At 35.2% G+C, this 72,089-nt stretch overlaps 1 protein-coding gene across 1 annotated transcript; it reads left to right on the top strand.

Moving 5' to 3' along the window:
- Nucleotides 1-29,290: 29,290 nt before the first annotated feature.
- Nucleotides 29,291-37,973, top strand: LOC145568859 (cationic amino acid transporter 4, vacuolar-like). Its single transcript, XM_081628248.1, has 14 exons — nt 29,291-29,708; nt 32,692-32,893; nt 33,045-33,129; nt 33,557-33,691; nt 33,822-33,940; nt 34,030-34,126; nt 34,319-34,491; nt 34,604-34,670; nt 35,230-35,388; nt 35,485-35,743; nt 36,044-36,152; nt 36,985-37,097; nt 37,251-37,326; nt 37,440-37,973. Exons 1-14 carry the CDS (start codon nt 29,558-29,560, stop codon nt 37,576-37,578), a joined length of 1,884 nt encoding a protein of 627 aa, XP_081484374.1. The 5' UTR covers nt 29,291-29,557; the 3' UTR covers nt 37,579-37,973.
- Nucleotides 37,974-72,089: the final 34,116 nt, after the last annotated feature.

Here is a 72,089-nt window from a genome sequence, read left to right on the forward strand (position 1 = left end):
AGACTAAATTAAGACTTCACGTATGTGCATTAAACTGGACAGGCTGTGGTATTTTAGTCATAACTTTTAATCTCTGACTCTGATTGGGATGAAACCAACGCTAAATTAAAGATAAAACTCGGGGCTACAGATCCATAGGTTATACGACTCGTGGTTCGTCCTAGAACTCTGGCTATGACCAAAACAAGTTGACGCATGTGCAGTATACGGGAATAAAAATCCGGGTTGACTAAAAGGAACTATGACTCGACTTTAGGCTTTTTTTTTTAGTTCAAATTAATTAATTAATTAATTAAACAAAGTCTTTGACTCTTAGTGTATTACCATTGGACTTTAAGTTCCTAAACTCAATTAAAGACTTAAACATGGTTTGAACCATTAATAAATTGATAAACTGATTAGTAGACTGTGAATTAGACTCGTCGTGATGACTCGAGCAAGAAAACTGGACTGTCGCTAAAACAACAGGACTGTCGCCACTGTTTAGAGCCTGTCGCCAGACGACAAAATTGTCGCCAGGCGACAGACACTAAACTGCAGCGCCACAGTCCAAATTCCTGTGCCATTGCCGGAACATTAATCTGGACTATTTCCAGTAATTTCACTCTAAATGGACATGCCTAAAGTCGTACTAAGTCGAATTGATTAATTTATTAGCCTTTAATTAATTCAAAATTAATTAATTAGACAAAGTCCTTTTAGTCATTAGTCAATTTATTTAGTTTTTAACACAAGTCAAACAAACGGTTAACACATATATAATATATAGAAGCAAGGGTGCACAAGTAGTTCACATAGTCACAAGATGAGTTTGCAACCTAACCATGGCTCTAGTTCTCTAAAGTTCGAGGATATGGGTTAAGTCAAAAAGGTCCATGGTTAAGAATCCATATGCATTGCACACAAGCCTACCGGGAGGGTTGGAGCGAATGGACAGGATTCCGCGAGTGCGAGATGAAATCGGACTCGACTCCATGGTTTGGTGGATTCACAAACATTACACGTACCCAAATCTGAACTTTGCACATGATAGTGGGATATTCCATTGGGCAGGTGAAGCAGGAACCCCCAGAGGGTTATTTCCATATGTAGAACACATATGGGTTCAGAAAAGTGAGAAAATAACTCAATCAATAAGCAAAATCGAGCCAACAACACTAGAAATGGTCAAAGCAAGAAGGCAGACCCCTGGCTCGGTATTGGAAGAACTTGGCGCCAGACTACAGGGACTGTCGCCGCAAAAAAGCTTCTGTCGCCAGGCGACAGAAACTTTTTACGGGCGACAAGCCCTGTTTTCTAGACGCTAGTTCCTACATGCCTTGGCAAGTTTCTGTGTTCTTCGAATTTTCCAGATTTCGTATTATCTTTTCGATTCTAGTCATGAAAGATATTTCCCAAATTTCCTACGTGTAAAATTCCTATGGATTGACTCATGGGGTACTCCCATGAGCATCTTTTAATGCATATGACAATAATGTTAATCAAATCACGCACATGAAATACTTAGAATTTTTCAAGTCTCATCCGCTCATTCTAAATAATTGCCAAAATTAAATAAATTTCAGGAATATAAATATAAATCCTCCCCAGTGGAGTCGCCAAAAACTGTAGGGAATATTTCAAGCATTATGATAACCCCAAACTTGAACCCCACTGTGATCATACACTAAAGTACGGTGGCGTTCCAAAGGGAAAGACAAAGAGCAAAAAGAGTCGCCAACAAGTTTTAGGAACTTGTAAACCCAAAAGACAATCCAAAAGGACCATCAACTACTCCATAAGGTCTTGAACCAAACAGGGTCCGGGGATGAAGGTACGAATCCAATCTACAAAAGAAAGGACCCGCCCTATAAGCTAGGCCTCTACTTTGTTCTGCTCGTATTCGTGTGCGCTTTTCGAATAACATACAAACATTATATTAAACCTACCCTGTTTATCTATGTTGGTTGAATATTAATGCACATATAATACTATTATTGACGATCACTTGAATTAAAATCACATTAGCCTAAACCAAATTATTAATTATCTTATTAGGCGTGATTTCAAGTACAAATTCCCTTTAAACCTGCATAAAAGGTGTGATCAAGCAATAACAAAATATAATCAAGCAACATAAGTAACAAGGCAATAAATAATAATAACGATGATAATAGCATAATAAGGCATAATAAAGCTTGATAATAATAGCAAGATCCTAGGCATGATACTAACAAGATTAATAACAAACCCTAGCATGTCACTAAGCAATAAAGATCAAAGCTTTAAACCTAACATGGTACTAACATGATATTAGAAAGAGTAAAGGCATCCTAAACATGATACTAGAAAGCATAAAAACATCCTAACGTGATACTAGGAATCATAAAACAATAATAAACATGCTTTCTACATTGAAAGAGAGTAATAAGATTACATACTTTGAAGCCTCGTACCTCTTTCTAATAACAAAATACACAAGTTAGTAAACTTCAATGAAAATAATAAACAATAATTAAAGAATCAAATTAAAATCAAATTAAATAAAGTTTAGACTAGTTTTGGACCAAACCCTCAGAAATTATCAACCCTTACACGTCTAGGGCGAAGGCAACTTCGAACTTGGCTAAGTGATTCTAAGTCTTGTGAATGCGGAATATTGTATTTGAAAAAAGGTTGTTTAGAAAGAGAGAGAAAGAAAAGAATTAAGTAATTCTTGAGAGGGAATAGAGAGAATTGAGAAAGAGTTGATGATTGTGAATGATCTCTGAAAACAGGGATTCGGACGCTATTTATAATGAAAATAATCCGGAAAAACATAGAATTTGATAAGAATAAAACTCCACGCTGTCGCCAGGAATTAACTCTGTCGCGCGGCGACAGGGTCTGTCGCGCAGCGACAGACTTGTCGTTTGGCGACAGCCTGTATTAGCGCGTTTTTCTTCACGCGGAATCCGATATTTAATCAACTAGACCGCAACACTTGACTTTCAAACCACTTTCACCTAATTCGATAATAACACAACGTGCAAGGCATTCATCACTGGGTTTGGTTTTGGGGAGACACAAATGGGTGTCTACACAAAGATGTCTTTGAATTCTTTCAGAAGCTGGTGTAAGCTGTCACCTAGCTTAGCAAATGCAACCGTCCCCACCTTAACAGTCCGCTCTGGCCGAGTGTCGTCCAGAGGGATATCAATGTGTTCACCAGTCGGCTGGGGACGGAGATCGTCTGACCGTTCCCCGGTCAGTGATTGCTATTGCTTCTCTTTTTTTACCACCACCAGTTGATAAACTTTTCTCTTTTTTTCGGCTGGTGGGGCCGCCTGGTCTTCTCTGTTGTCATCAAGGTCGACTGTTTGTTTGCCCCGGAAGGTTGCTGCAACCGCGGGCTTGACATCCGAGAGGTAGCACTCCCGAGCTGTCTTTTGGTCCCCGTTAAGGGAACCGACTGTGCCATCATCCCTCTCATACTTAACAAGCATGAGAGCAGGAATGATAACGGCCTTGCACTCGTTCAGAGTGGGTCGACCAAAGATGAGGTTGTAGGTAGTAAGCTCTTCAACCACGAGGAAACGGATGGTCATATGCCGACCGTTTCCCTTTTTCCCCAGACGGATGGGCAGATCTATCCGTCCGACTGGGTGCACAAGTCCTCCCCCAAACCCTACAAGGGTGTGGGAGACCTCCATCATGCTGTCTGGCTTGTACTTGAGATTGGACAAGCATTTAAGGCTGATGAGATCAGAGGAGTTGCCTGTGTCGATCAAGATTCGACCAACCAGTTGGTTGGCCACTTTGCATTCAATGACCACAGGGTCATCATGCGGCCGACGGACTTTGCCTCTGTCCTTTTCGGTGATGATGACTTCGGGGAAGGCGGATGTGTATGCCGCATCTCCCTCTTCAACAGAATAGATCATCTTTTTCAGATGATCCTTGGTGCCCTAAATGGTCGGGCCACCCCCGGCGAATCCGCCTGCTATGGTATATACCGGCTCTTCATCGGTGTCGGTACTAACAGTCGACTGGGGAGCCTTCTTTTTGGGCTGCCCCTGATTCGCCTTTGAAGTCACTTTGGACTTCACATAGGACTTCAGCTGTCCTTTGTCGTCCAGACGGTCAAGCTCTCGTTTGAGGCTGAAACAGTCGTTGGTGTCATGGCCGATGTCTTCATGGAAATGACAATGTTTATTTTTGTTCCGATTTTCAACGGAACCTCTCATTGGAGTCGGCTTTTCAAGGGTAAGCCGATCCTTTATTTCCATCAAGATGGAGCAGCAGTCCTTGTGGAACTCGTACCTTGGGACGTACGGTTTCCTCTCTTTCTTCTTTTTCTGGGCCGCCTGATCAGAGTTATCAACGACCCAGACTTGCTTTTTCTTTTTTCTCTCTTCTGGCTTAGGAGCCGGTTGAGCAGGCCGACTCTCCTTCTGTCGGTCGGACCTCTTAGAGTCCGACTGCCTGTTGGAGGAGCAAAGCTCGGTCGCCTGTATATAGGCTTCCGCCTCTCGCAGCGCTCTCTGCAGGGTGAAAATTTGTTTTCGGACAAGTTCATACTTGAAAGTAGAACCGTCCTTCAGACCCTTGAAAAAGTCTGTGAAGGTGACCTCATCAGACAGCCCATGGATCTGGATTTGCACCAGATTGAACCGCCTGACATAGGGACGCAAGCCTTCTCTATCTCCCTGCTGCACATTGCCAAGATCAAGGCTTGTCTTCTTGGCAGGGATGTTCATAGAGAAGTTGGAAGCAAACAAGAACGCAAGAGTCTTGAATCTATTGATGCAACCAGCCGGCAAATTGCCGAACCACTGCTGGGCTATGCCCTTCAGGATGGCTGGAAAGCAGCGGCACCATGCGGCATCATCCAACCCTTGTAAATACATGAGGTGGGTGTATGCTAGCAGGTGGTCTTCGGGGTTGGTGGTCCCATCATAGGTTCCAACCAACACATTTTTAACCTTAGCCGGTTGTTCGGCGTCGGTTATATCCTTAGAGAAGGCAGAGGGTTGATCTCCAAGGTGTTGCAGCCTAAGCTGCCAATCCATGGGCTGATAGCCGCATGCCGCATGTCCTCCAAGGAAGGCAGGCTGGATGTAAGGTTGAGCAGGCGTTTGGTACAATGGCTGAGCCATGTACGGAGCCGGCTGAATTACATGAGGTCCAACTTGAACCCGGGGGCTGCTTATTGGAGTCTCATGCACAGATTGTGAATACCTCAAGGAGGTATTCTGGAAGCTGTCGTGATAAGTCGACGTTGAGGCCGACTCTGAAAGCTCATTCCTCTCTGCTCGATATAATGTCGAGCATCAGAGAATGTTTTCTTGTTACCATCCGGCTGAACATGCCGAATGGCTTTTCTTGCAACCGTTTCTGGGAAACGGAGTCTTGAAAGGTCAAACTGAGGCCGAGCCGTTTCCTTAGGATGAGGAGTCGGCTGACGGTCCCTGACCGATTTGTGCTTGCCCGTCTGGGCTGACTTCTTGGCCGACTGCTCCTTGGCAGGAGTAGCCAACTTCTTGTTGGTGAGTTGTTTTATCTCCCCACGGAGAGTGCTCACAAGCTTCATGAGCTCGTCTCTAGTTACTAGGTCTGACCCTTCCGCCTGGGTAGGATCAGCTGGTTTCTTTGGATGTCCGGCTGGTTTGCTCGGAACATTCTGAGAATGAGGACGCTCCCGCTTTTCCTTGCTACGGATGCGCCTGGAGATGAGGGACCCATCTCTGGCAGTATAGGTTTCAACGTCACCGTCGTCACCTGAGTCATGGTCCGACTGGACCAATACTTCTTCCAGGGACCGATTGGTCTCTGGTGGCTGTCTGGTCTCCGGTGGCCGATTGGTTTCCGGAGGCCGATTGGTTACAGAAATTGGTACAGTTTCTAAAGAGGCCATCTTAGAGGTACTCTCCCCACAGACGGCGCCAAATGTTTCGGGGTTTTTTTAGTCCCTTGGGAGAGTTACAACACTAAGACTGGATGCTCGCTTGGATGCCTGTACCTGCAAAACAACGGAGCACCGTAGGGTCGGTGGTCCGCCTCCGAAGCTTAAGTTAGTCTAAGTCCGAAGAATAAGGTGCGGAATGAAAAGGTTATCTGCTCGGATTCCGAGCTCGGGTGTACTGTTCTCTTGAGAGTGACAGTTCTGACAATGATTAGTAATCACTGAATATTCCTCGTAAGGAGTGTAAAAGGTTTTATTGTACGTAAAGACGTTGCCATAAATGAGGAGGTCATCTCCTATTTATAGGCTTCTCGAAAAGCGTGCACTCCCTAGGGTTTCATGCCCTAGGGAATATTCACGCAGCTTTTGCAAACCTCGGGATTTGGGCCTGAAAGCTGCCAATCCCAGGTCCTTTTATCCATCTTCCACGTGTCGTTCCTTGGGAGGTCCAAGGTGGCGCCCCTTCCAGTGACACATGGCGGACTCTGATTGGGCCAATTGGCCTAGGGTATTTTTACCCAAATCAACATGTTTTATAGATTTAGTGTTAAATTAATACATTATCATAAATAGTATGCATAGTATATATGTGAGTAATTTGACTAAGTGTTTTTTTTATTTTTATTTTTTTATAGGTTATTATTACTTAGTGGATGCTGGTTACAAAAATTGTGAAGTATTCCTAGCGTTGTTTAGAGGATGTCATTTACAAGAGTAGACTAACTTGCCTATGAAGTAAGAGGAGTTATTTAACATGAAGCGTGCATCGGCACGAAATTTCATTAAGAGAACATTTGGGTTGCTGGAAATACGATGAAGTATATTAAGAAATCCATCATAATACTCAGTGGAAACACATACAAACATAATTTTAGCATGTTGTTATCTCCATGATCTTATAAGGCAACAAATGAATTATGAGCCATTTGAGAGAGAACTAGATGACTATATATGAGGTCATTACAACTAGGTGTCAATGTCATTAATACAATAGAAACATTAACACAATTGACTCATTGGAGAGATCAACTTGCCCAAGAGATGTGGGATTCTTGGAGACCTAGAAGCATAATACTGTGTGATATATTTGTTCTTCTTGTCTTAAAATTAAGTCAAATTATGTGATATTTATTACTTTTCAATTTTCTTTATTGTTTTTTGCTACATATTCTTAACGAACGATGTATTATCTCTTTGTTTGATTTGCTATAGTTTGTTGTATGTGTCTGATTCGATTTTTGTAGAAGCTTTTAAGACTATTATTTTTATTACTATTGTTAGAGCAAACGGTTGATAATTGAAGAAATTATCAAGAACAATTAATAAATTTGATAGTAAAAGGGACAAGAAATTAGAAGGTTTGAAAATCCTTCAAGCAATTACTTGAAGACTATAAAACCCACCCAAGAACAAGAAAAATGTTTGTATTGATTTTTAACTAGTGTTTACAAAAGTAATCTCTCACTAATTTCCACTCTAAAGCACAAAGGTTTCAAGAATAAGAGCCATATATCTAATTGTGTTTCACTCAATTTGAGGATCATAAACAAAATAACCCTCAATAGGTATTTATACCCTCGACGGATTTGGACAGAGTATCAGGTTAGCACGGATGTGCTTGCCTGGATAAAGCATTCCAGTAGGTGCTGCTCGTCTGGAACTGAAGCTGCACGGATGTGCATCCCCTGTTCGGGTCAGCACAGATAGCTCGTAGTAAAATAGCTATAACTTCCTCGTTAATTAAGTTTATGACCTATCGTTAGAAAGCTCTTGAAACAAGCTTTCACCTCCAACTTAAATCACCTCAAAAATTTAAGTAGTTTGAGAGATATGCCCAATTGAAGCTAACCTATCCAAAGCTTCCATGCTTAACACAAGTAATTCATCCCCTTAGCTTATATGCCAAGCATCGATTGATTCTCAAGTCATATTCCAAAAATTCTCCACCTTGACAAGATAATCAATTATGTCAAGTAACCACAAAAACCATCGAAAAAACAACGGATATAACCAACATCTTCAACAAAGATGAAACCACTTACAAGAGGTGTAACCACCCTTACAAGGGTGTCAAAAACAACATAGCTAATAACAACCAACCAAGTTTGAGCAATCCTCAAACATTGCAACCGGAAATGGCTTAGTTGACGTACCTGCCGAATTCTCCGAATTATTCACCTTCCCTAATGCTACCTTGCCACTAGCAATAGTCTCTCGAATATAGTGATACTTCACATCGATGTGTTTTTTCCTCCTATGGAAAGAATTTTGATTTCTAGCCAAGTGAATGGAGCTTTGACTATCACTATAGATCATAGGAACACATCTCTCTGACCTCAACTCTCCATAAAGCCACCAAGAATTTAGCTTATTTGAACCCCTTCGTCAAAGCCATGTATTCGGCTTCCGTTATTGACAAGGCGGTGATATGTCTATTTTATATAGTATTTTACCCCCGTCCCTTGGTCATAATTAGTAGTGTTTTTAGCTCTTTAGAGCCACTTTTATTACTAATTTGTGTTTTCTAGTGTTTTTGTAGTTTTGGTTGAATTATATAGGGAATTGCACATTTGGAGCATTTTCCCAGGATTATTTAGAGCAACTACGAGCATTGGAGGAGCACGACCACCTTTCGTAGCCCAAGGCCGGTTAGAGTCATCGAACCGGTGATTAAGGGCTCGACATATGAGATACCGAGGCATTTGGACCGAATATTCAAGTCCCCAAAGAGGAAACCCGGATTAGGCCAAAGAATCGGAGCCCAATCGAAGTCCAAGTATTGCCCCTAGTGGCCTTGCCCGGCCAAGGTGGCCTCGCCCGAAGGAGCGCCCGGTCGGGCGAGGCTGATGAGGGAAAGAGTGCGCTTCGCCCGATCTCGCGCCTAGCCGGGCACGAGAGAAGCCCTATGAGTCAAAAAGGCGGGCCCGGTCGAGCGCATATTTTGGAGTGTGATTTCCGGTGATTTCTACTTAGTTTCTAATTAGGATTTTAGGAGCTTTGTATAAATACTTTTTTAGTTGTTTTGATACGATTACTCTCTCTTTATCTCTCTTCTCTTAGCTTTCTCTCTCTACTTAGTTTTTAGATTAGAATTCTCTCATTGTTTTCTCTCTCTACAACTCTACAACTTTATTCTTAATTCAATCCATTATTTCCGTTAGTTTTGGTAACGATTTCTTCTCTATTATTTTCGTTAATTTAATTTCTTTATTTCATCATGTCTTGTTTAATTACTTTGATTAGTTTAGGTTTAATTATGTGTAAGTAGTTTTCTTTCTAGGGTTTATGGGGATCCATAAATAATATGAAGGGGTAATTTATTGTTGTTGATTGTCAATGCTTGATTAATTTCCTATTAATTGATTTAATGCTATGCAACTAGACTTTTGCAGGTCTATTATGTATGAGTTTAGCAATATTGATGTTTAGGTTTAGTTTCAATAGACATGTCAATTTATAAATGGTTAAGTCGAGATTCGAGAGACGAGATTTAATACCTATAGATTAATTATGTGATTGTAATACGTAGTGAAAGCCCATTATGATCTGATTAATTGATGCATTGATGATTGATTATTGTGTTTTACCCTGGAATATTATTTATTGGTGAACCTATGCCCTAGGTCTTTTATTCATTGATTTCTCTCTACGTTTAATCTTAGTAGTTTAGTTCTCATTCGATTTTTATAATTGGTTACTTAATAATTTAGATTGCTTTAATTAATTAGGAATAAAAAGACCAGTTTCTCTGTGGATTCGACCCTACTTCTCTATCTACTTTAGTTAGAGGATTTAGGTAATACTTTTGATTAGGTGATACGACTTTAGCATGTCAAAATTAGGCGTCGTTGCCGGGGAAACGGTTTTATTTCTATTTCTAATTGTTTGTGTAGTCTAGATTATTTTCCTTCATCCCAGGGAACGTGAGTTCATTGGGACAGTTCTCATATTTGTCGTCTAGTACTTTGTTTATGCCCTGGTGTTCCGGATCAGGGTACATCCCTTTCAATGCTAAGATCGAACGATCTTTTCATAGACAGAAGAATTTGTACAAGCAGATACGAGACACTTCTAGAGGTAATCCACCTTTGGAACACCCATCTGATTCTAGCGATTTAGAAGCTTTTTTCAGAACCTAAATCAGAGATGACGGCACCACCACCCCCTCCACCTAGCAAGCTCAGCGATTATTCGCAGCCGTTGCTGACAGATTTTCCACACCTTACTCCCACTCCTGCTTTTGATGGAGTGCAATTCGAGATTAAACCCCAATTTATCACGATGATAGAAAAAAAAAAGCAATTCAGTGGAGCTAAGGGTGAAGACCCAAATCTTCATGTTGCAGACTACTGCCAATATTGCAATACCATCAGGCAAGCTAGGGTCACACAAGACCAAATCAGGGAGATCCTTTTTCCTTTCTCTTTATGTGGGAAGGCTAAATTTTGGTTTAATGGTTTGAATAGAACTGCACTTGGTATTACTAACTGGGAAACTCTTGTTTTGAATTTTTTTAACAAATATTACCCTGCAGAGAGGACAGCTTTGGTAAGGAGTGCGATTCAAAACTTTGCCCGAGTGCCAGATGAAACTTTATAGGAGGCTTGGGAAAGATTCAAGGATCTACAGAGAGAGTGTCCCCACCATAATTTAGCACAGTGGCAGTTGATCCAAGCCTCTTATAATGGGATTGGAAATTCATCTAGAACAATTTTAGATTCTGCAGCTAGTGGGAGGTTTATAAATCTTAATGTTGATGATGCAGGTCAAGTTATCCAAGATATGGCAATTCACAATTCCCAATATGGGAATCCTAGAGGCTTTGCTAACAAGGGGAAACATAGTGTTGACTCCATATCCTTTTTGCAAGCTCAATTAACCTCTATTTGTCAGAAATTAGATAATCTTAGCACTGCAAATACAACTAATGTTTCTGCTATTAATAAAAATTCTAATGACGCTTTCTGTGAAAATTGTGGAATTGTAGGTCATTGGGAACAAGATTGCAGGAGTTCCGTGGAGCAAGTTAATGCCTTTCAAGCCTATAGGCAGAATGACCCATACTCCAACACCTACAATCCTGGGCTCCGGAACCATCCATATCTTTCTTACTGGAGCACCAATGTTCAAAAACCGCTACCCCCACAACCATCACAAACACCACAACAACCCCAGCAGAAATATTACCATCCCAACGCTTGCCAGAAAACCCAACCACAACAACCCTCCTCATCTTTTAACCCTGATTTGTCAGAAATTAGGGCGATGCTAGCCAGTATGCAAAAGCACATGGAGAGTAGAGATGCTCAAATTGATTCAATCATAGCCTATAATAAAATCGTAGATAATCAAATTGTGCAGATTTCCTCTACTATACAAGCTCGCCAACAGGGAGCCCTACCATCGCAGCCAACCGGACCTACAGATCAAGCTTTTGCAATTACTCTAAGAAGTGGTTCACACTATAATGGGCCCCCTATGCCCAGAGATGATGAACCTGTTTTAATGAAAAATGCTAATCTTGATTTTGTTAAACCAAACAATGTTGCTAATAGCCCTACAAGGGTCAAGGGTAGTACTAATATTTCTGATAATACATTACAGGGTACAACTCCAGGGAAGGTTGCAACTCAGGATGAGAATAGCAGAGTTTAAAAGCCAGTTATCAAACTCCCATTCCCCAATAGACATGTAAAAACAAATTTGGATAAGCAGTTTGGTAAGTCACTAGAGATGGTGAAAGATTTGCAGGTAACAGTTCCTTTCACAGAACTAATTACACAAATTCCTGCATATGCTAAATTTATGAAGGAAATATTGACTACGAAAAGGTCTATTAGTGAGGTAGAGGCAGTCACTTTTACTGCAGAATGTAGTGTCGTACTACAAAATAAATCTCCACCTAAACTAAAAGATCCAGGTAGTTTTTCTATCCCTTTTCATATTCGCAATCTAATGATTGATAATGCATTATGTGATTTGGGTGCTAGCATTAGTGTCATGCCACTGTCTGTTCTAAGCTAAATATGGGTAAATTAAAAGCTACCAATATTACTCTGCAAATGGCCGACCGTTCTTTTAAATACCCCCTAGGTGTTTTAGAGGATGTTCCTGTTAGAGTAGGTAAACTTTATATACCTGTTGATTTTGTTGTTCTTGATATGGCTGAGGATTTGCAAACCCCAATTATTTTGGGCAGACCATTCCTTAATACTACAGGAGCAATTATAGATGTAAAAAGTGGTAAACTGACGCTATTAGTAGGGGAAGATAAAATTATTTTTAATTTGAATAATGCCCCTAAAAGCCCCATGATAGAGGAGAAATGTTTTAGTATTGGTGTGGTTGATAATTGTTCTAATAAGCCCCAAGCTCTTGTTAAAGATTCCTTGGAGGCGGTATCTTGTGTTGCATCTTCTATAGGAGAAACAAACAGATGGAAAGAGGAAGTTGATGCAATAGAAAGAGCCCTTTACTGTGAAGGGCTTCGTTTTGAAGATTAGAAAGTGGAGGAAAGTGAGCAAGCTGCTAAAACTGAGCCTATAGTGAGAGGTCCGCCGAATCGAGTTGTAATTACTAAATCAAATGAAAAACAAAGGCAATCAAAGGCCAAAAAGGGCTTCCTTTCAAGCATTAGCGAAGGACCACTAGTTCAAGCCAAGGAACATCCGCCCGATCGGGTGAGTTGGCCCCCTACCAGGCGTATCAAGAAGCAAAGTCGTGGTCTAAAAATCGCCTGACCGGGTGAGGAACCGCCCGATCCGGCGGTAGACCAAGGATCTTAACTGCTCGACGTGTGGTAAGAGGGTCGGCGGGACCTAGCTAGTAAACCAGCGCTTTGCGAGAGGCAACCCGTATTTTCTTGCTTTTTAGTTTAGTCTTTTTTCTTTTTCTTGTGAGAGGAAAGAGGAGGGAATTTAATGAGTTTTATGAGTTTTTGTACAGGTTTGAAGGAAAAGAGTTATCCAAATTTGGAGAAAAGAGAAGAAAATTCTCGTACTCATAGAGCTGTAGCGCGCCCGACCGGGTGAAGCTCCACCCGACGGGGCGCAATAGCTGAGTAGAAAAATCACCAATTTTCGCCTGACCAGGCGAAGGCGCGCCCGACCAGGCACGAGAGTTGATGAGTATGGACATTTTTATCGCTCGACCGGGTGGTGTGGCGCCCGACCGGGCGTGAGAGTGAAGAAAGATTAAGACGTTGCATCGCCCGATCAGGCGAGAAATTTGAAGATCAGATCGCCCGACCGGGCGCGAGCTCGACCGATTCTCTCTTTCTTTTCCTTCTTCTTTCTTCTTCTTCCTCCTTCTTTCTTTTCTCATCTTTTTCTCTTTCCTCCATTGATTCTCTCTCTAAAAATTCAAATTTTCTCTACCTTCTCTCTAAGATCTTCTCTCCATCTCTTACCCAAATTGAAAAATAATTACATATTCATAATCCTCTCTTCATCATCTACATTTCTACACCAATTTTACCCATTTCCAAACACATTTTTACAAACCCATATTACCAAATGGCATCAAAGAGGGCAAGATCACTACTTGGGAGGAGTTCTAGTTCGAGCCAACAATATGACCAGGATTTGCAACTTCCACAGTGGCCAACCATCCGAATCACAACTCCAACACAAAAGGAACAGCTCGTTAAAGCTCTATGAGAGTGAGGTAATCCCTTCACGATGGTTACACCGCCCTACTCTCGAGTCTCTAGGCTTATTTGATAATGTTAGACGATTCATGAACGATATAGGAATGAGAAAATTTGTTGATATGCATTATCCTGCGTATCGTGAATTGACATGTGAATTTATTTTCCTTTTAATGTTGTAAATAGTAAAAATGGGACAAATTTGTTTTTTAGGTTGAACAATAGGAATATTAGTTTAACTTACGTAGAATTTTGTAAATTATTTGATTTGGAATCTGAATTACCTCACCATTGGCATGAAGAATATAAAATGGATGATGTATACCGTGTTTTAACTGGTTTGTCGGCCCCTAACGCCCAACATGCTAGTGCCCCGACCTATTCATCACCCTGTCCCTAACTTATGGCAGAGATTTTCGGGTGTTTATTTTTTAGGTAGGAACGAACCACATAACGCACAAACTAACGAACTAGCTGTAATCGGACATTATGTGTTTGGGTACGGAAACTTGAACATGGGTAGATACATTATTCATCATCTTAGTAGACATGCCACCGCAAGTAGCACTCAGTCGACCCCTATCCGTTTAGGAGGCCTAATTACTAGAATAGCAGTTAAGAAGGCCGGGTTTGTTAAGAGTAGACCTCACGGGCTCACTAACTGTGGGGGGGACACTTACATGGACACTAGGCACCTTGAGGACTTGGGTTGGGTAAAATTGGATAGCCAACAAATCCCCATTGGTGTGTTAGGTTAGGAGCTGAGCAACCATTGCTTATCTTTCCCTTGCCTAACCCCAAGTTGATCGCCTTTCCCCTTGGCAAGAATCTTACACCTATGACATGCTAGTTGCCCACGCCCGAGGGCAAGCACCGCCAGTACCACCACCCCAGCCTGGGCCCGTGGTGATACCATCATCACCACATATGCACCACATGCCTCCACCTCCCCCTAGGACTGACTCTGAGACAGTTTGGAACCTACAGAGTATAGGTCAGGCCATAAGACGTACAGAGCATTCACATGGTGACCTTAGAAGGATGGTTGGCTCCCTAGATTCACGATTATGGTACCTTGAGAGGAACCAGGGTAAAGCCCTGTACCCCATGTATGATGATTATGCTCGTCGGGGTAATATTCTCGACGATGCTATTTACCCTGATTGGTTTCAGTCCCCACCCCAGGGATACGATAGAGATCCCACCACCCGTGGTATTTATACTGAATATTCATCTTTCCACGAGTATGGCCAGGACATTCCTTTTAGGGGACCGGCGGGGGGGGGGAGGGGTTTCACCCTAACTATTTTGGTGGTAGCTCTTCTTGTGCAGGTGGTACAGGTGGTGGCGGTGGAGGATTTGGCTCCATGGATGAGGATGATGAGGATTAGCCGTGTTGGGCTAGTTCTCGAGCCAATGAGGACATTGTCTGATCTTGGCTTGGGGGAGATTTTTAGATTTGGTATCTTTTTTTTTCTCTTTCTCTTATTGGTGTGTTTTAGTTTAGATTTATTGCTTTCTAGTATAGTTTTATTGCTTTGAAAAAATGAAAAATACAAAAAAAAAAATTGAAAAATAAAAAAATTACAAAAATACGTTCTAATGAATTGTAAATCATGCTTCCCTGTGCCCCATACTTGAAAATTATTTTGATTCTTGGTATATGATGATGAGCATTGTAGAAAGGTTAGCCATGATTTGATATTTGATTGCTTGGATGCCTTAACATGCGTCAATCTTGTCCAACTACTTGTGAATATAGTGCTTGACTAGTTGATTTGGTTAGGAATTGTGTGTTAGTTCCTGGTATGTCAATGAATTTAAGTATTGGTTTGCAACTTTGAGTAATGTTTGTATTACTCACTATTATGCACATTGTGGAGGATGAAGGCATTTGTTCTTTTAGGTGGCCTTCAAATGATTTTAGATACATTTGTTCCCTTCTTGCTAACCATGTTGTTGCCTTGTTTTTTTGTTGTTTATTAGCCGCATTACAAGCAGAATTTGCCCCATTGGTTACTAGTCCCAAGCTTGGCTTGAGGGAGCTATTAGTGAGTGAGGTGAGGGAGTTTGTAGTGTGCTTATTATTTGCACAATGTGGAGTAGTATTGAGAAATTATTTATTATTGATTGTGGTTTATTTTTGATGATTTTGAAAGTTGAATTTCTTGAAAAAATAAAGCATGATAGTGAAAAAGAAAAGAAAAGAAGTTCAAAAGAAAAAAAAATAGAAAAAAAGTGAAAAAAAAAGAGTGAACTTTAAAAAGAAAAAAAAAATTATTTATTTATTTGTTAAGTTTGTTTATTCACTATAGTTCTACATTATTACATCTTAGGAGTGAAATTGTAAGTGTTGGGATTTATTTGTTATGTTTGGAGTTGTATTTGGTGAATTTTTGGTGGAGTTGAGTATGTTGGAGATGTTTGGTCATTATTTATTTTTGACCTTGGTTTGAGTAGGATTTGGCTCCCTTAAGCATGGCTTTACTCTCACATTTTCCCAAATTTATCCTACCTTTTACCCTAACCTTACATTACAAGCTTTAAAGACCTTCTGACCTTTGTGCATAGAGTTGTGTGAATGTGAAATTAGTTGTGTATCAATGCAAAGAATGATTTGACATATTTCGAGTCGAATATTAGGTTGAGTACATGTTTTTATAAACACATGAGAGTGTGAGTTGGGAGGGCATTGTTCACATATAAAGGGGTTGGGATGGAGAGCGATTGAGTACATCTTTTACTCGCCACATAAATGAGAGTTGAGTGTATGAGCACTAGTCTTGAATTTTATATGCTCTTGCGGTTTTCTCTATTTGACAATTTTTATGGAGGATGAGTGATTGGATGGATGAGATTGGTTGATGTTGATGCATGCTTGTTGGATTTGCCTTGAATTAGTTGTTCTTGATTTTTTTTATTTGGGGTGAGGCATGTTTTATGTATTCATTGATGAGCTCTTTGCTTAGGGACAAGCAAAGGTTTGGCTTGGGGGAGTTTGATATGTCTATTATATATAGTATTTTACCCCCGTCCCTTGGTCATAATTAGTAGTGTTTTTGGCTCTTTAGGGCCACTTTTATTACTAATTTGTGTTTTCTAGTGTTTTCGTAGTTTTGGTTGAGTTTTGTAGGGAATTTCACATTTGGAGCATTTTCCCGAGATTTTAGGATTTTAGGAGCTTTGTATAAATACGTTTTTAGTTGTTTTGATAAGATTACTCTCTCTTTTCTTAGCTTTCTCTCTCTACTTAGTTTTTAGATTAGAATTCTCTCATTGTTTTCTCTCTCTATAACTCTACAACTTTATTCTTAATTCAATCCATTATTTCCGTTAATTTTGGTAATGATTTCTTTATTATTTTCATTAATTTAATTTCTTTATTTCATCATGTCTTGTTTAATTTCTTTGATTAGTTTAGGTTTAATTATGTGTGAGTAGTTTTCTTTCTAGGGTTTACGGGGATCCATAAATAATATGAAGGGGTAATTTATTGTTGTTGATTGTCAATGCTTGATTAATTTCCTATTGATTGATTTAATACTATGCAACTAGACTTGCGCAGGTCTATTATGTATGAGTTTAGCAATATTGATCGAGATTCGAGAGATGAGAATTGATGTTTAGGCTTAGTTTCAATAAGCAGATTAATTTATAAATGGTTAAGTCGAGATTCGAGAGATGAGATTTAATATTGGTAGATTAATTCTGTGATTGTAATACGTAGCGAAAGCCCATTATGATCTGATTAATTGATGCATTGATGATTGATTATTGTGTTTTACCCTGGAATATTATTTATTGGTGAACCTATGCCCTAGGTCTTTTATTCATTGATTTCTCTCTACCTTTAATCTTAGTAGTTTAGTTCTCATTCGATTTTTATAATTGGTTACTTAATAATTTAGATTGCTTTAATTAATTAGGAATAGGAAGACCAGTTTCTCTATGGATTTGACCCTACTTCCCTATCTACTTTAGTTAAAGGATTTAGGTAATACTTTTGATTAGGTGATACGACTTTAGCCTGTCAGGCGGTCACTTCTTGTAATGCCGACCTCCAACTAATAGCCGAACCACCAAGGCAAAACACATACCCCGAAGTGGACTTTCGATCATCAAGGTCACCACCATAATCAGAATCCACATAAACTACTAAAATTCGGCCAAATTGCGACCGCCTCTGACGGACGTTAAAAATAGCAAAAACGATCGCTGAAAATAATTGCGATCGTCAACGGTCGTAACATGGTGGTCGCTTCATCTGATTGCAAAATACCCTTATTACGAGCGATTGACGGTCTCAGATTTTTTGGGACCATTTTTATCATTTTCAACGACCGTTAGACAACGGTCGCAAATAATAATAATTGTGACCGGTTCAATTAGTGGTCGCAATTATTAAATTAGCGACTGTCTTAAGCGGTCGCTAAAATTGTTAAGAGAAATAAAAAATAAAAAATCTCACCCACTTCCTGTACTTCACAACCCACCCCACCACCAATGCTCACCCTAAAACACCACCTGCCACCCAGCCACCTTGAAAACACCAGCCCACTCCATAAATCTCACCCAGCTACTCCCATAACTCCAACAGCCACCCTATAAATCTCACCTAGCAGAAAAAAAATAAATAAATGAATCTCAGCAACAATCAAACAAAATCAATAACAACTACAAAAAGAATAAAAAATCAAACAATAGCAAACCGAAAATCAAACAAAACCAACAGAAATTAACTAAATAAAAAATTCGAACAAGGAAATTAAATCCAGAAAATCAAACCCATAAAAATCAAGCTAAAAAAATTATACTAGAAAAAGAATTCGAACAAGGTTATTCAAACAAGAAAATCAAACCCACAGAAATTAACCAAAAAAAATATTTGAACAAGGAAATTTAAACCATAAAATAAAACCCATAGGAATCAAACAAACCACATAAAATAAAAAAAAAAATCAACAATCAAATAAGGAAATTCGAACAAAAAACCAACCAAAATTAAAACATAAAATCAAACCAAAATCGAACAAAAATTCTAACAAAAAGAAGTATAAACACAAAACATACCTCAAACCCCGAGTTAACTTCGAATGGCACCTCAAATTTGGTTTAATAATGCAAAATTCAACCATGATAAGTGTAGATCTACACTTTTCATGGTCGAATTTGACCTTAAAAACCATTAACTTGTTTAACACCACCACTTAAGCATCGAAATTGCCGGAATTGATGGAGAAATTACCGAAATTGCAACGCCACCAACGTTGCTGAAGAAGGGGAAAGAAAAGGAGAAGAGTAAAGAGAAGGAGAAGAGGAAAGAGGAAAGAGAAAAGAGAAAGAGAAGAGGACAGATCGGGGATGAGGAAAGGAAGAGAAGAGGACAGATAGAGGAAGGGGAAAGAGAAACAGAGAGAAGGAGAACGTGAGAAGAGAGAGAAAGGACAAAAGAGGGGGAGCAGCGTTTGAACAAGTTAGGGTTAGGGTGCACCCCCTTTATACATGTAATTTTTTCAAAAAAAAAAATAACATCCTTGCGACCGCTTTAGTTATCGCAAAGATATGACCGTTTAATAAACGGTCGCAATTTGCACAATTTGCGACCGTTAAAAGCGGTCGCAAACGATTTAATTTAATTTTGAATTATTTTTTAAATGTATTTTATTTAAACAAAATGTTTAAATGTCTTTACGACCGTTTAATAACCTAAAAACGATCGCAAATCTGCGACCGTTTAGAAAATGGTCGCAATTTTCAATTTTTGTGACCGTTTTAATGACGGTCGTAGAAAAACGGTCGCAATTTGACCGAATTCTAGTAGTGATAACCAATCAAGGCATCTCCATTTCGCCTGTACTCAATACAATTGCTAACAAATTTCCAGCAATATATACTATTATAAAACCCCTCATAATTTAATTAAAATAAGCTGAAAATATATTTAAAACATCATAATTTAATCTCAATTTAATGGGTAATTGAAATTCCTTAAAGAAACTTGATTTTTAATACACAACAAAAAATTCCAGCATTATATTTTAATGAAAACTTGCTGTAATTTAGCCTTAAAACACTTTAATCAAAGGTTTAAACCATTATATATCATAAACCTTCCATAATTCATAATTCAATAATTGGGGCTTTTTAATTAAAAACATAATCTGAAAATTAATTAACATAATACTCATAATCAAACATCAAAAATCAAATCCTAGAACTCATAATTAATAATTAGATCTAGGATTAAATTGATTTTTAAAAATAAAGTTTCAATTTTTTTTTTGTATGTTCGAAAAAGGGGGAGAGAGAGCAGCGGCAGCCACCACGCCGTCTGCCAGCACCGGTGGCTGCCTGCTGCCGGCGGCTGACGCTGCTGACGGCGGCGGCCACCTGCTGCCGATGGTCAGCGGTGGTGGTGAAGGGGGCAGCCAAAAAAAAGAAAAGGGGAAGGGAAAAAGAGAAAGAAAAGAAAGAAAAATAAAGAGAAAGGAGAGAGAAGTTTACCTTGGGTTTCTCCACTCTGGGGAAAGTTTGATTTGCCTCATATGTGGGATATTTATACCCCTTCTCTAAGACCCTTCTCCCTAAACTTTCCTCTTTTAATTTTCCTAATCCCATCCCTAATAAAACTTTACTAAAATAAAACTTTCCTTAAATTAAATTCCAACTTAATTAAAATAATTAATTAAATAAACTTTCCTTTTATAAATATTTCCAAACTTATTTAAAATAAAGAATTAAAATACTTAAAATAAAACAATTCAATTTAATTAAATACTTCTCAAAATACTTATTTAAATAAAATACGTATAAAAATACGAGGTATTACAGATGGTGATACTAAAAAAAAAAAATGGGACATTAATTTTAAAAATGAAATTCAATAGAAATTTCGGACATTAATTTTAAAAAAGAAATTTGGACATTAATTTTAAAAAAGAAATTCAACAGAAATTTGGGACATTAATTTTAAAGAAGAAATTCAACAGAAAATATGGGACATTAATTTGTTTACTTCGACAGAAATTCAACTTTTAAAAAAAAATAATAAAAAATAAATAATTAAAAAAATTGGGACATTAATGGCACCGGTTAACCGGTGCTAATAACAACATATGGCCACCGGTTAACCGGTGGCAATAACAACTTTTCCCACCGGTTTTGAGCCGGTGGCAAAAAAATCTGGAATTGCCATCGCTCAAATAGCCACCGGTTCAAAACCGGTGGGTTTAGCCGGTTTTGAACCGGTGGCCATTTACATTTTTCTACTAGTGAACGAGGAGAATGTTTGTATTGATTTTAATTAGTGTTTAGAAGAGTAATCTCTCACTAATTTCCACTCTAAAGCACAAGGGTTTCAAGAACAAGAACCCTAGCTCTAATTGTGTTTCACTCAATTTGGGGATAATAAACAAAATAATGCTCAATGGGTATTTATACCCTTGACGGATTTGGACAGGGTATCAGGTAGGCACGGACGTGCTAGCCTAGATAAATCATTCTAGTAGCTGCTGCTTGTCTGGAACTGCAGCAGCGCAGACGTGCATCCCTTGTTTGGGTCAACACAGATAGCTCGTAGTAAAACAAATATAACTTCCTCGTTTCTAATTGAAATTAAGCTTATGACCTATCGCTGGAAAGCTTTTAAAACAAGATTTCTCCTCCAACATGAATCATCTTAATACTCAAAGTAGTTTGAGAGATATGCCTAGTTGAAGTTGACCTATCCAATGCTTCCTTGCTTAACACTAGTAATTCATTCCCTTAGCTTATATGACAAGCCTCGATTGATTCTCGAGTTATATTCCAACAATTATCTTTTGCTATTAATCTCTTTACTTAGCAAATGTTTTGCTTATGATAAGTTTGAAGAAGTTCAAGAGACAAAGGAGTAATACACTATCAGCAAGTAGAAGAGAAAGAAGAGTTTGGTCTGCTAAGGAAGAGAAAATACTTGTTAATATATTGTACGAGATGAATGACTCTGGTTAGAAAGTTGATACTGATCACAAGTCCGGCCACCTTACCTATATTGAGAAGAAGATGGGAAAAAAGCTGCCAAACTGTGACATTAACCTAATCCGCATATCAAATAAAAAATTAAGACCTTGAAGAAGCAACTTACATATGTCCTGATATCCAACAAAAATGGGAGTGGTTTGGTTAGGGCAATGAGCTTAAAATGGTGACCGGAGACAATGATATATATATGGAATGGGCAAAGGTAAGGTTACTGTTTTAATATGGATGGTATATGGTTACATAATCACTAGTAGAAAAATTATAATTGGCACCGAGCAATGGCCACCGGTTTTTAAAAACCGGTGGGAAAAAAAAGGGGAAAAATGGACAGTAGTTATATATACAAATATTATAATTTAATGTCGCATTAATTTTATAACGTATAATCATTTTTATTTTGGATCCATGGATTGTGCCTTTTAATCTTTGCTAAATCATTCATTTATTCATCTTTGATCTTGACTAATACCAAACTTACTAGTACACCCTTTATTAGCTTACCTTCAATACCAATCAACGTTGTTGTTGGATGTATTGTGAGCTTCATATGTAGCACAAAATATTTTTCAATAAATTTGAATTAAGTGTGATAATGGTGAGTTTTGCTATTATTGTACATTTGCACGTGTCAAAAAGTTGATTCGATTGGTATGGTTGAATTGAATGCACCTACTTATTAAGATTTGGACAAGATCTTAGTTTAACCGGTAAATTACTAAGACTTGTAACTAATATATTCAACTTAAAATTATTATTATCCATATATACAATATTAACAAATATAACCAACCGACTTCTAATATACGGAGTAATATTTTCTTAAATCATATCAGATCAACTCATTTGACAAGTCAATAAAGCTCTTTGATTTCTCTCGTCCCCTCTTTTCTCATCCTTATTCTCTCTGATCTCCTCCTTCCTCTCTTCTCTCGTCTCCTCCTCCCTCCTCTTCCCCTCTCCTCTTCCTTTGTTATCTCGTCTCATTCTCCCTCCTCTTCCCCTCTTTCAACCACCACCGCCGCCGCACTAACCATCGCCGCCAAAGGTTTTCTGGTCAAATTCGACCATGAATACTCTAGATCTAGAGTTTTCATGGTCGAATTTTACCTTTATAATCCAAATTCAAGCAAATTTCTGGGGGTGTTGGTGGAAGTCGAGGTAAGTTCTCTTTTTTCTTACTTTTATTTTGTTTTTTGAGATTTTTAGTGGAATTCTGGTGTTTGTGGTGGTTTTTGGTGTTGTTGGACGATTTGTGGTGGTGTTGGACGGTTGTGGTGGGTAGTTTTTCGTGGGTAGGGTGACAGATCTAGGTTAGTTGGATGGTTTAAGGTGGGTGGTAGGTGGGTTCGGTGCAGGTGGGGTAAGGTGGGTTCGGTGCATGTGGGTTAAGGTGGGTCTAGTAGGTGGGTTCGGTGTAGGTGGGTGGGTCTGGTGGGTTAAGGTGGGTGTTCGGGTGAAGGTGGGTTACGGTGGTGCGGATGGTGGGCTGGTGGTGGGTGGTGGTGTAGGTGTTTGATGGTGATACAAAAAAACGAAAATATGGGACATTAATTTTAAAAATGAAATTCGACAGAAATCTGGAACATTAATTTTAAAGAAGAAATTCAACAGAAAATATGGGACATTAATTTGTTTACTTCGACAAAAATTCAACTTTTTTAAAAAAAAATAAAAAATAAAAAAAATAAATAAAAAATTGGGACATTAATGGCACCGGTTAACCGGTGGAAATAACAACTTTTCTCACCAGTTTTGAACCGGTGGCAAAAAAATCTGGAATTGCCATCACTCAAATAGCCACCGGTTCAAAACCGGTGGGTTAAGCCGGTTTTGAACCGTTGTCCATTTACATTTTGCTACTAGTGAATCTCTCTGAATGTTTGATTGTCGCATTGTGATTATCATGTTATCTGTAAGTATCTTACTTATTTAGTAACTGAATTTTTAATTTATATTAGCAGCATCAAGATGGAGCTTCTCCTTTGTACAGGAAACCCATGATACACTATGATAAGCTAGTCCAAATATATGCTAATGATTTGGCAAAGGGAAGTATGGTTAAGGGTCCAGGAGACCAATCTGACACAGATGAAGATTAGTTTAATAAGAGCAAAGTTCAACATAAGATTCAAGTTGCTGATGAATCTACTTCTCAAGTCCAAGGTATCAAAAATGATATCCCTAACTCTTTTGGAAATCATTGAAAAGAAATTCATGTGAAATTGATCCACTTGAAGAGCAATGTGTTCATATTTCAAAATCTATTACAAGCTTATTAGAAATGGAGAAAGAGAGTGCATTAGCTATGATTGAAATTAAAAAATCATTTGTACATGAAGTTGATATTCATGAGCAAACTAGCGACAAAAGAAAGCAATTATTTCAAGTCCTTTGTGCACACCTGGTCTTAACCCTGTGCAAGTGGTGAAAGCTACACGTCTCATTGGTCAAGATGTTGCCAAGATGGATTTGTTTTCCAATATGTCTAACGACTTTCAAGTAATCTTTGCTCGACAAGAGATTGGTGATGCTACATGAAGTATAACCTTTTGTTTGGTATAAATGTGAAGTATGAGTACCACTCTTGCTTTTGCGTTGTTATTACAACATGTTACTATGTAAAATATGCTTTTCTGTAGATGAAATTTTATTTTGTAGGTGGTATAAGGTTAAGTGTGCAACATTTTGAACATAACTAGAATATGCTTCTTAGATTTAGAACTTTATTTAATACGGTGGTAAATGAAGTCTATATTTTGAATGTAAATGTACATCGTGCACAAGTATTTTCTTTTTCTCTGGCTAATTGGTTGACGAGTAGAATATGTTTTTGGGTATGAAACTTTATTTTGCAGATTGTATAAGTGTAGACACCTAAAAATGTCTCACCAAAACCAAACCCGATGATGAACAACCTTTCACTACCATTATTGGTCGGGTTGAGTATTTAATCTTGAAGTGCTTAAATCCATATTCAATCCCAATACATTTCATAAACCAACCCAATTCCTAGCCCATTTCCCCAAACCATAACTTATTTTCCTCTTTTCGTGCCTTTCAACCCAAAATAATTCATTTTGTGTCCCTTAAAATCATTCATTTCTTGTCCTTTTTATAGAAACGTTTAGAACAGTTTATTTCGGTCCATAATCTGGGTCCAATGATTAAATATTTGGATAGTGTTTGAAAAGAGATTGCCAACAATATATTATAAGCCCAAATCCGAGTTATAACGAATAAGTTATGGTTAAAATACTAAACTGAGCCTAAACCGAATCTAAGCCCACCTTACCTACGACCTAATGATCATGAAGAGGGTCCAAAGGATTTAATCACATTCCTAAACCAATTAGAATTAATTAGAAGCTTCTATAAGTTTCTAAAAGATCTTAATTATCCTAAAAGATAAGATTAAAGAGTTTGAAATTGAATAAAACTGCTCTTTTTGAAACTCCTAATTCTATTCGAATTGAGAGACGTTCAAAGATAGTTAGATATGATTTTCGTGCCTCATATTTTTTATCCAAATATTAGATGGTTGGATAGCCCTTGAAATTATCTTTCCAATAATATATTATAATATTAATTCCGAGCTATAACGAAAAAGATATGAATGAAATATCAAACTCTATCCAAAATTGACACCGTCTCACTATTTCGGCCATATCTTTTATTCTACAAAATATTTTAATCTGATTCCAATTGGGTTAGAAATTATACTTCAACATATTTCCAACGACGTATTATATATCTTATTCCGATTTCTAGATCAAAAGATATGATAATATGAGTTGATGATTTTATTAATAACAAATTTCTCAATTATTAATTTAAAATTAATTGTTGATTTATATTTACAGCAAATTTTTTAAGTAGGAATTAGTAATTTAGTATATATATCAGGATTTATTAATTTTATATAATTGATTGAATGAGTCAAGTTTTTATAGTTGGACAAAATTACATTGTCTTTTCTAATTCACATTGAGACTTAAAATTCATGATAAAGCAAATATATGTGGGACATTTCAAATTTGTTTTTAGATATGGAGTATTAATTTGGATGTTAGTTATGACTATAAGTCTCAAGTTATATATTTTATCCATGCCTTCACTATTGATTGATATGTGGTCGAAGAACGTTGGTGACACACTATCCGTTATATCGTAGTTCCCCCCCCCACCCCCCCCCCCCCCACACACACACATATAAATATAAAGGGAAATTTTTTTTCCCAAGGTTTTATAGCACCACATAGGATTTTGATAAAAAAAAAATATAAATAAATTAGAGCGCCATGTAAGATTATGATTTTTTTTTTAAAAAAAGTATCACGTAGGATTATGATTTTTAAAAAATTAACTTGAATAAAATTAATCCTAAAAAATCGTATTTACAAAACTAATCTTTATCGTTAGTAATTGATATCATTATTACTCCCTCTGTTTTTTTTTTATTTGCATCACATCCCTTTTATGGGTGTTTTTTTAAATGCATCACTTCTATATTTGGTAACTTTATACTATATTTTATCATTACTCTCTCTTACTTTAAACCACACACAAATTATTTTATCATTTCTTTCTCTTCTATGGTCCCCACTTAAATTATAAAAATATCTATCTTATCTCACATACTTTCTTTTTCATGGTCCCCATCTTACTTTTACTATAATTATTTATTCTCCCACTCAGAACATTATATCACTCTCTAAAACTTCGTGCAACCCAAGTGATGCAAATAAAAAAAAAGGCGGAGGGAGTACATTTATTAAACTTAACATACAAGTAAAAGCTTATTTTAAGTAATGAGAAAAAAGATTTGTATATTGTTTTAAAATTTAAAAAAAAATACAATCACCACGTTAGAAAAATTAACGAATGAGATTGAGGATTAAATTTTAAATGTAAAAAACAACAAATAATGATTTAGGATTTTTTTTTTAAATATATATTTCCAGATATAAAATAATCCTATGAACGACATAACATATTTAAAAATAATTATTTTTAATAAAAGTTAACACGTAACTAACCCTAAGGAATAAGATCGCATAATAAATTACATTAAAACTTAGACTTTTAGAATAGGAAATAGCAATTTAACTAATATTTTTTCTCTAAAAATGTTAGATAGTAAAATGAATCAAATACTTACAAAAAAATCTTAGAGTTTAATTAAGAAATAAACGGAGTGGTTTATAAAAAAATCCGTGCATTGCACGAGCTTTTATCTAGTAGATATCTCCATCATTATTGACTTGAAATTATTTTTGTTGAATTTAAATTATTTTTACTGAACTTAAATTATTTTTATCTAACGAAAATTATTTTTACTTATTAAAACTTATTTTTAGTGATTCTCATTTATTTTTCAAAATAAATTAAATATATTGTAAATGAATATTCTTTTAAAAAAATATTTTAAACGAATTTTATTATGGAAATAAAATCTAGTTATAGGATATTTATTGAAAGTTATGATTAATTTTCTATACGTGAAATATTAGAAGTTTATCGATAATAAAACTCTAGGCAATATTTTTATCTAACACAATCTATCTAAAATCCGATTACTTAGCATCATATGTGTCACAATAATCCATATTTGTTGCTTACGTGGTGCGACACTTGACGCAAAATTAGAATGTTAGGTATCGTTGTCTCGTGGCTTGGGTGAGAGATCTAACTTTATGTATTAGTGATATGATATATATATATAATCTCATAACACTTACTTTTATACACCACATAAACTGAGCGAGTCTCAATTTATCATGTTGATATTCGTTTATAGGTGGAAAAACTATAAATAAATCAACAAAAATATCCCGATCAACATGACTTTTTCGTAATTATATCAATTACTATGAGCTACAGTAATGTTTTTTTTAAAAAAAAATTTGTTGATTTATTTATAGTTTTATCATTTGATAGTGATAATCTTGTATATTCTCACACAACCTTTTTTATTCTACCAAATTTCCAATGATGAATAATAATATAATACTAGTTAATGTCCGAGCTATGCTCGGGTTTTTTAATTAATACATAGTTGGATTATTTTTTTGCATAATAGAGAAAATAAATTTTGTATGTTGATTTATTACTTAGTCGATCAATAACTGAAATTATCAACTTTTACCCTAATAAAATTAACTTTTAGTTATTTACTTTTCAATTTCAAACTTTAAAATTAACTTGAAATTATTATTTTTTTTAATGAAAAAAATGACAAACAAAAAAAAAACTTTTGGGCTTGAAATATTTTAAGTGGTGTTGACATGTGTAATCTATGATTTTTCCTGTGGATTACATTAGTATTGTACTAGTTCTTTGCCCAAGCAATGCTCGGATATTCACAGAAAAAAAATTATATTTACATATTACAATAAGTTTGTATTTGTTTATAGGTTTTGTATACATGTAATATTTTATTTATTTAAAGTTGTTATTGTTCTACTATTTAGTCTATATAATTTTTTTTAATCAATTATCTTATTATTTTTTTAAGTAAACAAAATGGTTTTGGCGGAAATTTTTTTAATGTGGATGCGACACGTGTACTTCTACGATAATCCTGATGATTACTTTATTACTATACTAGGTTATAACCCGTGCGATGCACGGTTTATATAAAACCTATTTTTAATTTGTACATTTTAATAATAAATTTCTATTATACATGAATATAAATAAGAATTACGTATATTTTGTAATTTTAAATCTTTTATTTTCATCAAAATTGTGATATAGTATCTGTTCGACGTCGTCTAATTCATAATTCAACGTAAGAGGTCGTTTATTAGTGTGCTATTTAAAATTGTTTCAATTTCCTACGATAAAATGATAGGTTTTAGTTGTAAGGTAGAAGCTTCTAATATTTAAATTTCAAAAATGTTAAATAGGATAGCTATACAAAAAAAAAAAAAAAAAAAAAAAAAAAGACATCATTGCATTTAGGCAGGAAATTTTTTATCAAGAGAGCGACACGTGGGCAGTGGTGACATCAGCATCTTCTGTTTTAGTAATAGTTAATAGATACTAGATGTAAGCCCGTGCGATGCATAGTTTTTTATACCTAAATCTCTAAGAAAAGATAATTTTCTTAGTTAAATCATATAATTGGTCGAAATAATACATTTGCTTATTTGGCGCGCCGAATACTCTCCAAAAATGCCTACTTTATTTATATATATTAGATTATTGATGATTGCCTTAAATATATCACTTGAACAAGAATGAAAATATAACCATTGAGAATGTTATTCAATATTAGAGGTGTCAATTCGGATGATTGGATCGGAGAAGTTGGATTGCATTGAGTTGAGTCAATTTTCAAAATTGGATCATGCTAAATTATTGTGTCCATATGATTTAAATCTAAATCGTATATTGTTCAACTAAGTTTCAAATTAAATCGGATGAAGTTTGATTTTGACACCTCTATTCAATATTCACAAAACATCACCTCTACTTTTAAAACTTCAAAGGCCTCTTTGAGTGTTTGTTTCGGAGTTTGGGACCCCTTAATTTGTTTTGAATCTCTTCCTTTACAACTTTTGAATCTCGTACAAGATTCTCATTCTCACAATCTCACCTCTTTCTTTACGTCAGCACTCAACAATGAACAAATAACCTACATACACATATAGTCAACCCATTTATTAATTAATTATTTATTTTTATTTATTAATCTGGTCCACTCTAAATTTCCTTGTCCCTTAATTTAAATCTCAAATTGGTTGATGGGTATTTGTTACAAATTAATTCCCACAAAAAGCTTACTTTGCATTTGTTTGTCAAATTTATTCATTTTCCATACCCAGAATTGGATTCTTCACTTTGACATGATTTTCATTCTGAAAATTATATTTTGAAGAACAAAAATTAAAAAAAAAAACGCAATTTGGTGAACGTGAAACAATCAAATTTGTGGCTTTAAAATTTGTGTTTTTTAATTGATGGCTGTTATGAATGAATATGGTGGACAATGTTTTATGGGTTTCAGAGGTTTAAGAAGAAGAAAGCAAGTGGACTCTGAAAATCTCAACATAAATCATGGTCATCAACAATTAGCCAAGAGATTAAATGTTCTTGATCTTGTTGGAATTGGTATATTTTTCCTTTCTTTACTTTTGAATTTTGTTTTTAGTTGTGTTTAAATTAATCATTTTTTGTTTATTGTGAATTTGTGATATGATGTTAATGCCATGCTTATGTTACTGTGCTGTTTCAGCATCAATGTTATAGGGAAAATGAAATCATTTATGTTTGAATTTTTTTTATAGATTGGCATTAATTAATGTTATAGGCAAAGTGGAATCATTTGTGTTTGAGAATTATTTAAAGATTGGAATTTTTGAATTTTTGAATGTTAGAAGGAATGCAAAATTGCTACTAATTTTGAAGATATTTGTTCATGCTGGATTAGCTTGAAGACTGAATCCACTAATTATTATCTGAAATATGATGTTATGTCACATCTTAGAACTCGGGTTTCTCGGTTTGCTGATAATTTGATAAACAACTTGGGTTTTGAACGAATATATTTATAAAGTATCCATGGGCGAAAAATAGAAATTAGATGAAGGAATTTATTGAAATTAGATTGTTCTCAGTTTTTAACATCATGTGAAAATTGGCTTTTCTTAGCATTAGTTGCCAGGATTTATTTATTAATTTTCAATTTTTTTGGTAACTTAATAAAAGTTTGCTAGGTAGGTTCACCATATTGGTTGTTTTAGCCAAAAAGACAGTAAGTCTAGCTGTTCCAGTCTCCAGTTTGTTGTCTTGTCCTGCATGTTCTTTCATGCCTATCATCCAGCTGCTGTCTTAATGAATATGGTTCAAGCCGAGTCCCAAGTACAAGTGCTATTAGGCCAGGAAAGTCAGCCTGCCTTGTCTCAAACAACCAGTGGTTGGGCTTCTGAGTCTTGCATCTGCAGCACTTATTCATCTGTCAAGTGTCAAATATAAGTATATATGGAGTATAATAAATGTATATATGTATATGTGACTTGATTGATATAAGATGAGTTTATTACTCTTTTTCTTCCAACCCTTCGCTTTCTGTACGTAGTTCTATATTTAAGGAAATACAAAAACTACCTGAAAAAATTGTAATTATTGAGAGTGATGTTTGGCTGTATACTTGTGTGGAAGCTGACTTTGGAAGTGCAAGTTCCATGCTAAACCAAAGCTACATTGTATGAATGTTTTTTTTTTCCCTGGAACTTGAACTTTAATGTGTACCATGTTCCATCGTTATGTGGTAATCTGCTTACTTAAGAGTGTCGGTTCCTACTTTTGCTCTTTTAGGAACGGAGTATTTGTTACATGTTAGTGTGTGTATTTGACCTTAATTTGTTCTACAAGGTTTATGTACGAACCAAGCAAAGTGTTTATGCAACTTATATCTGCAAGAATGATACAGGAAAGAACAATTACTTGGACTTTGAAAGCTAAGGAGGGAGTTGAAGTGAATGACTCCTGTGCTACTAAACACTAAAGCCTAGCTAATTCCTTGATTAAAACATAAAGATGTATTATTTACATCTTTTTGAGCATTGAGTTCCACTCTCATTTAAATGGAGCCAAACAATTTAGGGTTTTATTTATTTATTTTTTTTCTTTCCTTTTCTTTTCCTGATTTATACTAGACCAGATCAAGATTGCTTGTGAAATATGCTTCTCTCTTATTATAAAGTAATGGATGGTCGATTAGTTATGGATCAAGATCAAATGGAGAGGCTAAGTTCATTCAGCATCCCTAATTATGCCACAAATTGTATCCTGTTGAGAAGCAATAGCATAATGTTGGTGTAAAGAGTTAAGCCAAAGGGCAGATTCATGACTGGCTCTTCAAATTCTGTCTAGATTAGGCCTGGTACTGAATAGCTTAGGTATGGCGCAGGATCAGTCTTAGGTGTGGTAGTTCTCAGGCTCTAGGTAAATCTTTTCGACCTGAGCCAGACCAATGCACAATAGGTCTTGACTAGTTATATCATGTTTTTAAAGCGGGTCTATTTTCAGAAGAAGCTATAAATTTTGTGACTGGCTCAGAATTAAGCTTGGTACTGAATCGGCTTAGATATGGAACAGGTTCATTCTTAGTTGAAGCACTAGTTCATTCTTAGATATGAAATAGGTGCGGTGTTTCACAGGCTCGAGGTTGATAATTCAGTGTGAATAAGACCAATGCACAATAGGCCGCGCTTAGTTGAAGCAGATTTTCAAATTAATTGTTTTCCAAAAGAAGCTAGAAATTCTTGACTGGCTCATCCATCCTGTCTAAATTAGTAAATTAGGCCTGATACTGAATCAGGTTAGATATGACAAAAGTTCAGTGACTTCAGTCTTAGGTGCGGTGGTTCACAGGTGTGAGGTCAATTTTTTGAGCCTGAACCAGATCAATGCACGATAGGCCTTGCCTTGCTAAACTCAATTACAAATTTAAATCTGTTTTACTGAAGAAGCTAATATGCATATGCCCGGCATAAACAAGGTCCACAGCCAGTTTATTTTTGGCCAGAACTAGCCTGCCCCAATGCCTTATCCATGATGTGCCCGTTTATTGGGGAATTTTTGGCAAATTCCAGTCTGAACTATGGCCAATCCTATATGAACTAGCCCATGGCTAGCTATAGCTGATAATGTTGTTAACTAGTGGTGAGTTCCTTTGTTTAGAGCTCTCTTCTACTCATATTTCCATTATTAGATGAAGTCTTCTTCCAAAATATATCACCAACAAAAGAGACACTAAGATGTCTTTTTAGACTATGATAACAAGAGGTTTGTTTATCTGCTAAGTTGCCAGAACTCGAGTACCCATGTCCAACTCGGGTTTTTGTGGAAACATTTTATGATTAGGGTCCAAAATGAAGGGTGTAAGTGTCCTACCCATTTCTGAATGTTTAGGATCCAACATGATTATTTGAGGTAAAGTGAAGTGTATGAGTAACATAGCGGTATCTGCATATTTATCTTCACATCTCTCTCTCTCTCTCTTTCTCTGTCTGTGTGTGTGTGTGTATAGTATTCAGTAGTAATTTAAATTCTTAGATTCTGATTTACATTTAATTTGTATGTGCTGCAGGTGTTGGAACCACTATTGGTGCTGGGGTTTATATCCTCATTGGAACTGTTGCAAGAGAACAGACAGGCCCTGCCCTTCCTATTGCTTTCTTGATAGCTGGGATAGCGGCTGCCTTGTCTGCAATTTGCTACACAGAGCTTTCCTGCCGTTGCCCTTCAGCTGGAAGTGCTTACCATTATTCATACATATGTATTGGGGAAGGGTAAGTCATTGTTTTTCTGATAATAATAATAAGGTCTGAGATGCTTTATTTATGTGCTTCTTGATGAACCCTTGCTTTTAAATGTGTTAGATCTTGCTGTGAATTTTTCTACGTATGACTGTCAAATGGTGTATTTCATAATTGATTGCAGTGTTGCATGGATAATTGGTTGGGGTCTAACGCTGGAGTATGCCATTGGTGCTTCAGTTGTTGCTCGTGGTGTATCCCCAAATTTGGTACTGTATTGTTTTTCTTCATGTTTATGTGAATTATGTCCAATTTATGTTGGTTTGCATTGTTGCCACTGAACAAGCATTGTTTCCATTTTAATAGTAAAATATTTAGGTTATTAGTCACTGACACATCCAGTCATATTCCAAGATCCAAGGAGTTAGAACCTGCAGAAATTCAGAAAATGCTATCATTTGGCATATGTACTGATTGTTCAGTGCTAGAACATCTAGGGTCTCATATCAACAATTTAATCAATTATGGATTGATGGGAATAAGTTGAAGAAATATGCTTCTTAAATTAATATTGGATCCATAGACTTTTATTTTCTACATATTGGGAGAATAAGTAAGAACACTGGATGACTTGCTTCCACCAGATGTAGAAAGCATACTGCTGCCTTCTTATACTAGATTTTGCTGTGGTTTCAGGCCTTATGTTTTGGAGGAGAGGGTAATCTGCCGGTATTCCTTACGCGTCATACAATATTTGGCATTGTAGTTGATCCATGTGCTGCAGCCTTGGTCATCATAGCCACAGTACTCTTGTGCACTGGAATAAAGGAAGTATGTGTAAATCTATTTCAGAGAATCAGCAGCTTTGTCTAATTTTCTTGTAGAACCCAAAATTAAGGATCATTAATATCTTTCAGTAATAATGTGTTTTTTTTTTTTTTTTTTTTTTTTTTGGTTCCAGAGTACCTTGGCTCAGACAATTGTTACATCTATAAATGTTTGTGCATTACTTTTTGTTATTGTGGCTGGTGGGTACCTCGCCTTCAAGAATGGATGGGTGGGATATGAACTTTCAAGTGGGTTAGTAGCTTCCTTATGTGAATGTTATTACAAAAATGTAATTTAAAAATCAAATCAGTTGATAATTTTGAGTTCTTTGTCTGATTCAGATACTTACCTTTTGGTATAAACGGAGTGCTTGGCGGATCTGCAACTGTATTCTTTTCATATATTGGGTTTGATTCGGTTACTGCCACTGCCGAGGAGGTAATAAATAGTACTCCTAATTTTTAAATACTTTTGATTTGAATGTAGAGGATTCAAGTATGTGAAAAGCGGTAGGCTGAAATTACACCTTTTGATTTGTTCAACAGGCTATGATTGACCGTTGTTTTTCTTAATATATTGTATTATTATTATTTTTTTTTTTTTTGAATTCCTTGTATATTGGTGGTGCAGGTTAAAAATCCGAAGAAAGACTTACCCTTGGGAATAGGGATCTCGTTATTCTTGAGTTGTGTACTTTATATGATTCTTTCTTTTATTATTGTCGGTCTAGTTCCTTATTATGATTTGGATAAGGACACCCCGATTTCATCTGCATTCTCTGTGTATGGCGTAGAATGGGCAGCGTAAGTTTATATCCCTTTGTTGTCTATGTTATGACATTGATATATAATACCCTGAGAATAATAACTGTGAATGGTTATTCACTTGGTTTATTTTTTTGGTTGTCAAGTGCAGTTTAATAGTGACAACTGGAGCAGTTATGGCCCTGCTTGCATCATTGATGGGGTCTCTTCTTCCTCAGGTATGCATTTGATTACAACTAAGTCTTTTGTTTCGATAACCTTCTAAAGATTTTTTAAAGTATAACCATTTATAATAGAAGAAAAAATTGGTTAAGGTCAATTGGTCATGCAATTACCAATTGAAATTGAAATGCTCCGACCAGTAAAAAACCTGACTATAAGCTTACGCGACCTGACTTGACTGGACTGTTTGACATGTCTGTTCCGGAGCCAAAGGGAATTTTGTGGGTGGTGGTAGTGGTGTTGGCAGCTGAGAAGAGAGGAAGGTGGGATTAAATGAAAGATGAGGAGAAATTGAAGAAGATGATCGTGAGAGAAGGTGGTGGAACTTTAAGCGGCAAATAGTTATAAATGATGTCAAAATTTCTATCTAATTCAATGGATAACTTTTATGTCTTGCAATAAATTTTCTATCTAGTTCAATGTTACAATTTTCTATCTAATTTAATGGACAACTTAAGGAAGTTGCTTAGATGTCAGGGTCATTTCTCGAAATGACTCTAAGTAAAGCAGAATTATCTTTACTATGCTAATTAGTTACTGTGCTAATCTGTCCAGTCTCGAATTCTGATGGCCATGGCTAGAGATGGTTTGTTACCATCCTTCTTTTCTGTTATTGATAAACGGACCCAAGTTCCGGTGAAGGGAACAATTGCAGTTGGTATTCTTGCTGCTGTAATTGCATTCTGTATGGACGTGGATGAATTGGCTGGAATGGTATGTTTACATTACTAGGCAATTTAAAGATGGTGAATGCTTCCTGTGGTGGATTATAATTTGGGCACATAAGCACATGCTGATTTTTAAATGCAGGTCAGTGTGGGTACATTGCTCGCATTTACTTCAGTTGCATTATCAGTACTAGTGATCAGATATATTCCACCAATTGAAGTACATCCCCTACCATCTGCTGGAGAATCTTCTTCTTTAGGTGGCCATGGTCAGAATATGCAGGGAGCTGATGAGGCAGTTGTTAAAGATCCTTTTATTTCATCGGGGGGCGATTGTCGAGGCTTAATTCTGAAAAGAGACCCATGTCATGGAGCATCTGTTGACCAAGAAACAAATTTAGGTAATAACAATACTACAGGAGGCAGTGATTTCAAAGTGTATTGCTCAGTTTTACTTGAGTTTGCTTTCCATGTCAAGTTCTTTCTTTCCCCTTTACTTCAGTGCTTGCTTTTTGAGGTGCCTTTCCTGACACCTTGAGCACAAAGAGCAACACATTTTGTATGATCTGTTTCTCCATTAGTGCTAGTTAGGAGAAAAACCAAAAAATAAGAATCCATTTGAAAGCCTTTCAGGCATGTTTTGACCTTTTATTCCCTTTCACATTCTTCCTAAAGATATTTTGAATTTTTTGTACAAGAAGACAACCAAAAGGGGCAGAGAAGACGACAATTGGCTGCATGGTTGGTAACTATTATTTGCATAGGTGTCATTGTGTTTACATCTTCAGCTTCAGCAGCATTCCTTCCCAGGTATTTTGTCTTCAAATTGAATTATTTTTTTGAGTTGATGGGGGAAGCATGTGCCGTTTAAGCTAGTATTTAAGATGTTTTCAAGTATATCTTGTTAAGTAATACTCCGTACAAAAGAGGCAAGGACAGAGAGTAATCAACTTGGCTGTCCAAAGATGGATATGTACTTTTGTGTAGCTCCTACATACAAAGAAATTTTATCTTTCATCTTGCGTCAATTGTCATCATAAAACCTTTTTCTTTAATACCTATTTGTTTTCATTACCATCTTCTTGTTTTCTGTTTTAGGATGTCCCATTTTAAAATTTAATCTTCTTGTTTTCCCTATGAATACTTCGTAACATTTTGCTTCTCTTTCCGTTAAATTTAACTTTTTTCTATCTCCAATTCATCACTTTTATAAACTATTTCTCCATTCACTTTCGACTTTTGCTCTATTTTATTTTACATTGAACCGTTTTTTATAATTATTTCTACATAATAGCAAACAAGAAGATTAATATAGCAATTGCTTTGGCCATTCACAAGCTGAAATTGATGGCTGATGCTATCCTACTAGTTCTTACCATGAATTACTGAATCTATGCTGTTATATTCAAGAAGCTTTTTTCAACAAATTTATCTTAGTCTTAAAGTTTAAATGTAGCAATTTAGAGTTCTCTTTACTATCTTCTGTTAATATTGGGAATGGTGAAGGAGCTAAATTGTGTCATGTACTTATAATGAGGGCTAATTATGTTTTAGCAGTTCTGTGTTATGGTGAAGGATCTTTCTTATGCCACATGGTTTATCATCTTATCTGTGATGTAATTCTTTGTTTATGTACTGCCAGCTCCTCTCGCATCATACTCTGTGGAATTGGTGGTGCTATATTTTTGGCTGGGACAACAGGCCTTGTATTCATAGGTCAAGATGATGCAGCAGGCGTATTTGGACACACAGGAGGTAAACTAGAAATGTCCTATCACGTCATCTCTGACCCTGCTAGGCGTGGAAATATTAAGAGTGAACTTTAGAGCTTGATCTTTTTCATGCCTTTTTCTCTTATTTTAATCATCTGACAATTGTAAGTTCTTTTTTTCTATTTCCTGTCTTCAGGCTTTATATGCCCATTTGTTCCATACCTGCCAGCTACCTGTATGCTTTTGAATACGTACCTTCTTATAAATCTTGGGTGAGTATCTTCTTATCGATCTGATGTTCATTGTGTAGCTTAGTTATGGAAAATCATCATTATTTCCCTTCAGTTGCTTATAAGGGAACTGACTTTGATTTCACTTTTGGCAGCATCGGGACTTGGATTCGTGTTTCAGTATGGCTGCTTCTAGGAGCTTTAGTTTACCTCTTCTATGGCCGAACACACAGCTTACTGTTGGAAGCATCATATGTGCCCATTACTCGTACGGAAGATATATACTCCCCCTAACCAAATTATTCTTAGTTTCATCCTTTCTATTGGCCAGTGGCCACTGTCCCTTTCCTGAACTTCTCCGGTGAATTTCATTTCATTGTTGCTGGGGTGGGACTTGGGAGAACCACTGCCTGTCGATTTGTTGCTATCATGTGAATATATATTTAGAAAAATCATAGGCAATAAGCCAATAATGTATATCAATTTGTACAGTCAAATGTATACAGAATTTGTTACCAAGGGTGTTCTGAGTCAAAACAACACCCCATTCAAGAAACCATTATAGGGAAACCATGTTCAACAAGACAATAGGTATACAATGTAGTGCTTTATCCGAATTGAAAACATTTTTTTGACATTGGACAAAGATTTTATTATTATATTTATTCATTAATTTATTTTTTGAACAATTTTGAGTGCAAATGTGGAAATATTGAAGTATTAAATTAGATATATCACTCTTTTATAGGTGTTTCCTCTATAATTTTTCTCTCTAGAGTTCTTCAAAAAAAAGTGTTTCATAGGCCAGAAATAGTCAAATTTTTTCGAAAATTTGCCTTTTTTTGACCCTTTCTCTTTAGTAAGTACCCCTATGATGGGTTTGAGTATAGTAAGTACTCCTATGGTGGGCTTTGTTCGAGTTTTGTTTTTATTTTTTGAGTTTAGTATGCTAGAATTTGTTTCATGGGTAAAGATTTGTGTGAGATTGAGAAAGAGGTTAATACTTCGATTGTAATCAATTGAATCAGACCTCACGGCTACAACAAATCGATAGACCCCTCGTCGAAGAAGGTTGTAAATCACAACGATATGAAAGAGGGTATGCAGAATGTACGATTGCAACAACAATAGTAGCTTTGCTGAAAGGAAGTTTTTATTTGATTCAATTGTCATGTATGTATTAGATTTAAATATCTTTATAGATGTCGTATGACTTTTTATATATGAATCAATTTTTATTAAAAAAAAAAAGGAAATTTTGGATTTTAACACCAGCAAAAAAACCCCAAAATGGTTTTTTAACACCCCATAAAAAATAAAAATAAAAATAAAATTAATTTTAACACAAGACAAATTATTAAAAAATGGGTTTTACCACCACTAAACGGTTTTTGTCCAAAAATTCCGTTAAGTGGGGTTCACAGTGACACGTGTCAACATTTTATTTGTTTTAAAAAAATAAAAATAAAAAGAAAAGAAATTTTTTTAAAAAAAAATAATAAACCTAAATCTATCCAGCCCCACCACCACCCCGCCCCACCCCAGCCCCATCACCACCCCACCGCTGCCACCTTCACCCAGTGCTGTCGGCGGGCAGCGGGCAGTGCATCCCCTCCCCCAACCCACCTGAACCCTCCCCCTCCCTTTCCCACAACGGTAATCGGTCCCAAAACCTCCATCCCCAAAACCCTCCTTCCCCAAAACGACCACGAATCCAGCCACAAATGGCTGAAATCGGCCGGTTTTGGGCTGAGTGGCCTTAACCGGCCAATTTCGGTCATTTGTGGCCGGATTCGTGGCCGTTTTGGGGAAGGAGGGTTTTGGTTTGGTGGTTTTTGGGGCCGATTATGATTGCGGGAAAGGGAAGGGGAAGGTTCAGGTGGGTGGGTTGGGGGAGGGAGGGAAAGGAGTGCGCTGTCGACTACCCGCCGGCAACGTTGGTGAAGGTGGCAGTGGTGGGGTTGGGGTGGCTGGGTAGATTTAGGTTTTTTGTTTAATTTTTTGTTTTTTTTTTTGGCCATTAATAAAGCAACACGTGGCTTTATGGCCCCATTTAACGGATTCTTGAACTGAATCAGTTAAGTGGTGGTAAAATCAAATTTTTGAAAAATGTTATGGTGTTAAAATTAATTGTTTTTTTATGGGGGTGTTGAAAACCATTTTAGGGTTTTTTTTTGCTGATGTTAAAATCTAAAATTTTCTTTAAAAAATACATATATCACTCTTTTTTTAATTAATAAATTCTCTCTACCTCTCATATCACATGAGTTTTTAAATTTTCTTGTTTTAGTTTTCTTGTTTTTGCAAATGATACAATTCATGCAATTAAAAAAGAGGAAAAAAAGTATACACTCATTTGATTTTGTAGAAGTACAATATAAAAATCACGTAGAAGGTGGTTTTTGTAATTACTCTCTCCTCTAATCTAATCTCTTAATATTGATAATCAAACTCACTCACTGACACGGTAACTATAGGTTATATAAAACTTTAATTCTCTCATCGCAACATAAATATCATCAATAATTTATCTCTTTTTTTTCTCGAGTTTTTCTGGTTGATTTGATTTCAAAAAATTTTATTTTCATAAATAAAAAGAGGGGTTATTCTAAATTTTATTAACATTACTAGGTTTTAATCGTGAAAATAAAATTTTAAATATACTACTAAATAGTTTTGCAAGGTAATATAATTTTCTTTATTAATATAGATCAAATTTGAAAATGGAGGTGGTAAAGCTAACCGCTTGCGATGTTGTGTTGTTGTTGATGACTAAGAGTTGAGCATTTTGGATCATGAAAGCTTATCAAAAATATAATGAATAGTGTCAATTGGGGTAGATGATGAACGATTCTGCATAATTTTCAGTAAGACCTCAAGAAATCGACAAGTATGACATTGGATACAACCAAGTTAGCCATTAAGGTTGGTAACCAACAATGGACTTGAATATATCAAACACAGTAAGTACTACTATAAAAGTTTTATGTTGGGGACGTCCACATAAATATTTGGTAGTTTGCCGATAATATAGCCAGTGACGGATCTTGACAACTTTCTTTTGGGAGGCCGAATTAACGTTCAATTTCTAAACTCAAACTAAGGTACACACTAGTAACAATATATAAGAGTGTCACCTTATTTTTTAAGTATCTATAAAGTATTATCCCATATTAAAAATTAAAAAAAAATGATCAATTTATAATTCTATGTACTCATTATATATTAAATAAAAATATTTACCTGTCAAATAAAAGTGAAAATAAAATAAATATGAATAGCAATTAATCTCTAATGAATTATCATTGCTTATATAGAATTTAGGATGTTTTTTTTAGAAAAAAATAGAATTTGTATTGGGAAAGTTGGCAGGGGCTAGCATTGAGTTACTGACAATTATGTATTGAAGAGATGGGTCAAATTATCATATGTGATTTTGGCCCAAGTAAAAACAAATAAAGGAAATAAGGAATATATTTATATATGGTAGCTAAGTGTTTTTGGATTGTTGGTTGCAATGGGCTACATATTGGTTTTTTTTTTCTTTCTAATTTGCTTCTAAGTTCTTAACATTGTTTTGGATCAGACTCTAAGAGGGGCCAAGGCCTGACGAGCCCCTAAAAAGATTCGCCTTTGAATATAGCAACACCCTATATTATATATAATACCAAAGGACCACGCAAACCAACTAACACTTTTCTTCGTTTTTCTCTTATAATGTCCTATAGCATAATTGATTTAGTTTAACTCCCTAAACTTGTCAAATTATGTTCATATCATCATCATCAACTTCTAAGTTTAATTTATATGCATTTTTGTCCAACTTATAAAAATAAATGTGGTAATTAAAGCTTTGAGATACTGAAAAATCTAGATTTTTTATTTTTTTGACAGAGAGAAGAATATTATCATTAATATATAGTCATACGACATCTACAATAATAATAAAGATTTGTAAACCACATATTTAGAGTAAATAACATAACTTTTATAATCAAAATCATAACTATTTTGCATATCGAGCATAGCTCACACTCCACCGTTTCAAACTTGACTCGAGCAATCATTTTCGATGTCTTTGCATCTTTCCAAGTAGAGACCTTTGCAATCTGCGCTGAGGTTTTGATTGTAGAGTTGATGACAAACCCTAAATCCTTATGAATCCAAATCACCTTCTCAATTATTATTATTAAAACCCTAAGAATAAAATTCTCATCCACAGATGAGAATCAAAATCCCAGAAAATTGGGAAAAATTCAAAAAAATTGGGACTGACTCTCACAAACACTAGTAGAAAAAAGCAAAAATGCACCGGTTCAAAACCCCCATAACCCACCAGTTTTGAACCGTTGAGTATTTGAGGGATGTCAATTCATCCAACAAATGCCACCGGTTCAAAACCAGTGGGAAAACCTTTTTTGGCACCGGTTAACTGGTGGCATAAATAATTTATGCCACCAGTTAACCGATGCCAAAAATTATTCCTAGGCTTTTTTTTTTTGGTATTATAACTTATTGGCAACGGTTAACCGGTGCCATTTCATGTAATTTTTTTAAAATTTTTTTCCTGTTTTCCTACAATAATAAAAAAAAACCTGCTTTTCCTTCAATAATAACCTGTTTTTCTTGCACTTATAATTGATATTAAAAAAATAATAATTATAATTATCATTAATAATTATCAATAATAATATTATTATTATTATAATTAATAATAATTATTTTAAGAATAATTTCTAAATTGAAATAAGAACAACAATACATATATAGATATAAATATTCCCAAATGTAATACAATAAATAAAAGGAAAAATTGCTCCCATTAATCTGAACTTTGCCTCGTCCGCCCAAATTAATCCCTACTTTGGATTATTCTCCATCACTCCCAACTTTAGGGGGTATTAATTTCTATTACACCCAACCGGTAATCTAACCTAATATTGCAAGTTACCAGACACGTGTCAACACGTGATAGGTCCAAAAAAAATTAAAAAAAAAATAAAATTAAAAAAAAACCAAACCCCGCCTCCCACCCCTGTCCCGGAAAACACCCAACCCCTACTGCCGGAAACGGCACCCAGCCCTAAATCCCCTCCCCCACTGTCGGAATTCAGCGCCCAGCCATGAAACCCCCTTCCCCGCTGCCGGAAATCGGTGCCCAACCCTCCCTCGCCCTCGAAACCCACACCTTTCCCTTCCCCCACCCCCGAAAACCCACCCCTTTCCCTTCCCCCACCCCCGAAAACCCCTCCCTTGCTGCCGGAAAACGACGCCCTTCTCCTTCCTCCCCCTTCTCCTCAGTTTTCGCCCTTCTCCTTCCTCCCCCTTCTCCTCCGTTTCTGGCCTTTTCCCCTTCATTTCCGCTCCCTTCCTCCTCGATTCCCGCCCTCTCATCCCATTCCCTACAAGTTCTGACCACCTCCCTCGCATCCCTGCCGATTTCGCCCCTTCCCTTCCGATTTCCGACTGCTACTTTGGTGGTCGGTGCTCTAGGGGAAAGGGGATGGTTGGCAGTGGGCTGCGGGCTGGGTGGTTTTTTTTTTTATTTTTTTATTTTTATGTTTTGATTTTTTTTTTAATTTTTTTTACTTTTGAACCAATCCGGTTGCGACACGTGTGCAACTAATCACAAGTCAGCAAAATTTACCTCTTCAACCGGTTCCAAGTCATTTGGGTGCAATAGAAATTAATACCCCATAAAGTTGGGAGTAATGGGGAATAATCCAAAGTAGGGATTAATTTGGGCGGACGAGGCAAAGTTAAGATTAATGGGAGCAATTTTTCCTAAATAAAAGTGGCAGATATATATACAAACAATACTAATTAATTAATGAATAATGTAGTTAAAAAGTTAACAAAACATAAATTTAAATAGAAGTGACATTTACAAGTTAAAGGTGATAAAAGACGCCAACATGTCTGGAACTTCATTAAGTTCCTTGCTTGTCAACGGACTATCCTTTTGTACCTTGCAAAACTTGAAATACATAAAAATTATGTTAGAATTAATTAATTAGGTTAAAAATTATGTATTTTGTATTTGTTTCTCATAACATGTCAAATATTAGCTAGTCTTAGGTTTCTAAGGATTGAAATCACATCAAAATAGCATTTTACTAAGTTTTAAGACGCGTTTTAACAAAAATGGCCCAAATATGGCTTGTATGACTTCTATTTAGCCCATTTTCTACATTTCTTATCAAATGAAATATTTCTTTCTCATAACACGTCAATGTTACATAGTTTTAGGTTTCTAAAGCTTGAAATCACATCAAAAGTGTATTTTACTAAGTTTTAAGACACATTTTATCAAAAATGGCCCAAATATGGCTTATATGACTTTTATGTACCCCATTTTCTACATTTCTTATCAAATGAACTATTTATTTCTCATAACATGTCAATGTTACCTGTTTTTAGGTATCTAAGGCTTAAAATCACATCAAAATATCATTTTACTAAGTTTTAAGACGCATTTTAACAAAAAATGGCCCAAATATAGCCTATATGACTTCTATTTAGCCCATTTTCTACATTTCTTATCAAATAAACTATTTCTTTCTCATAACATATCAATGTTACCTAGTCTTAGGTGTCTAAGGCTTGAAATCACATCAAAAGAGCACTTTACTAAGTTTTAAGACGCATTTTAACAAAAATGGCCCAAATATGACCTATATGACTTCTATTTAGCCCATTTTCTACATTTCTTATTAAATGAACTATTTCTTTATCATAACACGTCAATGTTACCTAGTTTTAGGTGTCTAAGGCTTGAAATCACATAAAAATATCATTTTACTAAGTTTTAAGACGTATTTTAACAAAAATGGCCCAAATATGGCTTATATGACTTCTATGTACCCCATTCTCTACATTTCTTATCAAATAAACTATTTCTTTCTCATAACATGTCAATGTTACCTAGTTTTAGGTGTATAAGGCTTGAAATCACATCAAAAGTGCATTTTACTAAGTTTTAAGACGCATTTTATCAAAATTGGCCCAAATATGGCCTATATGACTTCTATGTACCCTATTTTCTACATTTCTTATCAAATAAACTATTTCTTTCTCATAACATATCAATGTTACCTAGTTTTAGGTGTTTAAGGCTTGAAATCACATCAAAAGAGCATTTTATTAAGTTTTATGGCGCATTTTACTCAAAATGGCCCAAATATGGCCTATATGACTTCTATTTTGCCCATTTCCTACATTTCTTATCAAATGAACTATTTCTTTTTCATAACATGTCAATATTACCTAGTGTTAGGTGTCTAAGGCTTGAAATCGCATCAAAAGAGTATTTTATTAAGTTCGGAGTATATTTCATCCAAAATGACCCAAATAATGCCTATATGACTTCTACTTTGCCCATTTTCTATATTTCTTATCAAATGAACTATTTCTTTCTCATAACATGTCAATGTTACCTTGTTTTAGGTGTCTAAGGCTTGAAATCACATACATTGCTCAATTATATTTATTCACTAATTTATAACACATTTGCTAATTAATAATTCAACCACAATATATTTTAAGTATCAAAATTCAACTAACTAACAAGCTTACTAATCTCTAATTTTTTTTAAAATTTCCCATTTAAAACACCTAAAATTCACAAAAAGAAACATAATACAAAAAAAAAAAAATGCAATTTAGACAATTTAACTACCAAAAATCAAAATTGAGGTTAAATTATATTCAAACCCTAACTAACTTTAGTTTACTCATAAATGCCCAATAATTGTTCAAAATACAAATTAAAATATAGGTATAGAATTCAAAATAATTGTTCAAAATGCCTACAAATTAAACACTAACCCTACTTATCAATTAATTCATGCATACACAACATATTCAATTATTATTATTGTATGCATACTTGAATCATCAAAACTATCAAAGTTATTCCACTACATTATATTTTTAAATAATCAATTCAATAAACAAACAAGGTTACTAATAATTTGTTTATTGAATAAAATGAAGATTAATTAAAATAAGGTTCTAAAAAAAATTAGTTTATTGAGTAAAATGAAGATTAATTAAAACAAGATTCATTAAAACAAGGTTACTATATTTTTTTAGCTAAATACACAATTCAACTAAGTTAAAATCTACAAACCAAAATTCAACAAACTAACAAGGTTACTAATCTCTAATTTATTGAAAATTAAACATTAAAACCACCTAAAATTAACAAACCCTAACTTGAGTTTGCTCATATGCCCAAAAATTGTTAAAAATGCAAAACAAAATATAGGTAAAGCATTAAAAATAATTGTTCAAAATGCCAAAAAAAATGAAAATAAATAACCCTAGGTGGAAGAGGTGAAAATTACCACCATAATTGGAGGTTGAAGGGGAGGAGAGATGGAGGGCAGAAGACAGCCGTGGTGGAGGAGGGAAGCAGCCGTGGTTGTGGACGACGCGGCGGCAGTGGTAGAGGATGGAAGCACGCAGCTCTGGCTCTCGTGCCTTGAAGTTCTCCGGTGCTCGCTGCTGTGGCTTGAAGTTCTCTCGTGGTTGTGGACGGTGCGGCGGGAGTGGCACAGTGTGTTGAGAAGGTGGGCGGTGTTGCAAGTGAGGGCGGTGGTGGGGAGGGTTTTCGAATTGAAGGGTCATGAGTGAGTGCTCGAAAATGAAAGAGGAGGGAACAAACAGTGGGTGTAACTCAAAAATGAAAATGCAGAGGGGAAAGTGAAAGAAAAGGCGGGGCAATTTTTTTTTATTTGAATTGCCACCGGTTTGAACCGGTGGCCTTTAACTAATACGACACAGATTTAGTTTGAACCGGTGCCAATTCCCTTCAACCCAATCCCGCCCATTTAAAAACCGGTGGGCATTACTCGGTGCCCAATTGCAATTTACTATTAGTGAAATGGAGAGAACAAAGCAAAACAAATCAAATAACAAAAAATCTAATTAAATCAAAGAAAAAGGGTCGGAAATAGTCTAATTTCTGACGAAGGCCTAAACGACCAAGAAAAATAAAAACCCTAGAGAGAGAGGAGAGATAAGAGAGAAAAGAGAAAAAGAGAGAAGAGGGAAGTGGGGTATCTAGATTTGTTATATTACAAATGTGACACTTGTGCTTTTTTCAGGTGGTGCAAGGGGCACATGGATTAACACCAAACAAATTGAGAAAAACATAGTAACAAAGCAGAGAATGAGGATGTTAAAAGAAAACTCAATAATTAAAGAGATGTGGAAATTGAAGGATAAGCTCAAAAGGCAATGAAAGTTCGAAGTTACTGCAATCTAAATAAGGATTTTAATATTTATGTTTCTAAAAAATCTATAATCATACAGTCATGCATCACTTTGGAAAAAAAAAATAAAAAAAAAGTATTAAGTATTATTAAGGAAAATTTGACTTTTACTACCACTAAAATACACCACTTTGATTCTTGCTACCTAACTAAAATTTTATTTTATTTTATTTTACTACCACCCTAAACCCGAAAATATAGGTTTTGCTACCATTAACAGATTCTATTACAATTTCTGTTTATGGGGCCCACTTAGATATAACACATTATTGTCACCCATTCTACATCAATCACACAAATAAAGAACATAAAACATGTATAAGATTCATACCCTAACATCATCAATCAAATATCCCAGAATTTTAACAATAAAATTCAAAAAAACAAAAAATACTATTATATTCCAACAATTATACAATATTACTCACACAAATGAACCAACATAAACAACAACATTAAGAGCTAATAAGTATTAAACCCTACAAAATAAAAAAAAACAGAGCATAACAAAAATAAAGCAGAAATAAATACATATTTTACTTTGAATCGAACTATATAAGTGGTAATTTCTTCAAAAGATCAAACCTTGATGACAATCGCAAACATCTTTTATCAAAAGCCATCTAAAAATTCACCAAAATCCCTCGAAAAATCGAACCCAAATTATCCCCTATATTTCTCAGACTTCCCAACAAACCCAACAACAAATGCAACTACAAATTTCCTCAAATTACCCAAATTTTCAGATAACTTACCTCAAAATCTTTGTTCTAAAATTTTGAAGGTTTTTATTTATTTTTATTTTTTTAAATGAGGTTGGAGGATTTAAATGAAGATGATGAAGTGTGATGGTTTTACTTAGTGAATATGATTAGACACATATGGTTGGCTTTTTAAATAGAGGCATTTAAGTCATTTCTCTTTTCCCTCCCTTTTAAAATGATAACCATGGTTAATAATTCATTAACTTGCTTAACTATTGTTACCACTGAATTACTAACATTAATAGTTGATTACCAAATATAATTTGCTTTTTTGTTGTTTACCATTGAGGGAAAAAATTTTTTAATAAAAAAACTTAAGAGCATCATTGAGAGTTTCTCAAAAAAGGGGGTTGTTAAACATCGCCCTCAAATATACAAGTAACACCCACTAATTAATCTAAATTTACAAACTTACTCTTATGTATAGCAAAATTGTTTTTAGTTACTACCATCTCCAATCACACCAATACCCAATTCACTCCACTCCAAAAACTTTCACCAACACCACCACCGGTCAATCACCACCACCACCTCCCTTTATTTACAAATCACCACCACCCACACTACGAAAACATTCCAATGTAGATCTACGCATCACCATCGTGTGAAAATGCCAAAGAAAGACAAGGAGAGGCTGACGTGGAGGATGTCGGAACGTCAAAGGTCTTTTTTTTAATTTCTGAAATGGGCAGAAACGCCTAATATTTCGAAATCTCCAGGTTGGAAACACTCAGAAATTTTGAACCACCGTCCAAGATCCGAAATTTTTGGGCGTTTTCTACACTGATGTGCAAAGAAATGGGCATTTTGCCCTGAATGTTGGTGCCATTATGGTCTTATTATATTGTTGTTAGTAATATTATTATCAATAATATTATTGTTTTTGTTAGTATTGTGTAGTATTATTGTTAGATTTTGTAAAATTGGAAGTTTCATTCATACATAAGCTGTGATAATCCAGTCACATTCCTTCTCCTTCCAAAGCCTATTTTAATAATATTACAGAGTATTGTTTTTATTTTTTTTTTTTAATTTTTTTATTTTTTTTTTGTATAGAGTATTGTTTTGGTTAATATTGTCATTAAATTTATTTTTGTTAGATTTTGCAAAATTGGAATTCTTTGGTTGATTTTGAAAGTTATGTTGGCTAATTGTTGATCCTTGGTGGCTAGTGACCAGTTGATGAGGACTAGTAAAAATATTAGAGGTAAATTTGATTAGTTTTATAACAAGTGTAATCCCCCGTGATTTTAGAGTAAATTATAATATACTTCTTTATTATATAAATGATTATTTTATCTCGTTTTCATTAAATAAATTATTTTATGCAAAATTTATTTGAATCGTGTTAAATTTATATGCACAAATTTAATTTATATTCCTCTTCTTATGCACCAACCCACTTTGTTTATAATATAGATAGCCCACTTTAGAATAAAGAAAGCTTACACTATTATTTAAGTCCAATGATAAAATTATACTCTTACTTAAACTTGGAAACCAAGCCCATATAAAAACTCCTAAAAACCCTCAAACTCTCCTCTCTCTCACGTAATCCCCTTTTCCCTCTTACTGCCTTTCCCCTTCTCCCTTTTGCTGTTCACGATCAACACACAAAAAAAAAAAAAAGGCTGCCCAGCCACCGCCACTGCTCAGCCGCCACCGTCGTTTGCAATCTTTGACCACCACTGTGCCTAGTGGCGGATCCAGGATTTTATGGGTGCTGGGTCACCGTCATCAATCGATCCAAAGGGCTAATTTTGTGAAGGATGATTTTGTGATGGAGGATGATTTTGTGAAGGAGGATGATGAATTTTAGGACTAAAGAAACTTGTTATATCATATGTATTTTTCCTTTTTCATTCTAAAGATTAAGTTACAATATCAATAAGATTAATTGATGTTACTCATATATTATAGGTTATTATTATGGACTACATAGCTAGAATTAAATAAATAAAAGTAATGGCGGATTCAAAAAATACCCATAATGGGTTCAGACTTTCGGAGTTATCAAACATTGCATATGATAATTTAAATTAGTTAATTGATGTATATAATAAAATAAATGTACAAAAAAAAATTATAATTGTGTAATAATATATATATATATATATATATATATATATATATATATGATTTGATTTTAATGTAAAGAATAAAATTATATATACAACAATAAAAATGAAATGAAGGAAAAAAATTATAGAAATTAATAGGCTAATATGTAAATTGTCAAGTGGAAAAAATAGTCAAACAAAATTATATGAAAGTTTTTTAAAAAATATACATATTTTTTATTTTTTATTTTCATGAAAAATAGGAACAATTAGGCCCAAATAATAATACAAATCAAATGAAAGAAAAGAAAAACAAAACATAGTATAATCATATGAAAGTATGTAATGGAAGGCTAGCATATAAATTGGAGGGAACAAAAAACATAAAGGGTTTGTGGTGGGATTTGATCCCTGACCCCTGCCCATATAAGGATAAAATCACAATCAAAATTTTACCGCTGAACCACAGAATTCCTTTAGTGATATTCTTGCTTTCATTAATTTGTAAACCTTAAATTTGCTAGGTCACGTGACCCAGCGTGAACAACGCTGGGTTCGCCACTGACTGTACCACCCGCACACTATCCGTACAACACACTCTTCTTCCTCCTCCTTTCTTTTCCCTTTGTTATTTAATTCAAGTTTTAATCTTTATTTAAATTTTGTTCTTAATTTGTTATAACTATGATTTGATTATGCATATAAATTACAAAAGGTTATAAATTTGTGAATTTTTCTATGTTTAATTTAATGACAAAATTTTTAGATTTTTATAAGTATGAAAATTAGGGCTTAAACCTTTTTTTTTCATGATTTTAGGGCTTAAAACTTGTTAACCAAGTTACTTATATGTATAGTGATTAAATTATGTTAAAATTATATTTTTTGTGAAAATAATTAATTTTCAGATTTTGAATTATATTTATTTTAGGGTTTAAGTGTGAAATTTAATGATTTGATTGAGTTCTTATGAAACTAATTGAATTCTAATTATATATTTCAAGTTTAAATTGTTGTATTTATACATTCTGTTACTAAATCAAATTTTCAGATTTTAGGTTATTGTTTTTGAAGCTCTAAATGCATTAAATTGGTGAATTTTTGGGTTTAAAGCCTACTAACTTAACATATAATGTAAGTAGTTTCAAAGATTATTATAATTTTGAGGTTTCATTTATAAAATAAATTTTCAGATTTTTAGTAAACTTTAAACTTGCTATAATTTCATGTATAAGAGTGTATTTTAAGGTTTTTATGAAGAATATTTAAAGAACTATATATAAGTTTTTGATTTTAATTAAAGGAAAGTTTTTAAAGTGTTGTTTAATTCAAATTTTGAAGGTTTTTAAGTAAGTTAGTATTGCTGTAAATTTATTTGCTTAGGTGTTGATTTAGTTCTTGTTGTTTGGTTTAGGAGAGGACTTTGTAGAAGGCGACTTCTAGTTTCTAAAGTGACCTACCGACTCGTTTATTCAAGGTACGTACGAGTTACGAAACCTTGCCTTTAGATGCATGTTTAGGGATATATCGAGAACTTAGTATCATGTATAAAGAAGACTGGGCTAAATTGTTTGGTTATACATTGTGATTTCCGTATGTTGTGTATTATACTACCTTGCAAGTATTATTATGAATTGATTTTGTAAGATGTGCTTAAGGGCAAAAGTACGTGAATATGTGGAATGATTTATTTATTACTCGTTCATGATTATTGAGATAGAATGAGTAAAGGAAGAATTTAAGTCTTATAATACGAGGTTAAGATTGTGAGGTGCTTTATGCTCTCAAGGTGTTTATACACCGAGGTAGTTAAGGGAATCAATAATAAATATTGCTTGTCACTAATAAATCAAGAGTTGAATTGAAAACTTGCTTTACTTGATTGAATTGATATTGGATTGATTGTATTGTTTTGCATATGAGTCATCACCAAGTCTAAACTTGTAAATCACGTAAAGTGCAAGATGGATGAACAATAAAACTCTGGATTTTTGCACATCTGGAGTAATGACAATCAGGGGTTGGGGTATACGGGGTATTAGCTTTGCACTTTTCTAGAGGTCGTCTGATCTATGAGTCTCTATTTTCAAATACTTTTCAAAAACTAGGAGTTGGATGAGATCTCATACTAGCTATGGTCATGGAGTCGCGCACGTTGCCATTGGATGTTTTATTGATGTTTTATTGAAAGGAGGCATGGGGTTTTTCTTTTATTGATGTTCCAAATGGAGCATGGGATGGAAAACCTTAGCTATTGCTTAATCCAATGAATAAAATGAAACGATGTAACTACTATTAATTAGTGGAGCCTTGTGTTCAGTCTATGATTTAATTGTGTGTGATGATTGAATATTAGTAGCATGCTAGGGATTTCTTATTATATTTCGCAGCTTGTATGTACTCAGCTTTGCTGATTGCGTACTTTGTGTGTCTTTCTTAGGTCATGGCTTTCGCCTTTCAATGACCCTGTGATGATCCAATTTTTACACTTGTAATATTGGGGAGCAGATTAACCACAGGTTCTTACACATGCAGCATTCGCATCTAGGTGGTGGGATTTTGAGTGGAGTGTTGGTTCTTTTCGCAACTTATTTTGCTACTTACTTTTAAATTTATTAAACTCGGTTTCATTTTACACTACTTTTACTAGTTTGGGTTTTGAATAAGGGCCTTAATGGTTCCAAGTTGTAAGACTTAATTTGGTTTTGTTTATTGATTTGAAACTTATTTATAACTAAATTAGTTTTTCCGCTGCTAATTTCTGATATAGCCTTAATGTTTGAACATGTGGCGGTAGCACGTCAATAATTCTCTTGGATATTGTTCAGGGTACTCACAGATTTAAAGAGAGAATTATTGGGGAGTTACAACAAGGGTCGGCATGCATTTTTAGGCTTTAAATGCAGGTGTTGTTTGGAGATTTGAGGGCGTCGTATAGCGTTCCACTTAAAGAATTATGAAAATTACATATTTGAAAAGTAACGATGAGACGAATCTAACAAGTTCCAATTTGATGATGTTTTTCCTTATATATTAGTATTAAAATGTGGTTAATGCTTAGTCAAATTAATAAATCAGAGAAGATAAGTTAATAAAAATTCAAATGTAAATAAGACCAAATCATATCTTATTAAAATCCACAAATTATGTGGCTAGCCACATGGTGTGGTCACTTCACATATAAGATAATTAAATAAATAATAGGGGTTATGGTGATGAGTAAATGTGGTTACCTAGACGTATGTGGGTTCCTTAAATGAAAAAAGGGGTTACTATTTTACATAAGTGGAATCATTCTTTTAATTATTAAAACAAAAAAATAGGGGTTACTCTAATGAACAAATGAAATTACTTATACTACCTCCTCTTCATATTACTCACAACATTTGCCAAAAATGGTTCTTCACATTACTCGCAACATATATTTTTCTTTCCTTATTTAGTAAGTTTTTACCAGCAAAATGACTATTTTACCCTTACTTTTTTTTAACTCACCTTATTAGAACTTTTATTCTAATTTCATTATCTTTAGCAATAGATTAATTATCCTAACCATTCCCACAAAAATTACACCCAACCTTTTAAAATCCCCTATCTCCCAACCACACCCATTGAATGCATCGGCATTCAATTCATCTGTTGTAGATGGTTGGGTGCATTCAATTTTGGATTTCTTGAAAACCCAACCCCTAAACCCTAGTTATTCATATTCCCCCTCTTCTCTCTCTCCAAAAATGCTCTGTTTCTCTCTCTTGATTTTCTGGGTTTTCTTCTTTCTCTCTCTTGCTTTCCTCTCTCTGTTTTCGCTTATCTTTCACCATGAATCTTCAAACGAAAAAAACCTAGATCTGTAATGCTATGAGTCCCTTCCTTCTGCTATTAAAATCTCTTTGTCTCGTCCTTCTTTTCAGAGGTACAAACCTCGTCGTGGATCTAGTATCAAGAAACCTGCACATCGTGCTTCTATAATTGTGAGGAGGAAGATTCATGGGGCTAAACTTATGGAGTATATCTCCAGTGATGATGAAGAGAAACCACTAAAGGTCGTTGTTGTGGCTTTTGGATCTAAGAATGGTGGTCCACCTACTCCCGTCGTAAATCTAGTTTAGAAACCTGCCGTTGAGGGGAGCTCTGATGCTGTGGTGGTTGTTGATGGTGCTAGAGGGGTCCCAGATGGTAGATCTGAAACTAGGGACTCTGGCTTTGTTGAGCTCACTAATGGGGAAGTTCTCCAGCCACCTGAGTCCCATCCTATGCTGGATGGGAGTGTTGTTGGACCTAATTCTGGTACGAAGCGCATCAGATCTGGCCTCCCTAGAGGTCTTAAGCCAAATGATGTGTACATAACTTATCTTCAAATCTACTACAGCCGGTACTACGTTCCCCCAAACTAAATGGACAGCATAAATTCTAAAATCCTAACTTTGTTTAGTTTTGGATGAATTGTGGTTAATTATGTAGAACTTTAGATACTTTAAGCGGAATTTCATGGATCATATTCATAAGCATCTAATAACCAAGATCATTGCATAACACACAAAGAACATATAATTGTACCTTTGAAGCGTGATTCCACGTGCGATCAAACAAGAACAATGGGAGATAAAGAACCCCAAGCGTGATTCCTCTACTTGGTCCACAGGCACAAGTTAAACCTCCACTAATGCTAGTTAGTCGTGATTGAACACTTTAATCAACCTTCAACGAGAAGAGAGACACGAACTAACCACGAACCACCACAACGAACACCACGAGCCACCACGAAGGGGCTTTGGCCGTACGAATGTGAGGATAGAGGGGAGGGCCGTGAGTGAGGAGAGAGAAAAGGGAATTTAGGGTTTTGGGAAAACTGGTTGCCTTATTTCACAATTCACTAACTGTTATTTGTGACTTAATTCAACCATAGGCATGGATCTTATTTATAGATCATATGTCTAAACAAGAGTCCATGTCAAGCCCAAAGTCCTAACCCTAATCAAACTACTCTAGCCCAACACTCCATGTGGTATGTCATGATCTCATGAGGCCCATTAATAGGCCTCTTACTTGTTTAACCCAGTATCCTTGTTGTGTGACCACATAGGATCCATTCTATTGGGCTTTGGACTATTTAACTAGTCCAAAGATCATATATCATATTTAGCACCAAACAATGACGACCCTATAGAACGAACTAATTATCTCCATAATAGTGATCCTTGATATATCTAGTAATTGCACTTATCGAATACATAATTTCTTTAAATTAATGTTTGGATTGTTGTTTGCCTTGGAAACCCTAACTGATAGCATTCTGATGGTGTTGTTGGTTGGCTTTTACCATGGTTGTAGGATGATGTTGTCTATGTTGCCTTGATTTGTTACGAGTTGCTTATTGTTTGTGGTTTTCTGCCTTTGTTTGTAATTGTGGACTGTTTGTTGAAATCTTGATCTTTCTGTTTCACCTTGTTGGCTTTACTTATGGCCTGTTAGGTTGTTACTATTTTAGACACCTACTTTTGGCCTCTTGTCCCGACAGGAAGTGCGATGTTACAAAAATTCGTTCTTCATGCTAGATCAAAGTTGAAGTGTTTATGGACTACGAAATGTATTAAGAAAAAAGTTAAAACCCATATTTGAGACCAAGTTATCTTAGAGCCTTTTTCGATTACTAATTAGGCCTAAAACGTGCTCATACATGTTTAAACTTGATTAAGGGTGTTCAAACCGGGTGTTGAGTAAAACTTCGTCAGGAAGGTTGAAATCTCGTAAGAGAAGAAAGGTTCAAAAAAGGTTGGGAATAGGCAGGATTCCCCTTCCCTCAGTACTAGAGATGAATCAATTCCATACGGCAGCCTTTCCCGACAGAAGCAACAAACAGGGGCCCCCCGTGGGTGGGGGTCGCGTCCTTCGAAAAGAGTCTAAGGCAAAGCTAAAGTGAATAACGGACCCAAATGCGTCAAATGCAATGATTGGATCCAATGAATCTTACATTATTAAAAAAACGGTTCCAATAAGATAACTAACCATAAAATTTCTATGCCAGTCCAATATAGATGGATAGCCCTTTCAAAGAGCTTTCCAATGGTATATTATAAGCCCAATTCTGTGTTAAAACGAAGAAGTTATGATCAAAACACTAAACCGGGCCCTAAAACCGACACCCTTGCACTCCAACGGCTATATCTTTTGATCCACAACATATTTTCACCTAATTCTAACGGCATTGGAAATTAGACATTTAGAGATTTCCAATGATATCTCACATGCCTTAATCTGACTTTGCAATCAAAAGTGAAGTTTTAAAAACGTGTTTTCGTATAAGGCAAACCGCACCGCGCGCAACTGTCAGAGTTACGCGTGCCTGCCGAGTGCAAGTCAAAGAGTTGTGCTGGGATACCAGCGTGACTCTAAGAGTTGCGCGCGCCACCAGATGGCACGGCTCTAAAACCCTAAACCTAGATTCCTATGCCTATAAATAGGAGTCTTCGTTCAACCCTAAAGGGGACAGAAAAGTCAGAATGCTAAACCCTAAATTATGAAATCCTTAATCTCTAAAACCCTCTTACTATCATACTACTTTTCTTCTCTCTTCCCAAATACTTTACAACCCTAATTGAATCTATTGGATCCCTTGGAGGTACAAAGAAGAAAGAAGGTCCATAAACATCTAAAACGGAGATCTAAGCATATAAAGAAAAACGTTAGTTTCTTGAGCACTTAGATAAATCACTTTTCTTTTCTTATTTAAATAACTTTAATTGATTAATTAGTGTTGTTTGATCACTTAAACAAACTTTTAATTAATTAATTTACATAGTATTCTTTCATTAATCAAGACTAGAATTTGATAATTAATTGTTGTTTTATCACTCAAGACAAGGCGAATATTGTTTATTTTTGTTCTTTTCACGAATTTGAATTAAATAAGAATAATGACTTTTGCAATGTAATTCTTACATGAATAATGCTTGTAAATAAAATCAACTAATTTAGTTTTTAGGAGATGCGTTGCATATATTGTTTGGTGATGAAATTGTGAAAAAGGAAGAGCTAGTAAAGGCCGCACTAGGGCTACAATAGCGATTCCTCCCTAAAAGGAACATTATTTTAGTACCCTCGCTCCCGAACACATTTCTGGTACATGTAGACCAGTTTGGGCATGGGTAAACTTACGATTCGTGCTAAATATCTCTTGAACTCTACTTGGTTGAAAGGCATGAACGAGGTTTATGAGTTTTCGTAAAACTCATTGGCGACTCCTACTTGTTTCTTACAAAAAAGCGTAATGATAGGATCAATTCCAATTCAAGGTCTCCCAAACAATCAAGAATTCAAATCCTAATACACCCTAAAAAGTGTAAAGTCCTAGGCTTTTAAAGGGCCATGGGCATTTAAGGAGAAGGATCCCCTACGATGGGCACACCCTCCTTACAACTATGATGTTACTTGGTGGTCTGATGTTACTTGTCCTTACCATTATGATGGCTTGATGTTAGTTGGTGTTCACTCATGTTACTTATTGTTGCTTGATTTGAGGTTATCATGTCAGGTTGTGTTGCCCTTAATCGCCTATTACCATCTAAGTCCCCTATTAGGTCCTTTGCTAGATGCATTAAGTCCCCACCCATGTAATGCATCAATGTGTGTAAGTTTTAAATGATGAAGGGACTCAACTGATAGCTTATTGTTAAGTATGAAAGCTCTAATGACTTCAACTTGAAGTTTCTATTGAGGAACCCACTTCAAGAATTATTTGAGTGAAAATACCCTATCTAATGGACTAGGTACAAAAGGTTTATGTTTTTATTCATGTAAAAAGTTATTTTAGTTACAAAATTTTTGAAAATAAACTATGTCACCCTACTACATGACTGCCTACAAATATCCTTTAAGTATTTACCAAAATATACATAACTGTAGGGAATATTTTAAGCATCCCACACTTGAGCCCCACTGTGATCATACACTTAAGCATGGTGGCATCCAAAGGGAAGGAAGCTAGAGCAAAAGAGTCGCCAACAAGTTTTAGGAACTTGTAAACCGTTCACATGGTGAAGGTTACACCCCTTCACTATCTATGAGATCGTTAACTCCATAGTGGTCCTGAACCATGACTGGATATTCGGGGATGAAGGTACAAATCCAACCTAAAAGAGATTGAACCTGCCCTAAATAGGCCTCTACTTTGTTCTTCTCATATTCATGTGCGCTTTCTGATCAACATACAATCAATATATTAACCCTAACCCGTTTAATCTATGTTGGTTGAATATTAATGCACAAACAAATCTATTATTGGCGACCACTTAAATTAAAATCATATTAGCCTAAACAAAATTATTAGTTATCTTATTAAGCGTGATTTTAAGTACAAATTCCCTTTAAACCTGCAAGAGAGGGCATGATCAAGCAATAACAGTAATATCAAGCAACATATTGATACAACGAATCTTCATCATAATATTCTCAAAGCATAATATTAGCAAGATCCTAGGCATGATACTAACAAGATTTATAACAAATCCTAGCATGTCACTAAATATTAAAGATTAAAGCTTTAACCCTAATATGATACTAACATGATAGAAGAAAATAGGAAGCAACCTAATCATGATACTAGAAAGCAATGAAAGATATCCTAACATGATACTAGGAATTAATAAACTCTAAGCATGCTTTCTAAAGATATATAGCAATGAAATTACTCACTTTGCTGCCTCGTATCTCTTTCTATCAAAACAATACACACGTTATTAATTTCAATAAAAATATTAAATCAAACAATAATAATTGAAATAGGATTTAGGACAAAACCCTCAAAACTATCAACTTTTCATGTCTAGGGCGAATGCAACTTCGAGCTTGGCTAGGTGTGTCTTAGTCTTGTGATGGACATATGGTGTTTTTGAAAAGGCTAAGCTTAGAAAAAGAGAAAGAACAAGCTTCTAGCTTAGAGAGAGAAGAGAAAATAGATTGATGATTAAAAACGGGGAAAATCAACCTTATTTATAGAGAAAAACGATCGTAAACGATAGAAAATAATCGAAATTTCAATCAGAATAAAACTGATCTGTCGCGACGCGACAGGGCTTGTCGCGATGCGACAACTCTATCGTTCGGCACATGCCTGTCGTTCAGCTACAGGCCTATCGTTCAAAGACAGGCTTGTCGCAACGCGATGGTACTGTATGATAAATTTCCGTACTGAGTCCGTTTCCCAATATAATTGGGATTAATAAAAGTTCGTACTTATCTTTAAAAATCAGATTTAAAACACTTGTTTTATTTCAAATAAAATCCTTTATCTTTTCAAAATCAAATAAAAATATAATTAATAATCCTAATCCCATCAGAATTTAAAATAAACTTCTAGATTATTCTAGAAAATTAAAGTAATTCATAATGACTTTAAGAATAATAATTAATGGACCCTCCACATGATCATTAGGTCGTACGTAAAACTCATTTAAGATCCAATTTAGCATTTTTGCCATAACTTCCTCATTGTTCATCATAATTGGGCTTATAATATATCGTAGGAAAGCTCTTTTCAAGCCCCATCCAACTACACAATTATTGGACCCATATCATGAACCAAACTAAACTGGACTGGACATCTTTCATAAACAATATACGAAAAGAAAGATTTTTGAAAATAGAAAGAAGTATTTTTATTAAAAACAGAGGGATCATGAGACTCTTCCACTTTCACCACGTTTAATAATCAATGACGTGAAAATTACTCATCACTGGGCTTGGTTTTTGGGGAGACACAATCAGGTGTATACAATAACCAATACATAAACTAAAACAAAAGACAAGTATAGGGATTAATGATTATGTATGGTAGCCTATGGGTCCCAAAAGTTGTTGCCTTCTATTGTTATGTGCTTAGTCTGCATCCACCTCCATGTTTGCTTCTTGTTGATGGTTGTTTGTTGTTGAACTAAAATTGTGTTCAAGTACTGGACCACTATTTATATGAGTTCCTTGTCAACCTCTAGTAAGTCTGGAAGTAGGCCTTGTTTGTTCAAGCTTCTCTTTTTCATGTGTGGAGGCACAAAGTTTGTTCCTACCTTTCTTCTCTAATATTTCAAGCATGCAAGATTGTAGAATGATCCATGTGTACTTGTTGATAGTCGGATCAAATTCATCCCAAGCTTCTTCCACTCTCTCTATTAATTCATCAAGATTATTGAGAAAATTAAAGATTGATATTGAATGGACTAAATGACCCTAAACAGACCTAGATCTAACACATTTAAATTTGGACTTTGTGCTGGTTGAAAGACAAACTGTATGATGAACCCATATGCTTGACATGCTGCTTGAAATTCTTCATCTTTTGGTACTTGATGTGACCTATCATTATCCCATTGAATTGTTATATCCTTTGGCAATTGTGGGGCCCATTCTTCATGTAGAGTTGGAATTACATGATTGAGTAGCATGTCCCTTATAGCTTCCTTGTTGACACTCTGGACTGCCTTTGTTTCTAGTGTGCCTTTGTCTCTATATTTTCTTTTCTTCTTAGCAACTTCATACTTGACAAAAGGGAACAACCTACACTTCTCATCATGCAAAAGGTTCTTATGTTCATCATAAAGTGGGGCTTTCCTATCATACCCATGAGCATAGTTTTTAACTTGAACCTCTTTGATTGTTATGCTCTATATGGGTCTTTCTCATTTGGTAGCAGATAAAATGTTCTTGTTTTTAGGTTTAAGTAGAACCACTTCTCATCTATGTGAATTGTTTGATGCATATCTCTGAGGGTAAGATCCCCTACAGCAGGAATGAGGTTCACAAAACTTGGAACCCACTTAAGTCTTGTTATTTTCTGATAGTCAGTGAGTGCTGGATGATTGGTTGTTGTGTGTGTTCTAAGTATCCCTTTTTTTCTTAACCCTTGTATGGTGGAGGATGACACATGAAGGGCAGCAGCATAAATCCTTTCAGTGGTCCTCTTATACAGAGGGACAGATGTCAGCCACTCATTAGAGTACTGTTTGGGTTTGGGACCTGTTTTACCTAGTTTTTCGTCCTAACATAAAAAACATTCCTATCCTCTAAGTGTTTTTTAACCAACTAGAACCACCTGGTTGTTGTTGTTGTTGATCTGTGAACATTGTATTTTTTGGCCAAGGTGGATAAATATCGTCTAGGAAATGAGTCCCCTTCCATGTTCAACAAGATATCATCAATAAGTTGCCTCTTTTCATCAACTAACATTTCTTTCCTGTCCCTTGTTTCATCTAGTTCATTTTCTTGTTCAGCATCATCTTCATCTGCATCATCATCTACTTCATACCCTTTCTGTCCATGTTGATTGTTGCTTATTGGTTTGTCATGTTTTATTCAAAATTAAATGAATCATGATGTCCCATGTCTAAAGCCGTCTGGTTCTGACCCGAACCTTTAAACCCGACTGTTTCAAACCGATCTGAAAGGGAACTGAACTGTTAAAAATCCGTTTTTCGAAAATAAAAAATCGGTCCGATCCGACTGTTTTAAACCCAAAACTAAACTGAACTGAATAGTTGCAAACCCTTAATGCCCAAACCTGTTATCAAATTGAATCGTTATAACTCAAAACTGAGAGCAACCTGAACCGATTACGTCCTAACCCGATAGTAACCCAACCAAATTTAAACCGAAACTGGCTAAACCCGACTAAAATCTGTTAAGACCAAACCGCTTATAACCCATAACCCGTTGTGACTGAACTGTTTACAACCCGAAACGCGTTTTGACCGAACTGTTTACAACCCAAAACCCGCCCGTTCTGACCGAACCATTTACAACCCGTAACTCGTAATAAACGAACCGTTATAATCTACAACCCGTTATGACCGAATCGTTTACAACCCGTAACTCGTTATGACCGAACTTTTACAACATGTAAACCATTCTGTCTAAACCTTTTACAACCCGCAACTTGAATTACCAAACAACTTCATCCAATAGCCCATTACATCGAAATTCTTCACCACTCACAACGTCACAAGGCCATATCATGTCTAATCTAAACCCAACCCGATACTAAACCCATTTACACAAACTTGATACCCCTTACTAATGCCTTATTATATATAGATATGCTTAATGTATTGAATGTAATAGTGTTACTCTTCCCACACCTTTTATTTTATATTTTTATTAAAAAAAAATAATCAAAGATAGTGTACTTGGGTTATTATTTATTAATATACTGTATAAAGTATCAACTAAAACATTTTTGGGCTTAAAAGGCAATTAAAGTTGCTATGTGAAACAATCTATGTAATGGCCATTAAGAGGGTTTTACTATATATATTTAAATTTATTGCCAATAACAAGTTTAATAAAATAGACACAAAACAAAGTATTTACAGACTACAACAATTTTTCGAAATTAAAATTGCATAGGATAAAGCAATGGATAATACATTAGTACCTAAAATACTCTTCTATCATAACTAGGAGAAAATCAGATCATTTCGTACAAGTATACAACCAAAAGCATCTCTTATGATGCATAAATTAAGTTTAAATTGCAACCATAGAGGAAATAATTCAATATCAATTACAAAAGCCACTAGTAGGAGTAGACAGAAACCAAAGATCAATTAGTATTTACTATTTAGTAATTAGTTAGTCACCATTCAAAATTCTCTATAGTACTTTTGAGCTCAACAACAAAAGGTGAACATAGCCTAAGCCTAAAATATACGGCTTTTCGATAGATACAAAATGTGACCATAATCCCATATTGAAGTAGCAGCAACGAACAACGAATGCGCCCCCTGTACGTATAAATAATAAATTAAAAATGAACCAAAAAAAAATATCATCAATTTATCAACATTAATATGAAATGAACAAACAATATATAAGAAAGTAAATAATAATAAAAGATGAGTCTCTGTAAAGTGTACCCATCCACACAGCCCCACAACATAAAAAAAAAAAAAAAAGATGTAAAGTGTATTTCTTCGAAAAAAATTAACTTGCATTGTCTAAAAGATTATCTCAAGTAGATGATATACAACTTTCAGTTACTTCTTCCTTACCGATTAAAAGAACATCTTCATCAATTTCAGTATCATAACCGAGACACCAATTCTGGGTGGTAACTAACATCTCAACGTTTTTAGGAAGAAGAGCACCCCCTATACTTGGTCAAAATACGACCACCCATACTAAATGATGATTTAGAGGCAACAGATGTTATAGGAATAGCCAAAACATCCCTAGCAACTCGAGCTAATGTGCGATACCTCTCAACTTCAGATTTCCAATACTGGAGAACATCGAACCTCTCCCACAACCAATTTTTTCCAAGTTGTAGCCAAATAAGCATCAAGATCAATCGCTGGATTTAAAACCAAGCCATCATCATCATCAATAGCACCACATAACTAAATAATGATTAAACAGAAACAAAAAAATAACAAGTTTAATAACTTTATAAACAGATCAAACACGCAAAATTGATGATAAATTATAGCAAAAGTATTCACTTAACAAATAATCAAACATGAAAAATCATTAAATTGTAAACTTAAACACAAATATTCACCTGATATATAGTTGATAGTTTAAAAGACCGACCATCATCAGCTTTACCATCATCAAATTAATTACAGGGTCTGCTAGTCTTTTGCTTTGAGCTAGAAAGAGGCGCTTTAGCAGAATAGAAAGAACACAATTCACCTAGAGCATCTTGAACTCTTTTTACCTTTCTGTCACATTCCTCTCCAACATATAGCAGGTTGAACATTTGCCTCACACGTTGAATCTTGAAACGAGGATCAAGAACAGCAGCAATTGAAAGTATCAAAGAATAATCCTCCCAATAATTCTCAAATATGTCCAGCATCATTGATACCATCTTGGCAAGCTTAGGTTGTTTATGCGCTTGAGTGATAGAATACTCAATGACAAGAACATTCTCAAAATACAAGTTTGTTGTGGGATATTGAGAACCAGAAAATGGTAATATTATAAAATGGATGCAAAAAGTCGCACACATCTTGAAGAGTATCCCACTCATCATCAGAAAGTTTATAATCGACACCCAAAAATCTGTTAATATAAGATTTCAGTGCAGGTTTAGCTTGTAAAGCTTTTTGGAGCATCGTATAGGTGGCATTCCATCGAGTAACAACATAAAGACTTAATTTTCCATTAAACACACATTCAGCATCAACAACAGCTTGCTCAAACTGAGACAACCTAGAATCAGATCCATCTATATACTTGACCACTTCACGCAACTTAACAACACTTTCATCAAAAAATTCTATACCTTTTCTAACAATCAAATTCAAGACATGAGTACTACAGCGAACATGAAAAAATTTGCCGTCACAAGAAAGTGGGGAACAATTCATGACATCTTTTCTAAGAAAATCCATCATCAAATCCATAGAACGAGCAGTATCAACAGTCATAGAGAAAACTTTATCTTGCAAGTTCCATTCTTTAATCAGATTAAAAACTAACTTTTCTACTTCAATACCAGAATGTGGATGATGGCAATTCTAAAATTTAAAATTTTAGACTTCAGATTCCAATCATTATCAACATAATGAGCCGTCAAAGTAAGGTAACCGCAATTAGTGCAAGCAGTCCACAAATCACAAGTAAAACTAACCTTGCCACCAATTTTACTCAACGTATCAAACAACATAGCTTTGTACTTATCATGCTCACAAATACAATATCTAAGAATAGTGTTCCTACTCACATGTTTCACATTTCTATTCAAGTAGGTAATCGCTTCTCTAAAAAATTCATGCTCGACAATTCGTAAAGGATATGCATGACAAATAATAGCTTTAGCCAACTTACTTAACCAAAGTTTTTGATCAAAAGAAGATATAGAATTATCAAAAGCATAACCTTATTTAGGTTTACTCTTACATATATAATAATGATGTCTACATGTTGAAGTACCCATGACAGAGTTAGCTTTGACAACCACTCCACAATAATTACAAGTAGCATCGGTGGTGGGGGGTTTCTTTTTTATTAGTACTGTCAACTGGTGTTTTAACATCAAGTACCTCAGAAAGAGTGAAATGTCTCTAAACGTCTGATCTTCGTCCACCTTTAAAAATACATCCACTACCTTGTGCAACTCGTATGATTGGGAGCGTCACAGTAGCAGGTTGGTTCTGAACTATTTGATTTCAAGATTCCATTGTTTCAAGATATGTGTCCTTTTCATCATTAGACTCCTCAAATCCACCATTCGTTACTATAAAACAATTAGACTGGATAATAATTAATAACATAAATAAGGAGCAATTATGTTTAATAGCTTTGTCACAAACTCACAATCTAATTCAAAAGGATTCAAAATAAAAGAACAGTTATCTTAGTACTAAGAGGAGAAAAAGAACAATAATCTTAGTAAAAGACATAAAGCAAGTTAGCAACCAATACAAAAAGAATAGGATGCAAAGATAGCAAGACAAATTGTTACTCAAAAGTATCTCAGCACTTTAATATGCCCAAAAGGTACCAAGACCCAATCTTAGATTAGGGAATTGATTAACTAAAAGCCCATCTTTATACTACTCCTCCTAATTATCTATGCACTACATTTTAACCAACAAAAAGTATAAAGTATTAAACTAAGTAAATTGCATGTCAAAATAACCAACCACTTCAAAACAAAAATCAATTTCAAAATTAACAAAGTCAAATTATAAATTAAAGATATAGTACTAAATGAGGATTAAACAACTAGGATAGACATAAGTCAAGTACTAAATCGAAGATTAAACAACCCAAAACAACTAGATCTAGACATATACTTCGTATTTAATTCCAATGTCATTGATTTTCACACTAATATTACTTAAACATTTAGATATGCCAAAAAAATAATTTTTTTTTATTTTACTTTAAAGCCTTAAAAAAAGATTGAAATATACCTTAATTATGTAGAGGAGAAGAGTCATGAATTGTGATATGGGCGAAATGAGCTAAGAGCTGATGAAATATACCTTAATTATGTGGAGAAAAAGGTCAATTTTTTTTCTTTTACAGAGAAGGTCACTAGTTCTACAGAGAGAGAGAGAGAGAGAGAGGGGTGGAATACTGAATGAGTGAACAGAGTTATGGAGGCAGATGAATTAGGATAACAAGACCAAGAGAAGTGTCCATATATATATGGTGGGCCTTATTGTATCATCCTATACTAAAGTAGGATCATTTTAGGAGGGAATTTTCCATCCATCCAAAACTTTACTACGTACTTTTTTTTTCTATTAAAATCATTAATTTATCTACAAATTTATTTATTGATTTGTTTGTGTTATATAATTATTAATCCATTTTATATTTCTAAAACAAAACTAATTTAAAGTCATATTTTAATTTATAAATTAATAAGGAAACTATAAAAGTACGGAGTAACTAATAAGGAGTTCATAAATAAAAAATAATAAATAAAAAAAAGTAACTAATAAGAAGATTTTTCTTTCAAAAAAAAAAAAAAGAATATAAGGAGATTATGACTAATAACTACTAGCTTATTATAATTTTTTTTTAATGAAACTAACTTACTATAATTAGTAAATCGCTAATTAAAACAACATATAAATACAACTGGCCTAGTACCTATTACTATAAGCCTATAGCTTTATAGCGTATTTATGATCTAACCAATTATAACTTTACTGATTCATATTCATTAACTGATGAACTTAACATGTATAGTCATTTCTCGATTTAGACCCGATATGATACATATTGTATGATAGTGTGACACAACTCGATTACGACTTGAGTTGGTTCAAATGGCTCACTTCAGCTCATTATTATACCAATCCATTTTATTAATGACTCGTATAGTCATAATCACATTATGACTCGATTTGTTCTAATTTGATACCTATCCATTCAAACTTGTTTAAGTCTCTAGTTGATTTCGATCCGATTTGGATTCATAGATGACCTAATAAACCCAATACTTTATAACTTGACTCGATTATAACATTAGTGAACTTATTTTTCTAATTTATTATGGCACTATTCAATCAATCCAATTTGCTTTGTGACCCCTATTAATTGTGAGTTTATGACTAAACCCCTTCTAACTTGCTACCCAATTAACCTAATGTGTTTATGATTAGTGACAGGCTATAGTCGTAATCACCTAATCAAAAATAATTCCTAAGTCCACTAACTGTGCAGATAGGGAAGAAGGGTCGAACCACAAGGAAACAAGTCAATTTATTCCTAATTAATCAAAAGTAATCTAAATTATCAAGTAACCAATTTGTTGTTATTTAAGAGAACTAAACTACTAGGAATAAAAGTAGGGGAAAATCAATGAATAAAAGACCTAGGGCATAGGTTCACCAATAAATAATATTGCAGGGTAAAACATAATAATCAATCATCAATGCATCAATTAATCAGATCATAAAGGGCTTTCGCTACGTATTACAATCACAGAGTTAATATACCGGTATTAAATCTCATCTCTCGAATCTCGACTTAACCATTTATAAATTAATCTGCCTATTGAAACTAAGCCTAAACATCAATTCTCATCTCTCGAATCTCGAATCGATATTGCATAACTCATACAATTAAACCAGGCCTAACCTAATTGCATAGCATTAAATCAATCAATAGGAAATTAATCAAGCTCTGATAATCAACCATAACAAATTACCCCTTCATATTATTTATGGATCCCCACAACCCTAGAAAGAAAACTACTCACGCATAATTAAATCTAAACTAATCAAAGCAATTAAACAAGTCATGATGAATTAAAGAAATAAAATTACTGAAATTAATAGAGAAGAAATCGTTACCAAAATTAACGAAAATAATGAGTTGAATCAAGAACAAGTGCAAAGTTGTAGAGAGAGAAAATAAGAGAGGAAATAAAGCTAAGTAGTGAGAGAAAGTCTAAGAGAAGAGATAACTAATACTAAAAAAAATAACACTAAATCATACTTATATAAAACTCTTAACAAATCCTAATTAGAACTAAGTAAATTGCCGAAAACACCCCATCAGAAACACGCGCTCGATCGGGCCCGCCTTTTTCTTCGTTCTCTGAATCTGGGAAGCCGCCCGATCGAGCCAAAAGTTGCCCGATCGGGCCCGGCTATGCTTGGAGCTGGATTGGGCCTTACTTCTTAGCCTACTCCGAATTTCCACTTTGGGGCTTGAATACTCGGTGTCCAATGCTCGGTATTTCACATGTCGAGCCCTTAATCACCGGCTCGATGACTCTAATTGGCCCTGGGCTATGAAAAGTGGTCGTGCTCCTCCAATGATCGTAGTCGCTCCATAAAATCCCGGGAAAATGCCCCAAAAGTGCAATTTCCTACAAAACTCAACCAAAACTACGAAAACACTAGAAAATACCAATTAGTAATAAAAGTAGCTCTAAAGATCCAAAAACACTACCAATTATGACCAAGGGACGGGGGTAAAATACTATATAAAATAGACATATCAATTAGACCAATTACAACCTAACCCGTTCTTGCCCATTATCTAATTAACCAAACTCGATAATGATTAGAGCGGATTTTAAGCTGATAAGATTTATGACCCATTTTCAATTTAACCCAAATCGATTATGACTAGAACCAATAATGACCCAACCCGATTTTAGCCCAGCTATTTTGAACTAAAAATCGTTTTCAAACTGACACAATTCAACCCGAACCGATTATGACCTAATAAACCGGTACTGACACGACCTGATTTACCTAATCAGTTTTGAACCAAAACTTGTTTTTAAACCGACATAATTCAACCCAGACTGATTATGAACTGAATCGATAATGACCCAAACCAATTTCCCCCGATCTGTTTTCAAATTGAAACCCGTTTTCCAATCGACCCAGTTCAACCCAAACTGATTATAACTCGAATCAATAACAACCGGATCCGATTAAGACCCAATCTATTTTGAACCGAAACTCGCTATAAACTAGAAAAACCTGTTTTCAAACCGACCCAGTTCAACCCAAATTAATTATGACTCAAACCGATTACTACCCGATCCGATTAAGACCCGATCCAAATAGAAATCGCAATAAATATAACCAAACCAAACTGAGTCGATAATTTTCAAAACCAACCCGAACCAACCTGTTGTTAATTTTAAACCGTTAAAACCCGACCCATTATAACCCGAAACCGATAATCCCAACCCAAAACTGAACCGTTTACCCGAATTGACACCCTTACCCATGTCTACTTCATCCATGGATTCTTCATCACTGCTGTAATTAAATGTTGCATGTTGTTGTTCCTCTTCATGTAACTAAGTAGCCCATAAAATTCAACTTCAAAGAATGTTTCCATGAGTCCCTTGATATTTTTGCAGATAAGATGAAGGTGATAAAAATGGCGGCAGATGTTTTTTTTTTTTTTTTTTTTTTTTATACAATCTTTAATGGAGACTAATTTCTGTACATATGCATGGTGCTAGAACTAACAGGGCACTTAGAAATTAGGATAATTAGCCACTAATTTTAGAAGGTTGTAATTTTAGGGCTTCCTTTTTTGAAAACTTAAATTTGCTGGGTCTTGTGAACAAATTTGATACTTATCCATCATTTTATCCGTTATCCCCCCAATACCTAATCCCATTGACAAAAGTGATGAAGAAAATGGGTTTAGTTGGCTGGGTGACCTCTTTATATAGGGGTCCTTTTGTTTGAAAAGAATGTAAATTTGAAATTGTGGTAACTTTGGCCAAAATTTAGAAATTTCATGGAAAAATAAGCAAGGAAAAGGGAAGGTCCAAAAAATTTGGATCCCCTTCAAAAGGTTAGAGAAAAAAAGGGTGGAAAAAATCCCACTCAAAAAGTCAAAAGTATTCCCATTTGTTTCCAAAAAGTAAAATGAGGGACCACTACCTGTAGACACCCAAATGTGTCTCCCCAAAACCAAACCCAGTGATGAATACCTTTTGCGTCGAATGATTATCGAATAAGGTGAAAGTGTGAAAGGTCAAGTGTTGCGGTTGGTTTTTGGCCAAAACACTAAACTAGGCCCGGTTTGATCTTTACATGCGGCCTAATGATCTAGGGGAGGGCCCAATGTTAATTATTATTCCTAAAGTTATTAGAATTGATTATAGTCTTCTAGAATTCTCTAGAAGGTTCTCTTTAATCCTAATAGAATTAGAATTAATAATTATATATTTTGATAAAGTTTTATTTGGAATAAAATATTATTTTATGAAAGATATGATTTAAGTTTCATACGGACTTTACAAATCGATTTTGATTCATATGTGGATTCAGTGTTGAAAGCGCGTAGAAGTCCAGGCTGTCGCCACGCGACAGACCCTGTCGCCTGGCGACAAGGTCGGTTTTGCAGCGACAGCGTGGAGTTTTATTCCTTATCAAATTCTACTTATTTCCGGACTATTTTCTTATAAATAGGGTCCTGAACCTCCGTTTTTATTCATCTACAATCTACAACAATCATCTTTCTCTCTCAAAAAAGCTAGAAGCTTTCTCTATTCTTTTTCTAAACCTTCCCTCTTACAAATTCCGCATTCACGAGATCTAGACACACCTAGCTGAGTTCGAAATTGCCTTCGCCCTAGACGTGAAAGGTTTGATATTTCTGAGGGTTTGGTCCCTAATCTCTATTTCAATTATTTGATTTAATTCTTTGATTTTATATTTTCCTTGAATTTACTAACGCGTGTATTTTGTTATTAGAAAGAGATACGAGGCATCAAAGTATGTAATCTTATTGCTCTATTCTTGTGGAAAGCATTTTTAAATTTGTTTAATTCTTAGTATCATGTTAGGATGTCTTTATTGCTTTCTAGTATCTTGTTTAGGATGCTTCCTCTTTTCTAATAGCATGTTAGTATCATGTTAGGGCTAAAGCTTTGATCTTTATTGCTTAGTGACATGCTAGGATTTGTTATTAATCTTGTTAGTATCATGCCTAGGATCTTGCTATTAATATTATGCTTTAACATGATTATGATAGTTATGATGATTGTTATCATGATTATGATTATAATTATGATTATTATTTTTATGATTATTATGTTGCTTGATATATTTATATTGTTATTGCTTGATCACGCCTTTTATGCATGTTTAAAGGAAATTTGTACTTGTAATCACGCTTAATAAGATAATTAATAATCTTGTTTAGGGCTAATATGATTATAATTCAAGTGATCGCCAATAATAGTTTTGCTTGTGCATCAATATTCAACCAACATAGATAAACAGGTTTAGGGTTAACCTATTGTTTGCATGTTAGTCAGAAAGCGCACATGAATACGAGAAGAATGAAGTAGAGGCCTATTATTAGGGCAGGTTCAATCTCTTTTAGGTTGGATTTGTACCCTCATCCCCAAACCCTATTTGGTTCAAGACCTTTTGGAGTTGACCATCTCATGGATCGTTAAGGGGTGTAATCTTCACCTTGTGAACGGTTTACAAGTTCCTAAAACTTGTTAGCGACTCTTTTGCTCTAGCTTCCTTCCCTTTGGACGCCACCATACTTAATTGTATGATAACAGTGGGGTTCAAGTCTGGGTTAATGCTTGAAATATTCTCTACAGTTTTTGGCGACTCCACTGGGGAGGATTTCTATTTTAATTCCTAAAATCTATTTTGGCAATTATTTAGAATGAGTGGATGAGACTCGAAAAGTTTTAAGTATTTCATGTGCGTAATTTTGATAGCATTATTGTCATATGCATAAAAAAGGTCCTCATTGGATAGACCATCCGAAATGAGTAAAAAACATAGGATTTTTACACGTAGGAAACTTGAGAAATATCTTTCACAACTAGAATTGAAATAATACTGCGAAATTTGGAAAATTCTAAGAACGTAGATACCTGCTGAGGCCTGTAGGAACTAGAGTCTAGAAAACAAGGCTTGTCGCCTGTAAAGTGCTTCTGTTGCCCGGCGACAGTTCTGTCGCTTGGCGACAGGGGTACTTTTGCGGCGACAGTCCCTGTAGTCTGGCGCCAAGTTCTTCCAATACCGAGCCAGAACTCTGCCTTCTTGTTTTGACCATTTCGAGCACTGTTGGCTTGATTCTACTTCCTGATTGAGTTTTTCTCTCTTTTCTGAAACCCATATGTGTTCTACATATGGACATAACCCTCTGGGGGTTCACGCTCCATCTACCCAATCGAACGCTCCTGGCAACGACGGGTACATCTGAGTTTGTGAATCCACCAAACCGTGGAAGCAAGTTTTTAACTTGCGGGGTCCCATCCATACGCGCCAACCCTTCCAAAGGTAAGGCTTCCGCGCGATGCATCCGGACTCATAACCATGGACCCTCTTTGACTAACCCATATCCTTGAACTTTAGAGAACTAGAGCCATGGTTAGGTTGCAAACTCATTGCATCATATTGTGACTATTTGAACTATTTGTGCATTCTTTGCTTGTGCATACCCTATATGTACTAACCGTTTGTTTGACTTGTGTTTAAGTCTAAATAAACTAACCAAAGACTAAAGGACTTTGCTTAATTAATTAGTTAATTAATTTGGCTAATAAATATGTCTAAAATCGAGTCATAGTTTCTTTTAGTCAACTCGGATTTTTATTCCCGTATACTGCACAAACATCAACTTGTTTTGGTCATATCCAGAGTTCTAGGAAGATTTACGAGTCTTATAACATATGGATCTGTAGCCCTGAGTTTTATCTTTCATTTGCCGTTGGTTTCGTCCAATTCGGATACACA

This window comes from Chenopodium album, chromosome 11 (assembly GCF_948465745.1).
Source record: "Chenopodium album chromosome 11, dcCheAlbu1.1, whole genome shotgun sequence".
Classification (NCBI taxonomy): Eukaryota; Viridiplantae; Streptophyta; class Magnoliopsida; order Caryophyllales; family Amaranthaceae; genus Chenopodium; species Chenopodium album.

Excerpts from the sequence above, each read along its gene's own strand:
- LOC145568859 (XM_081628248.1), top strand. The coding sequence starts at position 29,558 with ATGGCTGTTATGAATGAATATGGTGGACAATGTTTTATGGGTTTCAGA. Across the intron at positions 32,894-33,044 it reads TACATATGTATTGGGGAAGG|TGTTGCATGGATAATTGGTT; the intron begins GTAAGTCATTGT and ends AATTGATTGCAG. Across the intron at positions 36,153-36,984 it reads TCAGCAGCATTCCTTCCCAG|CTCCTCTCGCATCATACTCT; the intron begins GTATTTTGTCTT and ends ATGTACTGCCAG.